This window comes from Hibiscus syriacus, unplaced genomic scaffold (assembly GCF_006381635.1).
Source record: "Hibiscus syriacus cultivar Baekdansim isolate YM2019G1 unplaced genomic scaffold, ASM638163v2 tig00116937_pilon, whole genome shotgun sequence".
Classification (NCBI taxonomy): domain Eukaryota; kingdom Viridiplantae; phylum Streptophyta; class Magnoliopsida; order Malvales; family Malvaceae; genus Hibiscus; species Hibiscus syriacus.
This window is the reverse complement of record NW_024063475.1, coordinates 2,403,408-2,475,496: the sequence shown is the minus strand read 5'-3', so window position 1 is coordinate 2,475,496 and position 72,089 is coordinate 2,403,408. Positions and strand designations below refer to the sequence as shown.

At 33.9% G+C, this 72,089-nt stretch overlaps 2 protein-coding genes, 1 long non-coding RNA gene and 1 pseudogene across 4 annotated transcripts; 3 read left to right on the top strand and 1 right to left on the bottom strand.

Annotated features, from left to right (window-relative positions):
* Window positions 1-19,829: 19,829 nt before the first annotated feature.
* On the bottom strand, window positions 19,830-20,660 carry LOC120188049. Its single transcript, XR_005522380.1, has 2 exons — window positions 20,511-20,660; window positions 19,830-20,084 (listed from the first exon to the last, which is right to left on the bottom strand). It is a non-coding gene; the product is annotated as an uncharacterized LOC120188049 (long non-coding RNA).
* Window positions 20,661-42,733: 22,073 nt separating this feature from the next.
* Window positions 42,734-44,858, top strand: LOC120188069 (annotated as a pseudogene).
* A 991-nt stretch (window positions 44,859-45,849) lies between these two features.
* On the top strand, window positions 45,850-50,596 carry LOC120188068 (40S ribosomal protein S14-like). 2 transcript variants are annotated; one of them, XM_039191605.1, is made up of 5 exons: window positions 45,850-45,946; window positions 46,035-46,164; window positions 46,258-46,361; window positions 50,274-50,276; window positions 50,586-50,596. In XM_039191605.1, exons 1-3 carry the CDS (start codon window positions 45,866-45,868, stop codon window positions 46,323-46,325), a joined length of 279 nt encoding a protein of 92 aa, XP_039047536.1. In that variant the 5' UTR covers window positions 45,850-45,865; the 3' UTR covers window positions 46,326-46,361; window positions 50,274-50,276; window positions 50,586-50,596. The 2 variants fall into 2 exon arrangements, with proteins under 2 accessions (XP_039047536.1, XP_039047535.1); XM_039191604.1 differs by lacking the exons at window positions 50,274-50,276; window positions 50,586-50,596 and adding an exon at window positions 46,366-46,513 and having other exon boundaries at window positions 46,258-46,325.
* LOC120188067 (protein phosphatase methylesterase 1-like) lies at window positions 49,952-50,576 on the top strand. The gene is made up of 2 exons (XM_039191603.1): window positions 49,952-50,258; window positions 50,338-50,576. Exons 1-2 carry the CDS (start codon window positions 49,991-49,993, stop codon window positions 50,574-50,576), a joined length of 507 nt encoding a protein of 168 aa, XP_039047534.1. The 5' UTR covers window positions 49,952-49,990.
* Window positions 50,597-72,089: the final 21,493 nt, after the last annotated feature.

Here is a 72,089-nt window from a genome sequence, read left to right as displayed (position 1 = left end):
TCATCGGACATGCGCAAAAAGTTAGTGTCGTATTGTCGTCGCTGTTTTGCACAAGCATGGAAAAAATTTGTATTACGATTGCCATGTAAGTACCGGTTACACCGTGACTGTTGAAACCAAATGTTTTCCTCTTATTCTAGAATGAGCTCAAACTCTTTCAATGTACCCTCTAATTCCACGAGATAATTAGAAAGGCGGGTTTCGAGTGCTCTATCAATACCTCTTAATCGAGCAAGGATCCTCATTTTCTTTTTGTCGATCCCCCGAACACGTTCGAGTGACAAGAAAGGGTAGGACGCAACGTCTGAATATTATCCCAAATTTCAGCCGTTTTTGACCAGTACGAGCAAAAGAATTCCTTGAATTCTGGGTGGTCCTACCAAGCCAAGACGAAGCGCAAGGGGGGTGTTGACGGTTCAAAAGTCTCAGTCTGGAATTAATAGAATGGGTCGATGATTTGAACCCAATCTATCGAAATGGAGCACCATTGAGTTCCGGAAAGAATCCAACCACCCAATATTCACCAAACATATATCTAACTGCGAAACCCAGCATCACTAAGAGCAGTATCAAAAATAAAATTTGCAGAGCCTCTACTTGTACCATCTCTTCCAACCGCACCTCCAATTCTCTCATGCTGGTTTAGTAGCATTGAAATCCCCGCTGAGACGCCAAGGATAATCATATCTCGGATCCAGTTGTGATAATTGATCCCAAAGATATTTCCTCAAAGCAATGTTAGGACTGGCGTAAACGATAGTGATAAAAATCGGATTCGAGAACTTAGTAGATCGAGCCTTAATGTGAACAAACTGTTTCAAAATATGAAGGATTTCCAGTTGTAGATCTTGTTGCCAAAGAATCCAGATGCCTCCACTAAATCCTTGAGCTTCAATTCGAAAGGAATTCAGGAATCCCAAACTTCGAACTACCTTGTCAGGGCGGTGTTCAGCGATAAATCTCTTGAAATAACATTTGAAAGAAGGGCTAGCAACACCCCAACTATTCCAGATCATACAACTAAAATCATAAGATTTAGTAGAAATAGGTTTAAAACCTCTCAGCCTTCATCACCACAAGGTTAGCCATATTTATAACCTTTTCTCTCATTTTTGCTTGGTCTGGGATCACATTTAAACTTCCATCTAAGTCCTCACTGGTATACTGTTCCGGGGCAAATTCTTCAACACGTTAGGTGCAAACGGCTTCCAATCCACGAGGATTTGTTTCCCTGGAGGTTTGTAAATTAATTAATTGTTCACTTCAGTCCTTTGGCACTGAAGTATTTAACAGTCTTGGTCGTTACTGCTCGAATGAAGTCACCGTAGAACCTTGATATGATGCTTTTACCCCATAGACCTTCATCGATTGTTACTGCTAGGTGATTCCTTCCCTGAATTTTCGGCACTTGTACAGTGATTTAAGTTTTACTACCAGCAATTGCAGGTTCAACACAAAAGGGATTTTGTTCCACTGTAGCTACCGTAATACCCTTTTAAGCCTTAGATGGCACAACATTATTTTTCTTTGTCGTGCTATCTTTTGGGACACTTTTAGCATGTTCCATATTACTGGTTTTGTATTATGAACACCTAAAATAACCACATCTTTACCTTTCTTTTTCCAACTATGTGAAGGATTCTTTGACGCTGGCACATCTACAACGTTCAGGTTTGGGTTCTCATTTTCTTTCTCAATGACCTCTGGGGCTATGTCAAGAGCCGCGAACCTGGATTTTGATCTTGAAGCCATTTTCTCAGCAGCTTGTGAGTTTCCAGTGGTTGATTTTCGATTTCTTCTTTGACGAGTGTCGGCCATTATCCTTGGTCCATAAAGATAATCCCCTATCTACCAGGCTCAAGACCCATTTGGTTTTCGCATCCCCTCTTGGTATTCATTCGCGAGATAATCATAGGAGCTGGGGACCCCGATTGCTCCAAGGTTGTTGGAAAGTTATTATTGGTTGCGGGGAGGAACCAAAATTAAATATTAACAGAGGTTGATATATTAAACTATTCAAGAAAAATATTAAAATTTATTAGATATTTAAATTTGAAATTCAACATGAACAACTGACCTTAGTGATTAAGGAGATTGTTATTATCATTGAGGTCCCGAATTCAAACACTACGTATGTAACGTTCATTGTTAAATAGTTGAAACTTTTTGTACATATACTACTTTGTATTCACCTTAAATTTATAATAAAAAACTCAAAATCACAAGACAACTTTTAATTTATCTAATATTTAAACTTACAATAACCTATAGTGCAATTAGACTAAAAATTTGAGAACGCGTACTTATAATTCTTTAGTTCGACCACTACAAAATTAGATATTTAATAAATTTTATATTTTTAAAATTTAAATATTTACTTTTACATAAAAATATTATTAAATTAAAATTATATTAAATATATAAATTTTAATATGATCGAGAACCTTTGGACACTAAGGGAGCTCCGTCCGTGATTGGCTGCCTTTACAGCAGCCTCCTAAGTTTTGTTCATGTACAAACCCTGGCGCAAGTCAAGCTAAAATCTTGGAGCGGCTCAAATATTTTTAATTCTAAAGCGATTTTTTGGTACTAATTAATGGTATTTTTGTTTCAACCTAATTGGTTTTTTAAAAAACATTTCTCTTATTTTCAAGTGTTTGATTAACGAAAAATAAATTGATTAATGTAATTCATTTTTTTTATCAATATTTTTTTTGTATTTTATGAAAAATAATTTATAATTTGATTTTGCCGTAAGAATTCTAAACTTTTTACCTCAAAGCATAAATACTCAAAACAATATTATATTATGTATTTGATATTAATATAATATTTTTATTAATAAAATTTTAGAAATAAAATTTTAATAATATTATTCACATAAATAATATTGAACTAGAATTAGGGATGGTCAAAATACTCGAACTCAACGAGTCCCAACCCGATCCTATAGAGGTGGTATATATATATATATATATATATTTCAGGTTTGGGGAGTGATGAGGCGGGGTGGGTTATATAATAAATAGGTTCGGGGCAGGGTGAAGCCAAGTTTAAGGTGAAAAATCACCGACCTAACCGAACTCAATATAAATGATTAAATTATCCTATATATACATATTATATTAAAGGTTTTAGGGATTTTTATTTTTATAGCATTAAAATATGATCTTCAATTTTTAAAAATATAGTAAAATATTATAAAATATATTATTTTAACTGTTTCAAATATAATAAATGATTATAGTTATATTATTTTGATTATTTTAAAATATTAATATACTCAAGTCAGTTAGATCGGACCGGGGTCAAAATTTTAATCTAAAACATGAGGTGGGTTAAGGTCGGGAGAAAAACTAACCATCATCAAGGCGGAGCAAGGTCGGGTATAAGTAATATACTTTCGGGTTAAAGTTGAGACAGTCAAAAAACCGACCCATCTCACTTCGTGCTCATCCCTAATTAGGATATTTATTACAATACTCGATATATTTTGTATGAGTTATATGACAATTTCTAGAAAGTATCGACACTTTCTGAATTTAAAAGAGAAGAAGTTATAGCGCTTAAAAAGTGTCGAAACTTTATGAGAATATATCGATCCATAACAATATAACAGCTAAAAATATGACAAAACCGGTCTCAAAATGACAAAACAGGTAAATAACTACTGGATATGTTGAAAGTGTCGATATTTTAATATAATTATCGACACTTTTGGAATTTAAAAGAGAAGAAGTTATAGCGCCTATAAAGTGTTGATACTTTAAAAAAATGTATCGATCCATAACAATATAACAGGTAAAAATATGACAAAACCGGTATCAAAATGACAAAACCGGTCAAACGCTACCGGATATGTTGAAAGTGTCGATAATTTAATATAAGTATCGACATTTTCTGAATTTAAAAGAGAAGAAGTTATAGCGCCTAAAAAGTGTCGACACTTTATGAAATGTATCGATCCATAACAATATAACAACTAAAAATATGACAAAACCGGTCTCAAAATGACAAAACAGGTAAATAATTACCGGATATGTTGAAAGTGTCGATACTTGAATATAAGTATAAACACTTTTGGAATTTAAAAGAGAAGAAGTTATAGCGCCAATAAAGTGTCGATACTTTAAAAAAATGTATCGATCTATAACAATATAACAGGTAAAAATTTAACAAAAGAGGTCTAAAAAATGACAAAACCGGTAAAAAGATATCGGATATGTTGAAAGTGTCGATAATTTAATATAAGTATCGACACTTTTGGAATTTAAAAGAGAAGAAGTTATGCACCTAAAAAGTGTCGACACTTTATGAAAATGTATCGATCCATAACAATATAACATCTAAAAATATGACAAAACCGGTCTCAAAATGACAAAACATGTAAATAACTACCGGATATGTTGAAACTGTCGATACTTTAATATAAATATCGACAATTTTGAAATTTAAAAGAGAAGAAGTTATAGTGCCTATAAAGTGTCGATACTTTAAAAAATGTATCGATCCATAACAATATAACAGGTAAAAATATGACAAAACCGGTCTCAAAATGAAAAAACCGGTAAAGTATTACCGGATATGTTGAAAGTGTCGATACTTTAATAAGTACACGTAATAAATTATCGATACTTTCAAAGAAATAGGTAAATATCCTATCGAAAGTATCGACACTTGACATAAAAGTATCGACACTTAGGTAGTTGTATCGATTAAATATAAATAACATATATGGTGTAAATATAAAGACATAGCTAAATTTTCTCTGAAAATATATAGAGTTTTTGAAATCGAAGCGTAATTGTTGTTGCATTTCAGAAGGCGTTTCTACGGCGAAGTTTTGTTTGTTTGTTGCTGCAGTCGAATCGAAAGGTACGTTGTTGAAACCCTAGTTTTTTATTATTACAGTAATCGGAAATATGGTTTTTATGTGTTGTTGTTTGGGGTTTTTGAAGTAAAGAAGCATTTGGGACTGATATCGATACTTTTATTTAATATTATATGTAAAAAATGATATTATAGGTAAAAAATGATATTATAGGTAGAAAATGATATTTTAGGTTGTATAAATGTACCGACACTTATTGTAGTGGTCATTCCAATTCTTTTGAAGACCAACCGTTTTACCACAAAGAGTGGTTATTTATTTTTGTATATTGAATAAAGTGTATGTAAGCAGTATTTGATTTGATTTGCGCAAACTGATATATGAAGGAAAAATGAAGTCAATGGGTGGAAAGCAACCAAATGGTGGATATATGTACTTTTAATAAGTATCAATGTCTTTTTGTTATTATTGTTGAAATGGTAATTGGATTAAAGTATTTAAGAACTTTAAATTGATTAAAAATTTTAAATGTTGACAGTATGACTGAATGCAAAAGGATGAAGGAAGATGGCACACACAACGGTTCAGTATGTAAAATGAAATTGACATTGAGTATTATTTAGAGTTAATATATTGATTAAGAAACGTTTATGCTTAATATTAGGTGACAGAAGATGTGAGCTCGAAATGGAATTCGATGAATGATGTTGAAAAGGAACCTTACATCACACAGTCAAGGAATGATAGTAAAGAATACAAAGAACAGATGAAAGCACATGAAAAGAATGTATTCATTAAACTTGTAAATACATTGATACAAGATATATAAGAACAATAACATTATATATTGTTAAAAAATGTAGGAAGTGTCGACAAGGTGCAGCATAAAATGGGTGAATTCATTAATTGAACACTTTAAAGAGAAGGATCAATTGAATGTGCTGAGGGAAATTGGGTTTGGATCGTTGATAGGAGTAGGGGATCGACCAATTCGGAGGGAATTATGCCGATCCTTGATGGAACAATTTGATGTCAAACAATGTATTGCTAAATATGGTGATTATTCATTCCCTCTGGGGGTATCGACTGCTGCACCCGTCTTGAGGGTACAAAATAAAGGCAAAAGTGTTGTAGAAGTCTGTAGGAGTAAGAACTGGAAAGTACTTTCCTCTAAATATGGTTTGAATCAGAAGGTGACATATGCTGAAGTTGAAGAGGATACCAAAAGTGGATCTTACTAGGGGTGACCTGAAGGCCTGAGTTCTATTGTACCTTGTCGGGATATTTCTTTGTCCAACGGGTGATACGTCAACGAACAAGGACAATATGAAGCTCATTTACGATGAAGGCTTAAAGGGTGAATTCAATTGGGGTGAATATGTCCATTCGAGATTGATTGAATCAATAATCACATTTCAAAAGGGCAGCCAGAGATACCTCAAAGGGTGCATAGCAATCTTAGAGGTAACTGAGTTGAAGAATGTTTTTGTTTTTTATATAAAATGATAGTATAGTTATTATATAAAATGATAACTTTTATTATAAATGCAGGTTGCACTGTTCAATTTTTGGTCAGGTTGTGATAGTTTGCCAGCTTATGAAAGAAACGGAGTGGCACGCATCCGTGCATGGGGGAAGGAAGAGGTGATTAGAGTTATGGCGCAGTTGAAGTTGGATAGGCCGATGAAGCTAGAAATGGTAATAAATATAATTAAATAATATTAAGAATATAATCAATGTCTTAATACAAATTTAATTTTGAAGGTTATTGTCAAGGAGGTAGAGGAGGCACAGGAGGCAGTAGAGGCAGTGGAGAAGGAAAAAGAGATGGTTGGAGGGGTGGATGACGGTCGGGGGGATTACGGTGAGGGAAAATAGAGTAAATTCGACATTTTGATGTCTGAATTGGCTGATATTAAAAAAAATCCTTTTTGATATTCATCAAAGATAATAAAGAGTATAAGAGACACTTGAGAGGCATAAGGGGGAAGTGGAAGGAAATGTAGATGTAGTGGTGAATGAAGTTGAGGTGTTGAGGGAACTTAATCTGTTGACGGGTGGAAAAATTGATGTAGTTGTCAAGGAGGTTGTGGAATTGAGGAGTGAACTTACGGGGGTGAAGGAGGTGGTTGAGAAAAACTTGGATGAAGGGGGAAAATGAAGGGTGAAATAAAAGAGATGAAGAGCTATGTAGAGCAAAAATATGATGAACTGAAAAAATTTGAAGAAGAGAAGATGGAGGAAGAAGAAAAGATAGAGGAAATGCGGAGAAATGATGTCACTAACATCTATACACCGGAGAGTGTTAGAGATGCATATTTGGATTCGGAATGTCCTGCAGCCCAGAAGAAGAAGCAGAAGGTAAGTTGAATAAAAGAAAACTTAATTTGATTTTTATCATGTTGTTTTGACAAAAATTTGTATGCAAAACTGTAGGCTGAAAAAGCGGTTATTCCAAGCGGAATTGAACCGGTCGAAGCTGTAATTTGTGATTATTTATGGAATAGTGGGTTAGAATCGGGGTAAGTTAAATATATTTCTTTGTGAGAGATATTTAAATATTTCATGACAATATATTAATCCTAATGATTCATACAGATATTTTGTAATCTTAATGGGAAATCAATACGCTAGTGTATCCGACGTTGTAACGTTGAAGCCTAGTGAATGGGTTGACGGTGTGGTAAGTAAAAATTGATTAAAAGTTAAAACCTATTGAATATATTCTGATTGTGTAATTAATTTTGTTAGGTTATTGATTTGCTCGCCTGGACAGTATGCTACGATTCTAAAAAATCAAGCCGGATGATTGGCTACATTCCATACCACTTAGCGGTGAGTTAAATTAATAAATGTTGAAAAGTAATGTTATAGACGGTAAATTAATAATTATTGTCATGTAATTGTAGAAACAGGTGTTGGACAACATCTGTAATGTTGAGGGTATTGCGAGTTTTTGGGGGTTCCATGTTGTATAACTATGTGAAATTCACCAACTGTGAGAAGGTAAGACACCATACGAATAGGCATAAATGATGTTTTTGGATATATAATGTTGAATTTTGTCAAATTGGGTGTGAAATTTGTTGCAGATCATGATCACAATAAACCACAATAATTCACATTGGTATCTGTTGGTGTTGGATATGGTAGACCGTGTTGCAACTGTATATGATAGTATGTTTATATCTGAAGCAGCTAAACAGAGAGTGAATGATGCTAAGAGATTGATATGTATGAAAGAAAATTATGTAAATTATAATGCATAATTTGTTTGGATCATAACTTCATATTTTTTAATGTAGATGAAAATATTAGATAGTTATAATAAGAAAAGCATTTGGGTAGAAACATGTGGATCTCTAGGAAATTTCCCCTTGCAAAGATTCAAATTCGCGGAGCATAAGATGAACGAGCAATCAAATGGACATGATTATGGCATTTATGTGATGATGTGAATGGAATCGATCAGTTCTAGAGGGGCTACTGGTGATTTTGTAAGTATAATTAAAAATTAGTTTGCAGTTAAATTGTTAAAAGTCGTAGATTGAATGTTGTGGTCTACAATACTTAACGTACTGTCAATTTGAATATAGGTTGTTGGAGAATGTGATCGTATGTGAATATTAAAACGATCTCGTAAGCCACAATCAAAATCAACTAAGAGCGAAGATGACAAAAGCTGGCATGCTACACAAGAATAACAAAAGGAAGGGATGATGTAAATGTAGGGTTAATTTTGTATAAGATTTTTAATTTTGTATACGATTTATAATTTTGTATGTGAATGTAATTATGTATGAGATGGGAAAAGTTATCCAATTATACACAGTAGGAGTCATGTTGATAGTTACGATATATGAGATCGTTGTCTGCATTATTTCAAATGTCACTAACATAATTGTCATCATGTGCAGGACTGAATGGTCATTTCATATTTAGGTATGTTCAATAACTACAAAATGCAATAACTTTAAAGTAATAGGTAAATTTACAATGTAGGTGGCAAAAATAGAATATAATAATGACACAAAATTAATAAACACAAAGATTTGATTCCAACATTTTGTTCAAGTATGGTTCCCAAACTTAATAGGTAAAATTTATCGTTTTAATGTGAGAATAGGTAAACTTATATGTCGATACATTTATAAGAAGTGTAGATCTTAAAAACATCGAAACCCATAATTATAATGTAATAGGTAAATTAACAATGTAACCGGTCTAAATATATTGGTTTTTGAGAAAATAGGTGTACAAAAAATATCTACACAACTAAAACAAGTGTCGATACTTTTGGTCTAGAATGTATTTCAAAACCAAGTGCACTAAAAAGTGTCGATATATTTATAACAAGTATCGATCCCAAAAACATTAAAACCCATAATTATGATGTAATAGGTAAATTAACAATTTAACCGGTCTAAATATACCGATTTTTGAGAAAACAGGTGTACAAAACGTATCGACACAAATAAAACAAGTGTCAATACTTTTGGTCTAGAATGTATTTCAAAACCAAGTGCACTAAAAAGTGTCGATACATTTATAAGAAATGTCAATCCCAAAAACATCGAAACCCATAATTATAATGTAATAGTTAAATTAATAATGTAAACGGTCTAAATATACTGGTTTTTGAGAAAATAGGTGTACAAAAAGTGTCGACATAACTAAAACAAGTGTCGATACTTTTGGTCCAGAATGTATTTCTGAACCAAGTGCACGGAAAAGTGTCAATACATTTATAACAAGTGTCGATCCCAGAAACATCGAAACCCATAATTATGATGTAATAGATAAATTAACAATTTAATCGGTCTAAATATACCGGTTTTTGAGAAAACATGTGTACAAAAAATATCGACACAAATAAAACAAGTGTCGATACTTTTGGTCCAGAATGTATTTCAAAACCAAGTGCACTAAAAAGTGTCGATCCCAAAAACATCGAAACCCATAATTATAATGTAATAGGTAAATTAGCAATGTTACCGGTCTAAATATACCAGTTTTTTATAAAAACAGGTGTACAAAAAGTATCGAAACAACAAAAACAAGTGTCGATACTGTTGGTCCAGAATGTATTTCTTAACCAAGGGCACGAAAAAGTGTCGATACATTTATAACAAGTGTCGATCCCAAAAACATCGAAACCCATAATTATGAAGTAAAAGGTAAATTAACAATTTAACTAGTCTAAATATACCGGTTTTTGAGAAAACAGGTGTACAAAAAGTATCGACACAAATAAAACAAGTGTCGATACCTTTGGTCCAGAATGTATTTCAAAACCAATTGCACTAAAAAGTGTCGATACATTTATAAGAAGTGTCGATCCCAAAAATATCGAAACTCATAATTATAATGTAATAGGTAAATTAACAATATAACCAGTCTAAATATATCGGTTTATGAGAAAACATGTATACATAAAGTATCGACACAAATCCAACAAGTGTCTATACTTTTTGTCCAGAGTGTATTTTAAAAACCAAGTGCACAACAAAGTTTCGATACATTTATAACAAGTGTCGATCCCAAAAACATCGAAACCCATAATTATAATATAATAGGTAAATTAACAATGTAACCGATATAAAAATACCGGTTTAATTTGAAAACAGGTCACCATAATGTATCGACAAGTTATTAACTTGTGTCGATACCTTTTTAAATTACTCATTTTTTCATTCATTATAAGTATGATACAAACTCCAAATCGAAAAACCCTAAACCTAAAAGTAAAAGAGAACTCATCGACTCCGACGAATACCAACGTTCATAACTGTTACGATCAGATATTCAGGTAGATTTGTCGATATTTTGCCATAAATTAGGGTTTGTTTGATTTGCATATTGGTCTTTTTTTCTTAATGTATTTTTGTTCCAATGTAACAACATCCACACCCAAAATGGCTCAAAAACGTCAGCGTCAGAAGCGGGGTCTTTCTCAAAGCTCTTCTCAACCCACATCTTCTCAACCCAGCTCTTCTCAACCACAACCTCCTTCTCAAACAAGCGCCCCTTCTGAGGAAATCAAGTCGTTCGAAACTGACAACTTTAGATCCGACACGGAGAAAGAAAGATGGCAAAAGAGTTTTAAAGTAAGGAAGATTCGTTCCGAATGTCTCATTGACTTGGGTTTCTTGTTCGATGATAAATATTCTTTTAGTTTTAAATCCACGTTTATATCTTGGGGTTGGCTTGAATTCCTTGGTGTAGAACCAAAATATTACTCCAACCTAGTTAGAGTCTTCTACAACAATGCTTTCTTCGAGTATGAGCCTAATAAGAGTAATATAATAGGAATTAATACTCATGTCATGGGGAAGGATATATATATATATTTCTCCGGAAACTATTGCGAAGGGTTTAAGTGTAGCGAATAAAGGGGATTCAGATGAAAATGATGTAGATTGATCTACAATTAAACGGGTTGCTAGAAATAGCCCAATTTACCTATATCTAGAGTCGAAAGTGTTTCACAAAATGCTAACTTGGTTTATTCGGCCTAGTGGGGGAAAATATTCAATGATTCGAGACAGCGATTATTAGTGGATAGCAAAATATAAATCCAAACCCAAAACGGCTCCAAACATTGCTAAACTGATTTTTAATACAATTGTATATATAGTCACAAAGGGAACATCAATTTCAACTTCACTACCATATGGATGTGTCATCACCCATCTGTTGAATAAGAAAGAAGTTGATTTTTAGTTTGACTCCCCTGTTCGATTAACCCGCAAGATTGACATGTTATTTGTTAAAAAAGTGGGATATGATTTTGTTGAAAAAGTCGGTTGGAAGTGTGTCAAGGATATCGGATTAGATCTAGAGAGGGAGGACAATGAAGATGACCAACCAATGGGAGACGCAATGATGGAAGAAGCTGCAGCAGCTCCAGAAGCTCAAGTTGGACAGGATGTCACAATTACGACAGTGATGGAATACATGGTCAATTTTCGGGAGCATATTGATTCCCTTGTGAGTGGAATGCGAGCCGATATTTCATCATTGCACAATGAAGTCTCCATGTTGCATGACGAATTACGACAACGACATCAAACGAGTTAAGTAATTAATTATTTAAGTTTATAAACATTTACACGTTCTGAAATGTATTTTATTTTCTTTTAACAGATGTGAACAACCAAGCGGTCAATGAAGATGACGATGAAGATGATAATGATGATGATGATCCAAACAAGTATATCGTGTCTGCAACGCCGCCTGCAAGAAAACTAGTAATTTTTTATGTCAATGGTGTCCTTGCCTACATCCCAAGACATCCAGAAGGTTTCAATTCTGTTAATTTATATCCATTATTTTAACATATAAGCGTACAACTTTAATCTCATTTTCTTCATGTTGTAGATGTTATCCTCAGAAATAGATTATATGAATTTATGCAATTTTGTTTACAGAATTTTGTTGTTTCCATTTGGTCATCCAAGATGAGGTTAGAACTATTGAGCAATTCAAATTACTATCCAAAATCGTTAATATATAATTAAATGTTAACATTCAAACTTGATTACAATCTCAGGCATAACATGGACCGTGTACTTGATAAACTACGTTTGTTCTCTGACCACTTTCTATTCGTTTGGGTAAGATGATTGTCATTACAATTTGCTAACTTTAATTTGTCTAAGATTCCTACATATTTATGTTCGACTGTTTATAAACAGGATCAAAGTAAGTGCAAAATAGAAGATAAGTTTACCTACTGTAAAGATCTTAATGATGTTTGGAACGAGTTTACTGATTTTAACGCCCTAAATACACTGTTGGTCGATGATTCACCACGAAAAATGATTCATAATCCGGTAAGTTTCATTCATGCCATATTCTTTCGACGCTGCTTCCCATTTGGACGACAATGCTCTAAGTATGACATAAATTTATTCCTGATTATGCTCATTTAGTTTCTTGTTCCTTATAAAAAAAATTAGTTTCTTGTTAGTAAAATTGAACCTGATTAGTTTGATAATTGAAATTATTTATTTATGTCCTCAGCAAAAGGTGGTAAAATACGCGAGTATTTGGAAAATTTGTTGAAGGCGCCTAATGTTCCAGACTTCGTTAGCGATAACCATTTTCCATCGGATTAGTTTCGTTGTAGGTACATTATTTGAACATTGTTATCTATAAATTTATTGTGTATGTATGTTTTGGTTTGATTATATTGTGTATATATTTTCATTCCATTCAAAAAAACTAAATCATATAACACAGTAACTGTGGCTTTTAATATGAATATTACATTATAACATGTGACTTATACAATAAATATTTCAAAACCAAGTGCACTAAAAAGTGTCGATACATTTATAAGAAGTGTCGATCCCAAAAACATCGAAACCCATAATTATAATGTAATAGGTAAATTAACAATGTAACCAATCTAAATATATCGGTTTATGAGAAAACATGTATACATAAAGTATCGACACTTGTTATCGACACAAATCTAACAAGTGTCGATACGTTTTGTCCAGAGTGTATTTTAAAAACCAAGTGCACAACAAAGTTTCGATACATTTATAACAAGTATCGATCCCAAAAACATCGAAACTCATAATTATAATGTAATAGGTAAATTTACAGTGTAACCGGTTTAAATTTATCGGTTTTATGAGAAAATAGATCTAAATAATGTATTGACACTTTATTTATTTGTGTCGATACTTTTTATCCATAATGAATTCCCAAACTATGTGCACGCTTAAAGTGTCGATATATTTATTAAAAGTATCAACCCCAAATACATATAGACTAAAAATTATAATGTAATAGGTTACTTTACAATGTAACCGGTTTAAATTTACCAGTTTTATGAGCAAATAGGTCTACATAATGTATCGATACTTTTTACATTTGTGTCGATACTTATGTCCATAATTAATACCAACCGATGTCCACGCATAACGTTTCGATACATTTATAAAAAGTATCGACCCCAAATACATCGAGACCGTAAATTATAATGTAATAGGTCAATTTACAATGTAACCGGTTGAAATTTACCGGTGTAAATAGAAAATAGGTCAACATAATGTGTCGACACTTTTTAAAATTACGCATATTTTTTCCCTTCATTATTTTTATACAAAACGCAAATCGAAAAACCCTAAAGGCAGAGAACTCTTCCACTCCAACGGTGATGACCTTCAAATGGAGGGAGCCCCAGTGTATCAACATTGAAGAAAATCGAAAGCGACCAGTAAGTATCAATGTATTCATGTAAATGTTCTTGAAATGGTAATTGGATTCAAGTTTTTAAGAACTTTTAATTGATTACAAATTTCAAATATCTATATTCTAACTGAATGCAAAATGATGAAGGAAGCTCATAATAATGTTGACTGCATAGCCAATAAAACACCCTTTCAGGGTCCAAATGGTAAGATAGGAATTGGTAAGATAAGCTTCCTTTGAGGGTTTAGGGACTGAATCCCTACAAAGTAAGGAGTACATGATTGAACATTACATTAAATGTTGTATTCAGTTGTTGAAGAATTGTATTTTAATTTTATACGAATATAATTGTAATCTTCAAACAGGAACTCCTTACGTTGGAGGGATTCAGTCCCTAAACCCTCAAAGAAAGCTTGCTTTACCAATTCCTAGCTGACCATTTGGACCCCCAGGTTTTATTGGCTATGCAGTCAACATGATTAACCTGGATAATCTGAAGTTGATGGCGGATGGAAACGACCGGTTCTAGAGGGACAACTGGTGATTTTGTAAGTGGAATTAAAAATAAGTTTGTGGTTAAATTGTTAAAAGTCGTAGATTGAATGTTGTGGTTTACAATACTTAACGTACTGACAATTTGAATGTGAATGTAATTATGTATGAGATAAGAAAAGTTAGCAATAACAATAGGTTGTTGTACATGTTTCTTATACACAGTAGGAGTCATGTTGATACTTATGATATATGGAGATCGTTCTCTGCATTATTCCAAATGCCTCTAGCATCATGTGCTGGACTGAATAACCATTTTCATTCCGTCTTAAAAAAAATCAATTAAAGTAGACTGTGTGCTTGTATTCAAACCCAACTTGACTTGAGGACATGTTAGTTTGTTATGTCCCTCACCGTTGCAGAACCCACATTGCCTAATTTTCTTCTCAACCTTGTTCTTTGTTACTTCTTTTCGCTTTCATCCATTGAGGGTCGCGAACGTTGTTTAATACACTGCTCCGATTGACTGAATCATTCAAACCAAACGAGTTCTCAAATTCTTCTGTTAGTCTTTTCATCTCATCTCTTGCGGTTTTAAAAGACGCATCTGTCTTTGATGCAGCGTAGCATAACATACTTGTTGTTGCATGTAGAGAAGCAAACCTTGCCATTTGCATTATTTCTGGAGGCACATTCAAATCAATAAAACTGGGTGCAGAAACCTTCACATCCTTAGTCCACCTACTTTGATTCAAAGACCCGGGCAAATATGTGTAATCCAAGTGCTTCAAAATGTGAAGTTGATGGCGACATAGAAGTCCAACAGTCTCAAATTTTTTACATGAGCAATTTAGGGTTTTCGTAGGAGAATCAAAACTAATTTCAAATGTCCTATTTTTTTCTTTGTATTTTTTCAAATAAAAATATTGACATTCATCTGATAAGGACTGAATCTCTTCTTGAATCCGGTACAATGTCTCTCGTTGAAGTTCTTCTTGGAACGCATGAAAAGATTCGCGCGTAAAAATCTCAGAAGCATGACTTTCAAATTCAACCAGTTTTGTGATCTGGAAGGGCTTCGTCTGGGAACTTAAATAATCCGCTTTCAACTCGTTCATACGCATTCTACTAATTCCATCTTCAATTGCATGAACAACATCTAAATAAGTCTTCTTGTGTTTAAGTGCAATTGCGAGTGAAGCATTCATAGACTCGCACCTTTGTGTTGAGCGAATATTAGCAAATAAATAACCGGTTAGATATGCTTGTGCCCATAAGTACCGAGTATTTCCCTTCTCAATCACCCATGGATGATTTTCGACGTTGAATTATGAAACAACTGAACGCCATTGAATATCAAATTCGTCGGTTGTCCACCAGGAAGCCATACATTTTGAGAATGCTGCTATAAATTTTGAGTCACCAATGTTAGCTTGTGCATTGCGAGAAAGATGCCAAGAACATAATATGTGCTTAGCATTAGGGATAACAGATTTGATAGCCCTCTACATTGCTCTATCCCCATCGGTGACAACTAAAATAGGCGATTTGTTCATCATGGCTTCTAAAAAATTATGTAGCACCTACTCGAAAGATTGGGACGTCTCGTCAGCGATTATGGCAGTAGCAAACACAATTGTGTTATGGTGATGATTGACACCGACAATAGGCATAATTGGTCGACCATACAAATTATCTTTGTACGTTGTGTCGAACGTAATTACATCACCGAAGCATATGTAATTTGATCTCGATGTAGAATCCGACCAAATAAGATTATGCAACGCCCCTGATTCGTCTACCGAGTATGTCACAAAAAACCCGGGATCATCATGTTTCTTATAATCAAAGTAAGCAATAAGCGCATTCACATCCCCATCAACAATTTCCTTTGCTTTACCTCTTTGAAGTGCATTGTAGAGATCTTTATGTGTAAATCCAATATTATGATAGCCCCCTGCCTGCTGCGTTAAATAGTTCATTACTTGTGACGTGCCAACACCGACCTCTTTCAATGTTGTTGCCTCATCGATATAAGCCTTACTTATAACTCTATTAGAACGCATAAATGGTGTCATAGCAGGTGTGCACAATGCATGATTATGTTTCTGATAAGACTTACTTATAACCTACTGATCGTTTGTATTTGTTGTTGTAACTATGACTCTAGCCTTGCAACCTGTTCTTGTGATTGGCGTATGAGCACGTTGACGATCAACGATATTGACTTTTGATTGTCGAAACCCTTCTTTCTAACAACAAAATTCTTGTGTCTTTATATTCCCTTCCATGTCAAGTCGTGTTGTTCCCCGACATGCACTAAACTCATGTTCCCGTGCGAATCCCTTGTAAAAGTACCAAGCTTGATCACGTGAAGAGAAGAGCTTACCAACCAATATCTCAAATTCATCAACATTATGTACTTCATGTCATTCATCGGTTGGCTTAACATTGTCTGCATCAGTATGATCCGTGACAAAAATTTTGTTGTGCAATTTCAGTGGTCCCAACATGAGTTGATGGAGATGTAAGTAAAGGTTCATTGAACAACATGTTTTCAGTGGTGCTTTCAATAGGATGTGGTATTGGTAGTGGTAGTTGAAGGGTGGGTACAACATTAAATTTGCAGGACATATTCAGGTATGTACAATAACTACAACATTCAATAACTTTAAAGTAATAGGTAAAATTACAATGTAGGTGGTTAAAATATATTTTTTTAATGATAAAATTAGTAAACACAAAGATTTGTTTCGATACATATGTAAACATATGTGTCGATACATTTTCCAAAGTATCGACCCAAAAACATCAAAACAATAATTATAATGTAATAGGTAATTAACAGTGTCGATACTTTAATAAGTATCGACACTTTTGGAAATAAAAAGAGAAGAAGTTATAGCGCCTAAAAAGTGTCGATACTTTAAAAAAATGTATCGATCCATAACAATATTACAGGTAAAAATATGACAAAATCGGTCTCAAAATGATAAAATCGGTAAAATGCTATCGAATATGTTGAAAGTGTCGATAATTTAATATAAGTATCGACACTTTATGAATTTAAAAGAGAAGAAGTTATAGAGCCTAAAAAGTGTCGACACTTTATGAAAATGTATCGATCTATAATAATATAACAGCTAAAAATATGACAAAACCTGTCTCAAAATGACAAAACAAGTAAATAACTACCAGATATATTGAAAGTGTCGATACTTTAATATAAGTATCGACACTTTTGAAATTTAAAAGAGAAGTTATAGAGCCTATAAAGTGTCGATACTTTTAAAAAAATGTGTCGATCCATAACAATATAATAGGTAAAAATATGACAAAATCGGTCTCAAAATGACAAAATCGGTAAAACACTACCGGATATGTTGAAAGTGTCGATAATTTAATATAAGTATCGACACTTTCTGAATTTAAAAGAGAAGAAGTTATAGCGCATAAAAAGTGCCGACAATTTATGAAAATGTATCGATCGATAACAATATAACAGCTAAAAATATGAGAAAATAGATCAACATAAAGTATCGACGCTTTTTAAATTTGTGTCTATACACTTGTCCAGACGAGGTGTACGCATAAACTGTCGATACATTTATAAAAAGTATTGATCCCAATAAAATGAAACCGATAATTATTAACATGTTGCAATGAAACCGGTAAAAATATACCGTTTAATTACTAAATATGTCTACATTATGTATCGACACTCTTTAAATATGTGTCGATACTTTTTTTCCAAAATGAAAATACAAACAGGTGCACGCATAGAGTGTCGATACATTTAAAATTGTATCGATACAAAAAAATCGAAACTGATAATTATAATGTAATTGGTCAATTTACAATGTAGCCAGTTGAAATTTATCGATTTTATGAGAAAAATATGTTAATATAAGCACTACCTATTACATTATATAAGTGTTACCTAATATGTTATTGTACTTGATAATATTTCCGGTTAAATGTCTATTTTATTATATAAGCACTACTTATTACATTATATAAACGCTACCTAATATGTTATTGTGCTTGATAATATTTCCGGTTAAATGATATAACATAATCACTCTAAATTTTAATCGGTTACTTTTTTTTACCGATCACACGATTTTTTAACCGTAGGAAAAATACCCTCCCTTCTCATCTCTCTACCACCCCGTTCTTATTCCCTGTGAAATATCTCCACCATCTTCTCTTTCCCCCTTCTAATACTCGCATCCTTTTTTGTCTTCATCGCTCAAAATCTCTCCAATTTAGTTCTCTACGTGAACTAGGAAGCAAGAATAGAAACCCGTGAGTTTCACCGTTGTCGCTTGAGAAAAGAAACTCTTCTAATCTCTACACCATCCCCTACTCTGCCATCGTTATCTAAATTTTCTAAGGTTAAAAAGGTAAAATATTTGGGTCTTGTGAGTTGAAGAAGACAATGAATCGTGAGTATGAGGTTGGGTTTGGGTGTTTTGAGAATAAACAATCTTACCGGGAATAGCTTTGAGATCATAATCCGAGTAGAAAGCTTCCTCAAAGATTTGTTGCCTATGATTATGATGTTTCTGATTGTTGTTCTCAAATCTGATTGTTTCAAAAAACTTTTAGGCCACTTCTGCCATGTCCAAAGTCTTGACCTTGTAATTCAGATCCGCCAAAAGCATTCATTCCGTAGTTGTTGGGCGACTTCTTCCCCCAATGCTTCGCCTTTCCAGTCGAGAACCACCGTCGAGGGAGGAGAATGGGTTTGGGTTGCAGATGATTGTTGTCTCTCTTCATGGTTGATTAATTTCTGTAACTTTGGGTTGTAAAGGGTATCTCTAGATTTGAGTGACGATTGCTAAAAAACCCAAAGAAAAAGATGAATGGGTGAATAATCTGAGCATTAAGTTTGAAACTAGTTGAGATTGCAATCTTGGCATTGATGGGTTAGAGAAAAACTCAAACTTGGAGCTAAATCATGGAGTTTTGGCATTATGAAGAACTTGGTAATGGAAGTGTAAAAAGTTCTTCACATGAAAATTGATTTGTGAAAAAAATGGATTAGATCGCTTCACTGCTTTTTCCAACAGAAAAACTCATTTATGGTGTTTATTTAATCCAACGCCGTTAGAAACTTGATAGGAGTGACGAAAAAAGATAAATATATAAAATTGAGTGAGCTAATTAAAAATAAAAAATAAAGTACAATAATTAATTTATACTTTAACCTAAAATAATTATACACCTTATTCAAGTAAATTTTTAGAAAATAATGTAGACATCCGTTTTTTATCGGAATTTTAAAAAAATATTATATTATTATAATTATTACTATTATTATTATTATTATTAACATATTTACACTATTTTACAGGCCTAAATTCAAGCCTGAACCAATTACCCACATGAACCCAATTACATCAATTCAAGATAAGTCCAGACTCGATTGAAATTGAACCGACCCGAAATCCAGATTTAACCGACCCGACATGGCTCACCTAACCTTGAACAACTTGCTACCTCAAAGTGTCGATGCCACCATAACTCCCACTTGCCATTATCGCCCAGTCTGATTGTCACAAAAACATTTATCACTTGTTTTTTTGCCAATACCAACGCAAAAAGGGTAGGTGCATATAAACTTTTATTCAGAGCATCATCACAAATTACATTATTTTAAAATATAAAATCATTGTAAAATTGTCTATAAAAACCGAATGCATGTATGAACACAAAGAGAGAGAAAACAAAAGGAAACAATTGTAAGGGGAGTTCATCTCGATTTTTCACAGATTTTCATTAATAAAAATACAGTAGTTGAAACATATTTTCAACAACCCAAATCCAAATCAAAAGCAAAAATCCTAAGGTATTTTTTTAGTTTATTTGTTTAATCTTTAGATTGCAACTAAAAAATCTAGTTTAGTATAATTTTCTTTCTTGGCATGTACATCATTATTAGAATATAATAAAAAATTAGGGATTTAGAAATTACCGTAGCTTGCTGCCGATGCGCCTTGTCAAGCGCCGGACGAGAAGGGTCACTCATACGGTGGCCGGAGCTAGACGGCGTTGGCTCTTTGGGAGGGTCAGTCGCCGCGAGACTTATGAAGGGTTTTCCATCGCAGAATGAAAGTTGGAAGGGGAATTGGTTCATGTGTTCTGGAATTTAACAAGAAAGGAATTGCTTTTATTTTGATTTTGGAAAAACCACATGTTAACTGCTCTTTATTTCATAGCTTTTTATGTTCTAGCCACTGATTTAGTTAATCATATTTAGATCCATTTCTTTCATATACGTTAAATTTAAGTCATTATATATAGGGTCAAATCACCCCTAAGTCCCCTAGTCTAGCCATGTTTTAATATTATGGTCATTATATTTTCAAATACTTTATTTTAGTCATTATTTTACATTTGGCTTAATTATTGTTTGGTCTTTTAATTTTCTGTTTCACTATTTTAATACTTTAAATTTCTATTTTTATTTAATCCCTTAATTTTATGTTTTTATTTCCTTTTATTTATTTATTTATTTTATTTCAATTTTAATACTAACTCTTTGTTTTTGTTTGTTTTATTTTTAACTTTATTTATGATCTTTTTTAGGATAATTTTAATTAATCAAAAAGGTAAATAATTATGATCAAATTTTTAATTTTAATTTTAAATTTAAATTTAAATTTAAATTTTCGCAATTAAGACAATCAATAAATTAAATGGTACCGAAAGGGTAGTTCAATGGTGCTAATTCTTCCTTGACTGTAACCGACTCCCAAGCCCAACATATTTCTGGTAAAATGCATATAAGGTAAGATGGTATCCGATCAACCAATTTTTTACGAAAAATAAATGATCGGTGGCGACTCTAATATTTTTTTTAAGTCGAAGCCAAATTTTGGGCCCACCAGAAAGGCGGTTGCAACAGCTTGGCGACTCTACTGGGGACAGGTAAGTGAGTCAGACCGAAATTAATTTTTGGTTGTCTTTTTAACGAAAATTGAAAATTGAAAATTTTAATTTTAATTTATTTATTCGATTTCAATTATTTATCTTTGATTATTTTTCAAGTAAATAGTTGTACTGACGTTTTTTCAATGATTTCAGATTTTTGAAAAGTTTTTATCCCTGGCTCTATACCTGAGCTCCGAACCCTTTTTAAGTGAGGGTGAAAACGATGCCTTCGTGAGAATTTACTCTCCGCATAGGCCTAGCAAGTAGCCTTCGGGATTCATATACCTTATGTCTTCGTGAATTTATTCACCGCATAGGCATAAGGGAATGTTTCATCTTGAGTTTAACTTAGTCCACATAAGCTTGTAATAGGCTTAGGACTAAGGGTCTGGCAAGCCCAAGGGAGCACCAGCAAGGAGAACTCGAGTACCTTTTTAGAACCTAAACAGAGAAAATACAAGGCGCATAGGCCTAGCAAGTAGCCTTCGGATTCATATACCTTATGTCTTCGTGAATTATTCACCGCATAGGCATAAGGGAATGTTTCATTGAGTTTAACTTAGTCCACATAGCTTGTAATAGGCTTAGGACTAAGGGTCTGGCAAGCCCAAGGGGCACCAGCAAGGAGAACTCGAGTACCTTTTAGAACCTAAACAGAGAAATACAAGGAATTAGAGCCCACCCCACCCATTTCAAACCTTAGGCTATTTGATATTATTTCATGCTTTACTTTCTGTTCAAAGCATGCGAACTAGATACCATGCGAATAGGATTAATTTCTTGTAATACATCTTTGTGGGTAGAAAGCATGTTTGGGTAGGATTACTATCTATAAAAGCATGATCGGGTAGATATCATGACTGGGTAGGTGTTTATCATCTTTGAATGACATTTTATCTGTACCAATTGTCTTACTGTACTAACTAATTTAATTTTTTTGTTTGCTTACACTAACTTATCTCCCTTCTTTTGTTTGTGTCATTTTTTTCATTATTCTCTGCATTCATTTCATTGTCATAACATAATACAAGAGGTGTTGATTCACAAAACGTGTTCGTTAAATGTAATAGTTTGCATTAATGGACAAAGGGGTTGTAATACAAGAGATGAAAATGAAGGGCAATCTACAAGGCGACTATGTGTCACATTCAATCCAGAAGACGTGGTGCCCACAATTGAAGAGTATATCACTCTATTATATTATAAATGACTCAGAATGAACCGGGTCTACATCAAGCAATGAAAGTCTATCTTTGAAGAATGACTGGCAGGGTATAGGGGCAGAATAAAAGTTACTGATCTTGGGAGTCCCTTCAAGACAACAATGGCAAAACGATAGTTGAAATCGGAGACCATTGCGGACGAATTCAAGAAACATCAAATGACTTCACATAGTTCTATCAATTGAGGACTCCAATAACGTATTCGTTAGGAATATGTTCAACAAAGATAAATGCAGAGATGCAGTCATTCGAGACTTATTGGACCAGTATAAAAGTACTCAACATTTACACAGTTCATCCAGAGAAGTCAGAGCTGTTCGAAAGGTTATTCAACCGGTGGCAGACGAAGGAAGAAGACTATTCACATGTCAGAAGCTGTCAGGATATTTTTGTCTCTTAAAAGATAAACACTTTTATCCCAATAAGGATTATTTATAATAACAGCAAGTTTTCGGATCAATGCCTCGAGCATTTCATGCATTTTGCATATACATTCATTTTAACATTTTCATAAACATGAAATTTCTTCATGGAGGATTCGATGCAATGTTCTAATCATGTGACACACATGGAAGCAAGATTTGAGAAATTAAAAAAACTGAAATCAGTACACGGTGAGCCTAATCAGCTTATTGTAGGGCCAAGCCTGCTAGATGATCTGAGAAAAGAGTCCCCATATCCTAAAGGCTACGATGTTGAAGCTGTGTACAGTTACCACATAGGAAGCTCCAGACATTCCTCTAAGAACTGTAAGGTACTGAAGCACAAGATTCAAAACCTGATGAATTCAGGGGCATGGACAATCGAAGAAGAGGGCATGCATCTACCATTTACACTGAGAGCATTGTTTTTTTGAACACGTTTTGAACTTTCATGTTTGTTTAATCTTTTAAATGACTGAATTTATGTTACCTTCTAAGGTGAAATAATTGAACGAATTTAATCTTTAGTTCTTCGAATATTAAATGAATTAAATATTCTTTTAATTCTTCAAGAATTATAGATTTTGACATATGTCAATATCAGACATTTCTTATCCTGTTCTAAAAAAAAAAATCCCTCGATTCTTTACCCAGAATAATCCATGGAGAGTCATATCTACACCTTTGAGTCAATAAAGTCATTGAGTACAAGATATTCATTGAGCATGAACCTTCCTACCAGAAGACACACTTGGGGCATCTCGCAACTTCTTGAAGATGGGCCTGAACATTGAGACATGCTGAGAACAAGAAGCAGAAAGTAGAATAATTCAAAAATTCTATCATGCATAATTACATTGTTTTCATGTGAATAAAAATTAATCCTGAAATCTAAAATCTATCCCCTTGGGGATACCTCTTTTGTGAAGACTTTTTTTGTATTAGATGATGAACGGCTTTGTTTCATTTATCCATGTATATATATATATATTATATATATATATATATATATATATATATCCCTTATTGTCCCCTTTTAAGCTTATAGTATTTTCTTCTGATTCAACCTAACCAAGGATCACCCCACACTAGGGGTAAGGTAGAAGAAATTTGCATAAGTGAAGACATCAAATCAGGAGATACAAAAGGTGAACCAAATGCCAAGTGCAAAGATCAAATCAAAGCAAAGAACAAGATCAAAAGAAAAGAAACAAAGAGAAAAAGGGAAGATAATCGAGTCAAATGACGCATCAAACTTCAAACTATGAGATTGATCAAGCACAATTATTCCAGAATCACTTCACTCGAAGATCATAGAGCATCAAGAGAGACACACATACGAACAGATTCAAATTGAGCAAGACAGGTTTGAAGGCCATCAGAATGAATTCATCCTTGGTTCAATACCCTGAAACACTTGTTGAGCCTATTTATCTTTTTTCATAACCATGACCATGACCTATGTTACGTGCCTTAAAATTCCTCTAATCATACATGGATTTCTGAACAGAAGAGACTATCTTCAGATTTTATTCCGCCCAGGATTAATTTTTATTTGCAAAAGATTTTCTAAAATCTTTAATGCATGATAGAAAAATAACAAGGGGGGGTTCAAGATATAAATTATGAATGACGTCTTGAAACCAAATGAGGATTCGAGTTGAAAACCTGAAAAGGCAACTCAAATATAAAATGTGCAGCTGAGGCGATCAAAAATTCCTTGATAAGGCATCGCACAATCTGAGTGTGACCATGGAGGCGCACAATCTGAGTGTGACCATGGAGGCTGGAGTTGGAAAACACTTCAGTAGAGCATACAAACTACCCCACCAGATCAGTGAACATCAAAGAAATAGAAGGCCAACCATGACCAAACCAAGACCTGAGACTTTTTTATCCTTTCCTTACTTAACCATTTCCCAAAGATAGCTTTGATCTTGACACTTGTCAAATAACTATTTTGTTGACGGATTAAAGTGTAATTAATTCTTGATGTCCAATGAACTCTAGTTTTATTATTCATCTCAATTATGAAACCGAGAAAGGGGGCAATATTTTAAAACTTTTGATTAAACATTTTTCAAAACTCTTCTATTTATATTTTCAGAAACTTTTAAAATAAAAGAAAAAAAAAAACACTTTCAAACAAGACAATCTCTCTACAGTGGATCTTAGTGTGATATGTGGTTCTCAGACACAGCTCATGTTTAGAATCAGTGTTGAAGAAAGCAATGAGGAAAATGAGGCATTTTTTAAAGATTTAACAGCAAATGTGGGGCATATTTGGAGATTCAACATTGATATTGGGGAATATTTGGGGATTAAACATCCTGATGCAAACGATTAAATCTTCTGAAGGCATTTCCTCCACATGGGAACAAGCAGACAAAGCACGAGGAGATAAAATTAATTCATGTTGCAGGCATCTTAGACATACTTAAGATCATCACATTCATCTTTTATATTATAATATATATATATATATATATATTTTTGCAGCTTTTAGTCAAGTTTCAACTTCAAGAAGAAAGATACTCAATTCAAAAGCACATTCAAAAATTGATGGTGGATGCTCAACTTCACAGCGAATGAGCGTCTGTCAACAAATAACTTTCCAATTTCATTCAGGTCAATTTCAACTTCACAGTGAAGGATATTGTACTCAACAAACAATTTCTAGTTTCATCATAGTGGAAACAATTTGCTCGTAGTAGATTTCAACTTCATGACTAAGGATATCTAACTCGAGCCAAACTTCACGACGAATGATATCTAGTAGATTTCAACTTCACGACGAAGGATATCTAACTCGAAGCCAAACTTCACAACGAATGGGTCTCTACGATTCAACTCCACGACGGATGATGTCGTACCAACGGATCCACGATTTCAACTCCACAACGGAGGATATCGTGCCCACAGATCCACGGTTTCAACTTCACAACGAAGGGAATCGTACACACAAGCAACATCCATCTCTAGATTGGATTTCAACTTCAAGACGAAGGATATCCAACTCAAAGAAGGAGTGTTGTCAATAAACTTTCCAATTTCAGAGCCAATTTTCAATTCACGACGAAGGATATTGGACTCAAACAACACACAAGCTTGGATTTCAACTTCACGACGAAGGATATCAAGTCAATGCTCAACTTCACGACTAAGGGGTCATCCGCGATTTCAACTCCACGACAGGATATCATACTCACGGATCCACGATTTCAACTCCACGACGGATAATATCGTGCCCACACATCCACGGTTTCAACTTCACGACGAAGGGAATCATATACACAAGAAGCATTCATCTCTAGATTGGATTTCAACTTCACGACGAAGGATATCCAACTCAGAGAAGGGTTATCTGCCTACAAAGACCTTCGAGTTCAATTACACTCAGCTCAAAGGCACATCATTTGCAGCATAGCTTAAGTCGAGAAGGGATATCTGCCAACTAAAAGACCTTCGAGTTCGATTACACTCAGCTCAAAGGCACATCATTTACAGCATAACTCAAGGCTAGAGGGGTTATCTGTCAACAAAAACCTTTCAGTTTGATTACACTCAGCTTAGAGGCACATTTACAACATAGCAAGGCAAGAAGGGCTATCTGTGAACAAAGACCTTCGAATTCGATTACATTCAGCTCAAGAGCATATCAAATTTACAGCATAGCTCAAGGCGAGAAGGGCTATCTGTCAAAAAAACTGCCGAGTTCGATTCCATTCAGCTCGATAACATATCAATCGCATGGTAGTAGAGAGGAACTATTTTCGGTTGAAGTTTAAACCAATGTCTTTAAGTCAAGAGGAAGATTTGGGGCAATCTCTCGGTATAACATAGCTCAAGCGAGGAATTACTTTTCTGGAAGAATTTTCAAGCCGAAATCTTCAAACAAGAAGAATACCAATGCCCAATTCCAAGCTCAGGCTGAAGCCCAATTACAGTTACTCCCCAACAAATGTATCAAGTCTCAAAACGAAAAAGGACCGGACAAAAACTGATTGTCTTTTTCACCTTTGTCATATTCTTGTTAACACAAGAATGTGCAAAGAGGGCAGCTGTAGACCCCAGATTTTGTCCTCATCTACGGAATTACACCCATGTTGCTCCACCAAGCTTCCACTAGCACATGTTTGCTTCCATTCCCAACTCAAAAAGATAAAGATGTATATGAAATCTAATCCAAATTATCACACCACAAGTTGTTATTATTTTATGGAAAAGTTATGTAAAATAGGGGTTATAAAACCCGAATGAAAATGTAAGAAGGGGAGGTCGGATTCCTCTCGTTTTCAGAAGAAAAAAGGATCAACAATAAAATACGAAAAAAGGAAATTTTTCGGCAATCAAAACAAACCGAATCTAAGGTATTTTCAGCTTGTATTTCAGTTTTTTAGCTTATTTGTTCAATTCGAATGCAACTAATAACAAAAATTAGTTTATAATTTGTTAGTTGTTAAAGTAAATTCCATAAGTTCTAAAGAAAAAATAATTAAAATAGAGATAGTGAGTTAGGTTACCTTGCTTCGGTGTTCGTCAAAGTGAGGTTTCGTCGTTCTCAGGTCTAGAGTCGAATGACAGGTATGGTTATCGGGTTCACAGAAGGCTCGAATGCCATTGATGCTCTGTGTGCGGCGTGAAAAGAAAGATAAAATGTTAGGGTTATGTCGAGCAGAATGAAAAATGAAGGGAAAGGGAAAGTTGCTTTGCTTTTAGCTCATCGTATACTGGAAATAGGCCTGTAAATGAACTGAACGTTCAACGAACCGTTCATGAACCGTGCGGCGGGAAGTTCGTTTATGTGCGTTTATTTATTAAATGAACGAACATGAACAAGATTTGTGTTCGTTTAATTAAATGAACGAACATGAACATAGGTCGTTCGTTCATTTACGTTCGTGAACGTTCGGTTATGTTCGTTTATGTTCGTTCGGTTATGTTCGTTTATGTTCATTCTTTTATGTTTAACCCAATATTCTTAAATCAATTTTGGTGACCAATTTGTAAGTATCTTAAAAATATTAATTAATCTGATATTCTGATGACCAATTTATGTTCATATATTCATTTTCCCCCTTTTCCCAAACCCTAGTGTTAACTGGAGAGTAGAGACGATCGCTGGAAGCTTCAAAACAAGTTATATTATAGTGTAATCTGAAGTTTTACAGGTATGTTTTCATCTTTTCTTTGTTTTATTTGACTTAATAGTTGATATGTAAAGTTATGTGGGTATCTTCACATCTAAAACTCAAGAAACATCATACTTCTTTCTAGAAATAGATGGGAAGATAAATGTAATAATCGGAAGTATATGAGCATCAGTAAAGAGAAAAATATATAGAATTTGCCATAAACAAAACAAAGGTTTCTTTGCAATTTCTGAAAAAAAGTGTAATAGCGGAAGTAATGGGTTTTCCAGGAAGAACCCATTAATAAGTAGAAAATACATTTTGACAATGAACTTTTGTTTTCATAGTTCTTGTGTGACCTTTAGTTGTAGAGTAGACTTTAGGTACGTTAAAATTTGAATGGTGGTTTAGCAATAATATCAGTTACAATATGTAGCATCGAAGGATTTCGGATCTATGTTATTGCCTTGTAGTCCAATTTGTACCATTCGAAATCTTTATGCTGTTAAATTTTCTACTCTGCCAACGGAAATGACCATTATTAACAAACCTCACTAAAGTCTGACATTGATGTCACAAAACTTTTAGCCATCGAATTTATTAGAATAACGTAGTGGAAAATGATTGTTCATATGTAATCATGGACCACTAAGATAAATGTTATAGCGTTAAATTAAAGTCGTGTGAGTCATTTAATATCTTTAAAAGATCGATCGAAATATTGATATCTTCAAACATTTCATCGCTGCTAATCAGCTCTTACGCTATTTATCACTGTAGATTTGGTTGATTTGCATTGTCGACTATTTTTCATGAAAAACAATGGAAGGTAGGGTCTCCAACGTTTATGTTCGTTTATGTTCGTGTTCATTTATGTTCGTGTTCGTTTATGTTCGTGTTCGTTATTTATTAAATTAACGAATATGAACAAGTTATATTCTTTAATAAACGAACATGAACAAAAAAAAATTTGTTTTATATTCGTGTTCATTTATGTTCGTTTATTTATTAAATGAATGAACATGAACATACCTCCGTTCGTGTGCGTTCGGTTCGTTTACAGGCCTAACTGGAAATATAAAAGTGGGATATGTGTTTTTAATTTTTGGGTAAATTTGGCACTTGGTCCCTAGGTTCCAAGATACTTCATGCTTTTATCACTAAATCATGGTATAATCACGTATGTCCTCTAAAGTTAGGAAATACATATATTTGGTCATTAAGTTAAGGCTAAATTACTGCCTGTGCCACTGTCTTTATTATAAATAGCACTTTGGGCAACATTCATGGGTAAACATCCTTTAGGTCCTTATTATTTTTGTCATGTTTATTTAGATCACTAAAGTTGGTCATTTTGTTATTTTTTTTAATTTGGGCTATATATCATGTTTATTTTGTTTTAGTCATTCATATTTTATGGTATTTTATTTATTACATCCTATTTGTATTCATTTTAGACCCTGTAGTATCAATTTTTTATCATTGATTCTGATATCCTGTTTTATTTATTTATTTCAAATTAGTCATTTTTTGTACTTTAATTTTTTTACTTTAATTATGATTTTAGCATAATTTTAATCAATTAAAGGTAATTAATTTGAATCAAATCTTTAAATTTTAATTTTAATTTTAATTTTCGCAATTAAGATAACCGTAAATTAAATGGTACCGAAAGGCAGTTCAAGCGTGCTAATCTTTCTTTGACTGTAACCGACTCCCGAGCCCAACATATTTATGGTAAAAACGCAGATCAGGTAAAATGGTATCTGATTTTACTCTCGATTTTAAGAGGAATTTTCAGCAATGAGAATTTTTTTAGCAATACAAAATTAGAATCGAAAGCAAAATATTCAAAGGTATTCTAGCTTTTTTTTTCAAATGCTTTATTTATTTTTATGTTTTGTTCTTTATTTTCAGACATTTTCACGGTTTCTAAAACATAAATAAATAAAAAAAGAGGGTCAGAAACTTACCTTGTGTGGTGGGGTTCGAAGCCACCCATATCCGGTGGCCAAGTGCCATGACTCCGGCTATTTGAAGAAGATGGTTGTGTGTGGTATTGATAGCAAGAAAAAAATGAAGATGGGGTTCTGGAAATCCGCGGGTAGAAGAAGAAAAGGGGAAGAAAATTGCTTTTATTTTAAATTTGGGAAAACCACACTTTAGCTCATCATTATTTCATAGCTTTTTGCATTCTAGTCCACTAATTTTAGTTTAATCCTATTTAGATCCCTTTCTTTCCCATGTGTTACATTTAAGTCATTAGATTTAGGGTGAAATCACCCCTAAATCCCCCAGTCTAGCCATGTTTTAATATTATGGTCTTTATGTGTACCGTTTTATTTGAACTCTATATTTTACTTATTTTTAATTTAGCCATTAAACTGCTATGTTTTTATTTGAATTTAGTTACTGTCCTTCTAATTTATGTTAATACTATTTTAATCCTTTAAATTTCTGTTGTTTTTTTGTACTTTAATTTTTTTTGTTATTTAATCCCTTAAATTTATGTTTTTCTTTTACAGCTCATTTCTAGAATTAATTTAATCCGTGAATTTTAATTATTTCTAATTTCTTTTTATTTTTTATAAATTCTTTTCACTCCCTTTTTATTTATTATTTATTTACCTTTTTTATATTTTATCTTGTAATTCTAACTCTTTGCCTTTGTGGTTTTATTTATTTATGATTTTATGGATAATTTTAATTGATCAAAAGGTAAATAATTATGATCGAATTTTAAATTTTAATTTTCACAATTAAGACAACCGATAAATTAATGGTACTGAAAGGGCAATTCAAGAGTGCTAATCCTTCTTTGTCTGTAACCGACTCCCGAACCCGAATATTTCTAGTAAAATTCGGCCAGGTAAGATGGTATCTGGTCAACTAAATTTTACGAAAAATAAATGATCGATGGCAACTCCCAATATTTTATTCCAAGTCGAAGCCAATTCCGGGCCCACCCGAAAGGCGGTCGCGACAGCTTGGCGACTCCGCTGGGGACATGTAAGTGAGTCAGGCCATAATTAATTTTCAATTATCTTTTTAAGTGAAAATAAAAATTTAAGTTGTAATTTATCTATTCGATTCTAATTATTTATCTTTGGTTATTTTTCAAATAAATAGTTGTACTGTTGTTTTTCTCAATGATTTCAGATTATCAAAATTGTTATCTCAAGCTCTATACCCGAGCTTCGAACCCTATTTAAGTGGGGTGAAAGCGACGCCTTTGTGAGAATTTATTCTCCATGCGGGTCTAGCAAGTAACCTTCGGGATTCATATACCTTATGTCTTCGTGTGAATTTATTCACCGTGCGGGCATAAGGGAATGTGGCATCTCGAGTTTAACTTGGTCCACACAAGTCTGTGATGGGTTTAGGATAAGGGTCTGGCAGGCCCAAGGGGCACTTACAAGGAGAACTCGGGTACCTTTTTTTAGAACCTAAACCGGGAGACCATGGAGAATTAGAGCCCACCCCAAAACCTTATTTCTGAACCCTAGGCTGATTTGATATTATTTCCTACTTTATTTAATGTTCAAAGCATGCGAACTAGACAAATATGCGGTTAGGATTTGTTTGAAATTAACATGCGGGATAGAGTTCATGTCCGGGTAGGAATAATAAGCATGTGTGGTAGGAATTTTTCATAACTGTTTTCATTATTATCATCTCACTAACTCTTTTCATTTTTGTTTTGTTTTCTTTTATTTTCATCACTTGCATCATTTAAAAGAGGTGTTGATCCGCCAAAAACGTGTTTGTTAAACATTAATAATATGCATTAATGGTCAAAGTGGTTGTAATACAAGATGAAAATGCAGATGACAGTCACAAAGCGACTATGTGTCATTTACTCCAGAAGACGTGATGCCCACAATTGAAGAGTATATCACTCCGCTGCGTTATAAAGGACTCAGAATGAACCAGGTCTATATCAAACACAATGAAAGTATCTTTGAAGAACTGACTAGCAGAGGTTGCAGGGGTAAGATGAAGGTTATGATCTTGGGAGTCCCTTCAAACACAACAATGGCAAAACGATAGCTGAAATTGGAGATAATTGCTGATGATTCAAAAAACAGACAAATGAACTTCACATAGTTTCCTATCAATTGAGGGCTCTAGTGATGCATTCTTTGGAAACAGGTTCAACAAAAGATAAATGCTAGAGATGCAGTCATTCGAGACTTCTGGGCCAGTACAAAAATCAACTCAACATTTGCACGGTTCATCCAGAGAAGCCAGAGCGGTTCGACAAGTTATTCAGCCATGACAGACGAAGGAAGAAGACTAGTCAACATATCAGATGTCAAGATATTTTTGTCTCTTAAAGATAAAACATTTTTGTCCCCAATAAGGATTATTACAATAGTAGAAATGTTTTCAGATCAATGCCTCGAGCATTTCATGCATTTTTGCATCTACATTTCATTTTTAAGCATTTTTCATAAACATGAAATTTCTTATGGAGGATTCGAGGTAGTGTTCTTAATCACGTGACACCACATGGAAGCAAGATTTGAACAATTAAAAAAATTGAAATCAGTACAGTTGGAGCTTTCAAATGATTCTAGGACTGAGCCTTCCAGAATGATTTGAGAAAAGAGTCCTCATATCTCGAGGGTTACGATGTTGTCATACAGTTATCATATAGGAAGCTCCAGACATTCATCTGAGAACTGTAAGACACTGAAGCGCAAGATCCAAAACCTGATGGATTCAGGGCATGTATAATTGAAGAAGGGGTCATTGCATCTACTATTTGCACTGAGAGCATGGTTTTGTTTGAAAATGTTTGATCATTCATATTTTCTTAATCTTTTAAACAACTGAAAATTATGCTGCCTTCTATGGTGGAATAATTGAACGAGTTTAATATTTAGTTCTTTGAATATTAAAAATAAATATTTCTTTTAATTCTTCAAGAATTATAGATTTTTGACATATGGCAAGAATAGACCTTTCTTATCCTGTTAAAAAACAAAAAAAAATCCTTCGATTTCTTATCCATTGTCCTTTTAGACGTAAACCCATCATTTTTTTACAATAAAACTTGCAAACATTGAATGTTAACACATGAACCTTTATACCAGAATAAACAATGTGCGACATCTCGAAGCAATCTTCTGAGGACGAGCCTGAGCAATTGAGGCATACTGGGAGCAAGAATCAGAAAGGAGAATTACTTCGAAGTAATTCTATCATGCATTAATTACATCATTTTCATGTGAATAAAAACTTAATCCTGAAAATCTATCCTCTTGGGATACCTCTTCTGCAAAGACTTTTGTGTATGAGATGATGAACGACTTTGTTTCATTTATCCATATGTGTATATATATATATATCCCTTGTCGTACCTTTTGAACCTATAATATTTTTCTTCTGATTCAACCCTAACCAAGGATCACCCTCCCACACTGGGGGCAAAGTGAAAGAAATGCTCACATGAGTAAAGACATCAATCCAGAATATACCAAAACGTAAACCAAATGCCAAGTGCGAAGATCTAATCAGAACAAAAAGAGAAAAGAAGCAAAAAAGAGAAAAAACAAAGAAAAAAGTGAAGTAAAAAAGAAGACAATACACATATGAAAAGATTCTCTCGATTCAAATGACGCGTCGAGATTCAAATTATAAGATTGATCAAGCACAATCATTCCAAAATCACTTCACTCAAAGACCATAGAGTATCGATAGAGACATATACGAGCATATTCAAATTGAACAAGATGGGATTGATCAGAATGAATTGATTCTTGGTTCAATACCTTGACACTACAAGAAAATATACCTTTAATGACACACGAACGATGACACACGCTAATTTATGACTTGCAAAACATGTGTGTCATTAAAAAAATGTCATGTTTTTAAAATCTGAACGATTTATGACTTACAATAATGTGTGTCATATTTAATAGTCATAATCCAAAAAATTTACAAAAGCACGGAGTATAGTTTTAATTGTGTGTCATCTTTAGGAGTCGTATTTTAATTTCCCCCATTATTTTCATCCTTCCCGCTTCTTCCCTCTTCGATAATCAGTTTGAACCTTGAAATTATTCAGGTTCTCAAAAATGACTCAAGATGTGGAGATGAAAGAACAACCAGCTCCTTCCAATTCCGTTACTTCCTCTTCTCCATCCACTTTGCACCGTAAGCTCACTCCATCTATGCATCTATAACAACCATATTCCCCCTCTTTTGGAAACTGATTCGTTCGTATTCTTTACATAGTTATCCGTCAATGACCAAGATAGGGAACTTTAGGTTAAAGGTCTCGATCGGTTGATGTTATTTCTGGTTGTCTTAAAGCTGGAATATCTGGTACTATATTTTCGGACTCATTTCTTTTTAGTTATTACTCTGTTATTGGAAGCAATATTTATTCGCTTGTTTTTGTTTTTTTGCAGTGGCTAGGTTCGACTTCTCGTGGAATGATCTGAAGTCAGGAAACTTTAGAAAATTTAAAGGTCACCGTTAAGCTAACTAAAAAGCTTTGTGCCATAGGTTTTTATATCTGGATTGATTTTTGTTCGTTTTTGAACTTATGTTTTTTTCTTGAAAATTTGATATGTCTGAATGTTTCCTTGAACCAATGTCCCCTGCCCCTACCTCTCTTTGTTCTGAACCTTTATCGGTTTGATCCCTGGTCTATTTTCTGGTCTGGTTATTTGTGTCACTAGCTTATCTAAAGGTTGGTTATTTCTGGTTTGATTTTTTTGGGGTACTTCTTACAGTGTACTACTGTCTGAGTTTGATAAAACCCGTATGATTTCGTCTGGGTACTTTGAATTTTGATTGAACTCATCATATTTTGCCATTACATGTCGATGTTTCTCTTTTGCTTGCAGAAGTAAGGAGAAAAGTCGTGGTGGCAACGGAGAGATTAGGTGGTCAATACAGTACTAGTTTACATCCTCAATACACCCATTTGGTGGTCCAGATATCCTTTCTCGTATTGTTTGGTTTTAAATCACTTAGATTTTAGCTTAATGTGAGACTTGGCTGGCTTGGGATAAAGAGAATGCAGATGGATATTATGTCATGTGATGATAATAAGGTTTCCTATTGTCTTGTCTTTGTATTGTCTCTGTTGCTGCAAGTGCATCTGTTATGATAAGCCTTAATTAGTTACAACGTTAGTTGACGCCCCAACAAAATCACGAATGCGGTGGACCAGAACTTCATGAAGCTTTGTTGAAGCTGTCAACCAATTGGGAGGCAGTGAAAGGCGTACTTTATTTCTCATGAAACGTTTTCCAAATATGTTATGTTTTAATTTGTTTGGTATTTTTAACTTACAGGAGATACTCCAAAGGGCGTGTTGAAGCTTATGAAAGTTGAAGGCTTGACAATTTATCATGTTAAAAGTCATTTGCAGGTGCATAGACTTTTCTATAGTTATTAATATATATATATATATATATATTAATGTGTGCACAAAGGCTTGGATTGATTACCCTTAATCGATCTCTTCATTGCAGAAATACAGAACAGCTAGATACAGACCAGATCCATCCGAATGTATATGTTATCCCTTAAGTTTCTTCCTTTTCCTTAGGTGTTACTTCTCTGGTGCGTTACTTCATTCTCATGAAACTTTTTCCAAAATATGTTATGTTTTAATTTGTTGGTATTTTTAACTTACAGGAGCTACTCCAAAGGGGTGTTGAAGCTTATGAAAGTTGAAGGCTTGAAATTTATCATGTTAAAAGTCATTTGCAGGTGCATAGACTTTTCTATCGTTCGTTATTAATATATATATATATATATATATTAAATGTGTGCACAAAGGCTTGGATTTGATTACCCTTAACCGATCTCTTCATTACAGAAATACAGAACAGCTAGATACAGACCAGAGCCATCCGAAGGTATATGTTAATCTCCTTTAAGTTTCTTCCTTTTCCTTAGCTGTTACTTCTCTGCAAGCATGCATCTATTGTCTTTGTTTCTTTATTGGATCATTCCTTGATATTTATTCAATGTTTCTTTGTGAGTTATATGGGTTGAGATGGATAGTTTGGAGCTACATAGTCCAACTTGGCCTCATCAATGAAGTGGATATCAGTTTAAAAAATAGTTAATTGGTTCCAGAATCTTTAGCTTTCCAGTGAAGATTTATGATGCATGTCTAGCTTGCACTCGACAATTCCCATCCATACTGATAATGAAAGTTATTGCAGTCTATGTGAATGTTGATATTTAAAAAAAGTTGATTTTTGGTTTTTTGCTGGATTGTACATGGATGCTTAAGTTATCAAGATATTTGCGTTATTTGTTAGAGATGGGATTTATCTAAATTCACTTAGACCAGGAAAGTTTAGTTGAATGCCCTCCTTTGTTTTATTGATTAAGATGTTCAGAGTTCAGACACACTATGTTACTTTAATCATTGGAATCTAAACTAATTTTGGTAATAGATATCAACCACCTTTCCTCTGAGCGAAATAGAATTCAGTAGCACGTTTGTTGCAAGTTTGAATAAAAATCATCATTATAACCGAGAAGGATGGGTGAATTACCCATATGTAAATATAAGTATCCCCTTAAATAACAATGTAACTGTGAGAAATGAAAGTAAAGCTCAGATACTTTACCACAAATTTACTTGATTTTTCGTTCTTTTTCATATTACTTAGTGATGAGTGATGACTTGATAACCATAAATGAAAATGTTGCTCTTTACAATGTTTGGACTACTTTATGTTCTCACCTGAAGATAGTTGATGCTTGATTAATATATGTAAGTATTAATTCTATATGTAATCAGCAGTTGGTCCAATAAAGAGTGGAAACCAAAGGTGACCAACTCTAATTTGGGAAGGGTTCGGGAACAGCTGGCGCATCTGATGTTCCTACTAGTTCAGTTGAAGCCAATGCTCATTCGCAGCCTGTTTCAAGAGTTCTCGACTCTGAAAAAGCAACTTCAAAATTGTAGATGAAGCTAGAGGAGTTGCATCTCCCGCAACGTCAACATGTTTGATATTCGCAAAGAATGGGTATCTTATGTGGAAACCTTTATTATGCCGTGATATTTTTTATCGACATATGATTACAATATTTTTGATAACTTAATGTTAATATTGTATGCAAATGGATTGCTTATATAATATGATATATATTTAGTATGAGGCATTAAATGTGATTTAGATTGATTATTGTGTCATCTACAATATATATATATATATATATAATTTACGACATACAATCACGACACATGAATGTGTGTCATCTTTTCTAATGATGTGCTTCAATGACACGCAATGTAAGTCATAAATGGTGTCATAAATTTATGAAACACAAATGTGTGTCGTCTTATTTATGACGGGGCTTCAATGAGTGCAATGAGCGTCATAAATACGGTCATAAATGCGCATCATAAATTTATGACGCACAGTTGCGCGTCATCTTAAATTCTGTCGGTGGCTTCAATGACAGGCAAATGTGTGTCATCCGCACCCATAGATGACGCGCAATGCGCGTCATAAGTGTTTTTTTGTACTAGTGTGAAACACTTGTTGGGACTATATATCGTTTTCTTTCATAACCATGAACCATGACCTACATTACGTGCCTTAAAAAGTCTATTCTAATCATACATGGATTTCTAAACATAAGAGGCTCTTCATATTTCACTTCGCCCAACAAGATTAATCTTTATTTGTAAAAGGTTTTTTTAAAATTTTAATGCATGAAAGGAAAACAACAAAGGGGGGTTCAGGAAGTAAATTCTGAATGACGTCTTGAAACCAAAGGAGGATTCAAGTTGAAAACTTGAAAAGGCAGCTCGAATATAAAATGGTGCAGCTGAGGCGATCACACAAATTCCTTGATAAGACATCGCACAATCCGAGCATGACCATGAAGGCTGGGAGTCGGAAAAATTTCCAGTAGAGGAGCATACAAGCTACCCCATTAGATCAGTGAACATCAAAGAAATAAGAAGACCAAATCATTGACTAACACAATAACCTGAGACTTTCTTATTCTTTCCTTAACCATTTTCCAAAGGTAGTTTTGATCTTGACACTTGTCAAAAAGCTATAATTTATTGAAGGATTAATAGTGTAATTAATTCTTTGATGTCCAATGAACTCTAGTTTTATGATTCGTCTCAATTATAAAATCGAGAAAGGGTATATTTTCAAGACTTTTTGATCAAACATTTTTTCAAAACTCTTCTAATTGATGTTTTCAGATCTCGAAAATAAAGAAGAAGAAAAACACTTTTCAATCAAGACAATCTCTCTAGAGTGGATCTTGGTATTTGACATGTTACTCTCAGACATAAAGTTATGCTTATAATCAGTGCAGAATCAAGCAATTAGAACAATGGGCATCTTTAAAGATTCAACAGCAAATGTGGGGGTATATTTGGAGATTCAACATTGAATAATTAAACTCACATTTCTCGAGAGTATATTCAATTCATGACGAAGGTATCTAACTCGAAGCCAACTTCACGCCGAAGGAATCATTCCCCCGCAACATACAATACTGGATCAACTTCACGAAATATTCAAGTCAAGGGTCAACTTTACGATGAAGGGGCCAGTTTCATTCAGAATCAATTTCAACTTCACAGCGAAGGATATTAAACTCACAATTTGCTCGAGAGTATATTTAAACTCATGACGAGGATATTCAATTCAACTCGGTATCAACTTCACGCCGAACGCCGAAGGAATCATGTCCCCCGCAACATACAATACTTGGATTTCAACTTCACGACGAAGGATATTCAAGTCAAGGGTCAACTTTACGATGAAGGGGCCATCCACGATTTCAACTCAACGACGGAGGATATCGTACCCACGGATCCACGATTTCAACTCCACGACGAGGATATCGTGCCCACACACCACGGTTTCAACTTCACGATTAAGGGAATCGTGTCCACCCATAACATACAATACTTGGATTTCAACTTCACGACGAAGGATATTCAAGTCAAGGCTCAACTTCATGACGAAGGGCCATCCATGATTTCAACTCCACGAGAGGATATCGTACCAACGATCCACGATTTTAACTCCACGACAGAGGATATCGTGCCGGTTTCACACAACGGTTTCAACTTACGACGAAGGGAATCGTACACAACATCCATCTCTAGATTGGATTTCAACTTCACGACGAAGGATATCCAACTCAAAGAAGGAGTGTCTGTCAATAAACTTTCCAGTTTCAGTCAATTTCAACTTCACGGCGAAGGATATTGGCCTCGAAACAAAGCAACTTAACTTGGATTTCAACTTCACGAAGGATATCCAATTCAAGGTTCAACTTCACGATGAAGGGGCCATCCACGATTTCAACTTCATGACGAAAGGATATCGTGTCCACCAGCAGCAATGCAAACCCTTGGATTCAACTTCACGATGAAGGATATCCAATTCGAGGCTCAACTTCACAACGAAGGGGTCATTCATGATTTCAACTTCACGACGAAAGATATCGTGCTCATTTGCAACTTAGCTCAAGGCAAGAAGGGCTATCTGCTAACAAAAGACCTTCGAGTTTGATTACACTCAGCTCAAAGGCACATCATTTACAACATATCTCAAGGCTAAAAGGGTTATCTGTCAACAAAGACCTTCGAGTTCGATTATACTCAGCTCAAAGGCACATCATTTGCACATACTTAAGTCGAGAAGGGCTATTTGCCAACCAAAGACCTTCGAGTTCGATTACACTTAGCTCAAAGGCACATCATTTGTAGCATCACTCAAGGCTAGAAGGGTTATCTCCAACAAAATACCTTCGAGTTCGATTACACTCAGCTTAAAGGCAAATCATTTGCAGCATAGCTTAAGTCGAGAAGGGCTATCTACTAACCAAAGACCTTCGAGCTCGATTACACTCAGTTCAAAGGCACATTATTTGCAACATAACTCAAGGCTAAAAGGGTTATCTGCCAATAAAAGACCTTCGAGTTCGATTACACTCATCTCAAAGTCATATTTAAGTTACAGCGTAACTCAAGGCGAGAAGGGTTACTATCAACAAATACCTTCGAGTTCGATTACATTGAACTCAGAGGCATGTCAATTTACAACATAACTCAAGGCGAGAAGGGTTATCTGTCAACAACCTTTGAGTTCGATTACATTCAACTCAGAGGCATGTCAAATTTATAGCATAACTCAAGGCGAGAAGCGTTATTTGTCAACAAACCTTCGAGTCCAATTACATTCAGTTGAAGGGCATATCAAATTTACAGTATAGCTCAAGGCGAAAAGAGCTATCTGTCATCAAAGACCTTCGAGTTCGATTTCATTCAGATCAAGGGCATATCAACTGCATGGTAGCAACGAGGAACTACCTTCTGGAATAATTTTCAAGACGAGGTCTTTAATCGATAAGAAGACCAAGGCCCAATTCCAGGCTCAGCCTGAAGCCCAATTACAGTTACTCCCCAACAAATGTATCAAGTCTCAAAACAAAAAAAAGGGCCGGACATAAATTGGTTGTCTTTTTCATCTTTGCCCTATTCTTGTTAACACAAGAATGTGCAAAGAGGGGCATCTGTAGACCCCAGATTTTGTCCTCATCCCAACATTACACCAAGCTTCCACTAATACATGTTTCCTGCCAACTCACAGAGATAAAAATACACGTGATCTGATCTAAAGCACGGTCACACCAAGTTGCTATTTTTTTTATGCAAAGCTATGTAAAATAAGGGCTATAAATAGCCGAATGAAAATGTAAGAAGGGGGAGATTACTCTCGATTTTGAGAGGAATTTTCAACAATGAGAATTTTTTTCAACAATACAAAATTAGAATCGAAAGCAAAATATTCAGAGGTATTCTAGCTTTTTTTTTCAAATGCTTTATTTATTTGTTATGTTTTTGTTCTTTATTTTCAGACATTTTCACGGTTTCTAAAACAAAAATAAATAAAAAAGAGGGTCAAAATCTTACTTTGTTGCTGTGGGGTTCGAAGCCACCCATATCCAGTGGCCAAGTGTCATGACTCCGGCTATTTGAAGAAGATGGTTATACGTGTGGTATTGAGCAGAGCAAGAAAAAAATGAAGACGGTTCTAAAATCCACGGGTAGAAGAAAAAAAGGGGAAGAAAATTGCTTTTATTTTAAATTTGGGAAACTCACACTTTAACTCCTCATTATTTCTTAGCTTTTTGCATTCTAGTCACTAATTTTAGTTTAATCCTATTTAGATCCCTTTCTTTCCCATGTGTTACATTTAAGTCATTAGATTTAGGGTCAAATCACCCCTAAATCCCCCTAGTCTAGCCATATTTTAATATTATGGTCTTTATGTGTACCTATTTTTATTTTGAACTCTATATTTTACTTATTTTTAATTTAGTCATTAAACTGTTATGTTTTTATTTGAATTTAGTTATTGTCCTTCTAATTTATGTTAATACTATTTTAATCCTTTAAATTTCTATTTGTATTATTTTGGTACTTTAATTTTTTTTGTTATTTAATCCCTTAAATTTATGTTTTTCTATTGCAACTCATTTCTAAAATTAATTCAATCAGTGAATTTTAATTATTTCTATTTTTTTATTTTTTTATAATTTTTTTCACTCCCTTTTATTTATTTATCTTTTTTATATTTTATCTTGTAATGCTAACTCTTTGTCTTTGTTGGTTTTATTTATTTATGATTTTTTAGGGATAATTTTAATTGATCAAAAGGTAAATAATTAAGATCGAATTTTTAAATTTTAATTTTAATTTTCACAATTAAGACAACCGATAAATTAAATGGTACCGAAAGGACAATTCAAGGGTGTTAATCTTTCTTTGACTGTAACCGACTCCCGAACCCAAATATTTTTAGTAAAACACAGATCAAGTAAGATAGTATCAAGTCAACCAAATTTTACGAAAAATAAATGAGTGGTGACAACTCCCAATATTTTATTCCAAATCAAAGCTAAATTTCAAGTCTACTCGAAAAGCAATCGCGACAAAAAAAAAAAAATAAGAACATCAGTTTCCCTTCAGAAACAGTCCTTTTTCAATAGAGATTGAAAAAGAAATGGGAAATTTTCAATAGAGATTGAAAAAGAAATGGGCACTTTCCATCTCTACTCTCATCATCTTCATCCTAGGACTTCTCCAAATTTCAAAACCCTAATCCCAATTAATGGAAATCCTAAATTCCTCTCTCCACCCAAACACGCTTCTCCTTATCCATTCACCTGTTTCTCCTCTAAAAACAACCCTTCCCCTTCTTCTGATAACGTTCCCAGGTTCATTCCTTAACTCTCCTTTTCCTTTCCTTTTCTCTCATTTTTCCTCATATTTTGGTTGAATTATCCATCTTCTTGAAGTCTCTGTCGTATTACATGATTTTGTAAATGGGTTTTTGATTTATTATCATATAAAGTGTTTATCTTCTTGTGTGTTTACTATTGGTTGCTTTCATTGTAAAATTTAAAAGGAATTTTTTATTTCTTCTATTTTTGGTTTTTCAGTAACTTTGCATCATTGAAGGACCGAGACTCTTCAAGATTTTGTGAAGATGCAGCTGCAGGAAATTGAAGATAATATAAAGAGTAGGCGCAATAAATCTTTCTCCTCATGGAAGAGGTAAATGTATAAGTTTCATAAATACACTGATTTATCCTAGTAATATGGCTTCTAATCCGAAATTATATTCAAAAAACTATTTTGTACAAGCTGTCAAGGAATTTTATCTTCAATCCATGAAGTAGTACAGGCTCAAATGAAAAAAGGAGAATATTATGCGTTTGTGGATTGATTTCTCATTTGATTTGTCTTTATAAAGTACTTTTTTTCTCCCCATATAGGTAAGGAGATTACGGATACAACAGCGGATAAAGAATGTGAAAGTGATCAGTGAGAACGGCGACGAGGAAACAGATGAGATGCCTGACATTCCATCTTCAATTCCTTTTTTCTCTCATGTGGTGAGTTGTAAGTTTCATATGTATTGTATGTTTGCATTTCAAGCTTAATTAGTTGAAGCACACGAGAAATGCCCGAAAAACAGTTCTATGTTGGAAAATGCATGAAAACGCCCTTTTGAGATCTTTGCTTAGAGATTTATCTTGACTTTGTCATTGTTTTGTTACCTTGTTAACCTTCCTGTTGAAGCAGACACCGAAGACAATGAAGCAACTGTATTTCACAAGCCTGGCATTTATATCTGGAATAATTGTATTTGGAGCCTTATTGCACCAACGGTAAGTAGTAGGAACATCTAAAGTTGTTTTAGTTTAACTCCATATTGTAGTATTTATGCTTAGATTTGATTTGAAGCTGTCATTTCTTTCCTTTAACTGCCGGTAACTACCATGAGTAATGTTTATAGACTCATTTCGAGTCTTTATGGTCAAACTATTAGAATTTATTTGCTTATATGTGAAAAAAAATAGAGAATTTGGAACAGGTCTGTTAGTTATGTGTTCATTAATCAGTTAGGTTGGGCTCTTACTCTAACCCCATCCAACCAATGTCTCATGTCTTCTTGTATCACAGTTGATATAACCATATTTATTTCTACTTACCGGTTGTTTTTGTTATTGTAATCTACTTTTTTCGTGGCAGCTGGAGCTAAAATTAGGTCTAGGAGGCACCTCGTATGAAGATTTCATACGCAACATGCATCTGCCATTGCAGTTAAGGTATTAATTGACCTTATCTTCATTTACAAAATTGTAAACCTGGAGTAACTAGTGCTCGGGTGCAAATGACTTCAATTGAACAATTAAAGTTACTGTTTCAACTTGTTTGTTTGTTGGTTCAGTCAGGTTGACCCTATCGTGGCATCGTTTTCAGGAGGGGCAGTCGGTGTCATTTCAGCCTTGATGCTAATTGAAGCCAACAATGTTGAACAGCAGGAGAAGAAAAGGTGTAAATATTGCCGCGGAAATGGTACGTTTTAGTTTGTTGTGTGGACATGCACTTTTCCTCAATTTCCTTGTGGGTTTTTAGCTCTCTTTTTATTCCTTAAGACTATTTGAAGTTATACTATCATGTGAACTTACATTAGTTTTGATCATCTTTTGTTTTTCGGGGTTGTCCTACGGGCAGGATATTTGGCCTGTGCAAGATGTTCTGCAAGTGGTGTATGCTTGAGCATTGATCCTATCTCGCTATCCAGTGCTTCTGGACGGACTTTAAAAGTTCCTACTACCGTAAGATGTCTGAACTGCTCCGGTTCGGGAAAGGTAAACTGAATATATGCACAAATATGTGATTGACAAAATACAATTTTGAGTTCTCAGAATCCAGAGGCTAATATCTTCTTACTTTAGGTGATGTGCCCAACTTGTCTGTGCACCGGGATGCTGATGGCTAGCGAACATGACCCACGAATTGATCCATTCGACTAAGAAGACTGAAGACTCTTTCCATCCCTCCTTGTTCCCTGGAAAGTTTATCGGTTCCACTCGGTAAAAGAATGTAAACGACAGATGGGAAACGAGGGAGGAATGTTATATATGATTGCAAATGTCATAACTCATTATGGTTTACGGATTCTGCTTCTTTTTTTCTCCCATTCCTACAGATACAAATAATGATATGTACCCTTAAGCAGTAGTGAAATCAGGTTAAAGTGAAAAGAGTTTTTAAATTTCAACTTAATCCTTATTCAAGTTCATTCTTCTTGACTTAATTACAAATAAGCTTCAGGTTAAAGGGTAGGGTGAGTACATGATTGAGTTGAGTCAAAAAATTTAGAGTTATTTGAGTTGACGAGTCTTATTTTATAACTCGAACTTTATTTAAATTTTTTCGGGTTTAGTTGAGTTTGTGAAATTTGATTCAAGTTTATTCAAGTTGTTCGAGTTTCTATTCAAATTTTGTTGTAAATATTTATATTATGGTATTATTTAATTTATTATATATACAGTTATATATATATATATATATATATATATATATATATATATATATATATATATATATATATATCTTCACGTTTTTATACGTGACACCATAAAGTAACGTAAACATCATTGAAAAAAAATGAAAAATACCTTTCGCTTAAATTTTTTTATTTTGATCTTTATATTTCGACAAAAATATTCAAACACCCTCTTCCTCAACTCCTTTTGCTTATTTAGGATTGTAAATGAGTCAAGCTCGACTCGACTCAAAAATTTTAAATTAAGCTTAACTCGAACTTGAATTAAAAAGTTTAAAATTCTACTTGATCTCGAACTTGAACTTAAATGGATGAAAGCTTTATATTATATATATTTTTAAAAATAAAATATAAATGTTAATATTATTAATAAATTAACTTAAAAAATCTAAAATTTCAATATATAATTTTTTCGAATAGCTCGTGCGTTTTTCGAGTTGAGTATCAAGTAGTTCGTTTTTGCTCGTTAAAATTTTGAGTTGAGTTCAAATTCTAGTCGAGTCTATTCAATTCAAATGTTGACTAAACCTTAACCAAGTCGATCTCGAGTAACTCTGATATGGTTTATGATTATCTTTAGAAAATGGGTTCTTTTCCTATCTTGGGTGTTTGGTGGCTAATTATGTTACAACATGTGTTGATAATCATGTATGAGGTTGGAATTACTTCCATGAATAGTATTTTTTTTGGATCTTATTCCTCTCGTTTTTCAAATCTAGGTGGCATGAAGGTGAAAGCCGATAGAGACGAGTCTTCCCCTTATGCTGCCATGCTTGCAGCCCAAGATGTTTCTCAACGCTGCAAGGTCTAATTTATTACCGGTTGGCTTGTGGCGTAGTACATGTTTTATGCATGGTGAACTTATATGCCTATTTGCATTTGTTTTATTGCAGGAGTTGGGTATTACTGCCCTTCATATAATGCTAAGAGCAACTGGAGGGAACAAGACCAAGACACCTGGTCCTGGTGCGCAGTCTGCACTTAGAGCCCTTGCTCGTTCAGGCATGAAAATTGGACGCATAGGTACAGAGTTCTTTCATTCTTTTGTTTCTCGAGTTTCCAATCGGTCCATTCATTTCAACTCTTATAAACTGAGTTGAAACCTTTTGACCTCAGAGGATGTTACCCCAATTCCCACTGACAGTACTCGTAGAAAGGGTGGTAGACGTGGAAGAAGGCTGTGATTCGTTGCTTCATATCTATTACTCACTGCTGCTGCCGTGGTATGCTCAGAATTTCTGTTTTAAACAATTTTCGGTTTAGATTCAAGCTTGTTTCGCTCTTTTCTATTGTTGGACAATAGTTCTGTAGTGAATTTTGATGGTAATTTGTAGACAAAAGTTATGGAACTCTTTTAAGTTGAGCTTGTATTGTTTCTAATTTTGCTTATCCATTGTTGTTATGGCATATAAGAATTCCCTTCGTCAACACTCATCATTCTTCCCATTAACACTTATCATTCTTCCCATTAACACTTATCATTCTAGTGAGTCTATTCAATTCAAATGTTGACTAAACCTTAACCGAGTCGATCTCGAGTAACTCGTAATCTGTCTCGTCTCATTTACCGCACTAAGCTCATCACACCAAAAACTTCCACTCTTCAGTTCGGCATCTTCCTCTTTGCTTTGAACTTAACTGCCTTATGGAACAAAGCAGTATTTACAGTAATCTCCAAGAAGTCAAATTAAGTATGTATGTATGTATGTATGTATACCTATATAAACGATTTGAATACTAATATCCAAATATAACAGTATTCATGTTTGAAAATATGATTTCATCCACTCGACACAAGACCGGAAGGAGTATCGGGAAAATCACGATATAGAGTTAGCAACATGGCCTGTGCAACCAGTAACTTGATCAAACACTTGCATTGCAGAGAGCGTTGCGGGACTAAGACTGCATGTTACACTAACATTTCAGTAGTGCCTCAAACTGCATTGTATTTGAACAAGTCGTGGACTATGTTGCAGGCAACACTGGTTCAGACAAATGGAACAACTAAATCACTCCCCGAAGGTGTTAATCGATCGGAAAACGTAGCTCCGAGCAGGCAATGCATGCTATTTCAGTGCATATATGGGCTAACACATCGATTATTCGTCTTTGGGCAACAAAGGATGCAGCCCAAGCAGCAGCATCGACTACATATTCGACCACTGCAATTTCATTCTAATTTAAATAGGCAATAAAAGATCAGCCGCAAATTTGATGGGATAATGTGGTGGGGAAAAACAATGAATCATATATGGTGTTGAAAAAATTATTTTCTAAATTAGGTTGAAATGAACAATGGAAGAGGAAAGACAGTCGAATCATTTGGCGTTTTTGGAAAGAAACCTAAAAGACATGACGTGTTATTTAAGTTGCATGCAATGTGAAGTAAACCTTACTAGTATACCAACACAGAAGACAATGCGTCTTCTCAACCTCTTTCCAAAGATGTCAGGTGGTCCGAAAATCTTCCTCCCATACACTGTCCATTCCACCTTAGTTAAGAAAATAATTTCTTCTATACCCATAATATGAACCATCCCATAGCTAAAATGACCTCACATAGTCAAATAATGCTAAATTGTCAAACTAACATGTCATATCGACATTCCGTTATCTAATAATGGTCGTTAACGATTGAGTGATCAATTTATTATAAATCAATAAAGTTAATGACGAAAACATTACTTTTAAAACATCAGTAGGAAAAGAGAAATATGCTCGAGCATTAAAAAACATTTTTGTAGTTTACCTTTAACTATAACAAAAGGAATTGGCCTAAAAGGTAAAAGTACAGTACAAATCTCTGTACTATAGTGTGGATTTTATTTTTATCCCTATACTTTTAATGGAATATTCCTTATACTTTTGAAGAAAACAAAAAGATCCTCTTAAAAAGAGCAAAATTACAATCTTTGACTCTTTGTAGCCGTTGGAAAAAATGTTGCAAATATATAAGAAGTGATAGAACCTTAGAAATCTAATATATAATTAATTAACTTGATATTGTTATATCTAATCATTAGCAACAAAATTTAGTTTTTTTTTGGTATATCCAAAGTATCCCCAGGCTTTGCCTGAGACTAATCCCCCGAGGTATTGTCGGGCACGAAGGTGGAGACCTCTCCCAAGAAAGTTTGCTGCATCCACAAGGGTTTGAACCAGTGACCCCTTGCTTAAACGACCAAAGCCCTTCCACTCAGGCCAACCTTCGTTGGTAGCAACAAAAATTAGTTATAAAAGCGTATTTAAATTTATAAAAATATTGAATATTAATATTAAAATATTAAATCTTATAATTTACGGTAGTCTAATATAAGGCTAATTTTTTAACATTTCTAGTAGAGCACTACCTAAAATGTTATTTTTCCTACCAAAAATATTATTTTTCCTACCGAAAATGTTATATTATGTTGTCTTTCCTTAGACATTCTGATAATGGGTAGTTTTACTATATGACAGCCTAATATAAGGCTAAGAAAAGGCGCTATCGAAAATGTTAATATTTTATTAACATTTCCGATAGAGTTCTATCTAAAATGTTATTTTTCTACCGGAAATGTTAATTTCGCTACCTAAAATAAATATTTTCGATATTAACATTTCTGGTAGAAAAAATAACATTTTAAGTAGCGCCCAATATTAATATTTTCGGTAGAAAAAATAATAGGTGACACTCTACCGAAATGTTAAAAAATATTAACATTTCCGGTAGCGCCTTTTGTCAACCTTATATTATTCTACATTTCTTTAGACATTACCATAATTTTATCTTTTAAATTCTCCATTGTATTGGCGAATCTCTTGTATGCCAGCAGTAACCAAGAGGAGATTAATTAATTTGTTATGATCATATTTACGGTTATAAATGATACGAGATAGATCGTGGGCTACTCGAGATCGATTCAGTCAAAACTCGATAAATACTCAACTTGAATAGACTCGACTCGAGTTTTTAACGAGCCGAAATGAATTACTTAATACTCGACTCGAAAGGCTTGCGAGCAACTCAAAAAAATAATATATTAAAAATTTATTTTTGTAAAAAAAATAAATTATTAATAATATTAACATTTATGTGTTGGTTTTTTTAAAAAAAATTGTATTATAAGGTTTTCAAGTACTTAAAGTTCAAGTTTGAGTTCCTTTTTTAGTTTCAAACAAGTTAAGTTTAAGATTTTTTTTATTTCAAACTTCAATTCATGATTTCAAGTTTAAGCCGAATTTAAAAATTTTAGGCTCACAATTTTTGAATCGAGTCAAACATCGAATTTAACTCAATAATACTTAAACTCGACTTAGTAGTTTATAACCCTAATCATATTACTAATTTAAGGAGGAGTCAAATTACATTATTTTAAGTAATGGAACTCGCTCGAACAGACATGCGTTTGGACAACGTGGGAGTGAGGTAACAGTTTGATGGCCATGAACGAAGGTGGAAAGAGTTGCAGTTGAGCTTCTGATTGAGAAAGATAATTAAAATGGTAGAAAATTTAAGGATTTGGGAAGGATGAGTTTAACGAAACAAGAGAAATGACGAGTTTAAGAAGAAGATGTGAGGGTCAGTTAAATGATCTCACGTGGTCAAATGATACAAAAGAAAAACTACAGTGTTATATCATTATTTCGTTATTTTAGTAACGACTGAAATAATTAATTTACTATAAATCAATAATATTAATGAAAAAATTAATATTTTTAAAATATTAGTGCGGAAGGAGAAATTTACTCAAACAATGTCATTAATTTTTGTAGTTTACCCCATAATTAATTGCTTACTTTTGTTCAAATTTTTATTTAATTTTCGATTTCTCTTCCATCACAGAGTTCCGTAGAAGTGTTTGAAATGGCTCGACTCATTAGGAACAAACAAGGAACCCCCTGCACTCTCCTGACTCATTTTCTTAACTCACCGACTTCCCTCCTGAATCATCCCTACTACAATACCTCAAACCGATACCTCCAAACCCTAGCATTTGAAGAAATCCAGGCCAATCCAAACAAACCCTATACTCACACAGCTTTCATCCTCCACGGCCTCCTAGGCTCCGCCCGCAACTGGCGTTCATTTTCTCGCAGCCTCGCCTCGTCTCTATCCAGCTCCCCTTCTTCCGGTACTTGATCCCCAGCCTGTTTGAATTCCTGAGAAAATTCGAGAATTTTATTTATTTATTTATTTATTCATTTTTGTAGAGTGGAGGATGGTGCTCGTGGATTTAAGGAACCGTGGGAAGTCAGCAGAGATAGAAGGGTTCGATCCGCCGCATGATATGGTAAATGAAACTAAAGATTTGGGTAATTTGATAAACTCCAAAAACCGGGGTTCGCCTGATGTTGTCATTGGTCACTCCATGGGTGGCAAAGTTGCTTTGCAATTTGCCCAGAGTTGTGGGAACATAGATTATGGTGAAAATGTCAAGCTTCCCAAATAGGATATTGAGCCTCCATTGACTCCAATGTCTCACAAGTAGCTTCTGAGGGGCTACGATTACTCCATTGAACATCGACCATTGGAATACGCCTATTCTGAAGAACTCGCTCATCCCTCTCTAAAACCTGAACAAGCTCCTCCTCATATGACAAATCAGGTCTCAACTCTACCTCATCAACCTGAATGATGTGATCTGGATCTGGACGGTATCGCCTCAACATAGACACATGAAAAACATCATGAATAGGACTGAGCTGGGGAGGCAACTCAAGCTGATAAGAAACAAGTCCGACTTTCTTCAAATACGATATGACCCAATAAATATCGGACTCAGTTTACCCTTATGTCCAAATCTTAATACCTTCTTCCATGGAGATACCTTGATAAAAACCTGATCTCCAACCTCAAACTCGATATCCTTACGTCGCTTATCTGCGTATGATTTCTGCCTATCAAATGCCTCTTTTAAGCGATCACGGATCAGTCTGACAGTATCTTCAGTCTCTCAAACCAAGTCTGGACCCAAAGTTTTTCTATCATGCAACTCTGTCCAACATATAGGGGTACGACAATTACGTCCATATAGAGCCTCGTACGGTGCTATGCGAATACTTGCCTGGTAACTATTATTATAAGCAAACTCGACTAATGGCAAGAAATCTTCCCAACTACCACGGAAATCAATTACATAACCCCGTAACATATCCTCCAACACTTGAATAACTCACTCAGACTGTCCATCAGTCTGTGGATGAAAAGTTGTACTGAAATTTAAACGAGTACACAGAGCCTCGTGCAAAGCCTTCTAGAACCTGGAAGTGAACCTCGGATCTCGATCAGATATGATAGACAACGGAACACCATGAAGTCTAATGATCTCAGAAATATATAACTTAGCCAGTTTGTTCAGAGAATAATTAATCCAAATAAGGTTATAGTGCGTTGACTTTGTGAGTCGATCAACAATCACCCAAATAGAATCCTTTTTGGAAGGATCAGAGGAAGATCAGTAACGAAGTCCATCGTAATGCGCTCCCATTTCCACTCAGGAATCTTAATTGACTGTAACAATCCATATGGATGTTGGTGCTATGCCTTAACGTGCTGACAAGTCAAACACCTCGCTAAAAACTCTGAAATATTTTTTTTATACCAATCCAAAAGTAGCGCTCCTTGAGATTATTGTACATTTTGTCCCCGCCAGGATGCATAGCATAAAGACTACTATGAGCCTCCTGAAGAATAATCTGTCTTAACTCATCATCTTTAGGGATGCAGTAACGATCGTTAAAACACAAAATACTATCCTGATCCACAGTATAATCTGAACTCGATCCATCCTTAACTGGTTCAATAATGGGAAGCAATGAGCTATCCAGAAGTTGTTTGGCCTTAATCTCCTCGGCCAAAGTGGGTTTAACCTGCAACTATGCTAACAGACTATTATCATCAAATAAACTCAAGTTGGCGAATAAGGCTCTAAGATCTGATATCGCCTTACGACTCAAGGCGTCTGCCACTACATTAGCCTTCCCTGGATGATATTCTATCTCTAAATCATAGTCCTTTAAAAGCTCCAACCAGTGACGCTTTCTCAAATTCAATTCTTTCTGAGTAAGCAAAAACCACGGCAGCTAACTCCAGATCGTGAATAGGATAGTTACGCTCATGCGGCTTTAACTGAAGCGAAGTATAAGCGACAACCTTCCCATCCTGCATCAAAACACATCCTAATCCAGAGTGAGAAGCATCACTGTAGACAGAAAAATCTATCCCAGATTCAGGCTGAATCAACAATAGGGCTTGAGTTAGAACAATCTTTAGTTTCTCAAAGCTAGCTTGTTGGTTCTCAAACCAGACAAATGGAATATCCTTCCTCAATAGTTTCGTCAGAGGAGTTGCAATAAGGTAGAACCCCTCAACGAAACGACAGTAGTAACCAGATAAGCCCAAGAAACTACAGATCTCAAAGACGTTCTTGGGTTGCTTCCAGTTCAGAATAGCCTCCACTTTGCTTGGATCCACCCGAATACCATCAGCAGAGACGATATGTCCAAGAAAAGTCACTTCGCTGAGCCAAAACTTACACTTGCTCAACTTAGCGTATAACTTATTCTCCCAGAGAGTTTGTAGAACAATCCTTAAATGCTCATCATGTTCTGCTTCAGTTCCAGAATACACCAGTATGTCATCAATGAACACAACTACAAACTAGTCTAAATAAGGTCGGAACACCCTATGCACCAAATCCATAAAAGCAGCAGGGGCATTTGTTAACTCGAATGACATCACTAAAAACTCATAATGCCCATACCTAGTATGGAATACAGTCTTCGGAATATCCGAATCTTTCACTTTGAGTTGATAATAACCAGACCTTAAGTCTATTTTTGAAAAGATAGAAGCCCCTCGAAATTGGTCAAATAGATCATCGATCATGGGCAGATGATATTTGTTTTTAACCGTGAGCTTGTTCAGTTTCCTATAATAATACAAAGTCTCCCCACGGTGATACACTAGGTCAGATAAATCCCCTGTCCAACAACTCCTGAAGTTGGACTTTTAGTTCCTAAAGCTCCTTTAGGGCCATACGATAAGGAGCCGTTAAAACCGGGGTAGAACCAGAATAGACTTCAATCTCAAACTCAACTTCTCTATCCAGAGGTAATCTAGGCAACTCCTCGGGAAAAATATCGGGAAATTCCTTGACAATCTGGATGCCTTCAATATCAGACTGAGAACTCCTAGTGTCCAAAATATAAGCAAGAAACGCCTCAGAACCTTTCCTGGACATCTTCTCAACTACCAAAGCATACACAACATTCGTAAAAAATCCACGACGTTCCCCGATCATTACAATTTTTTGATCATCTGATGTCTTCAAAACAGCTCTCTTGGTCTCAAAATCAATTTTTACTCGATGTTTGTCCAACCAATCTACGCCGAGAATCAAATCAAACTCTTCCAAAGGTAACTCCATCAGGTCGGCCAGAAAATCTCCCCATTGATCTCTATAGGACAGTCTCTAAAAATACGATCCAACACTATGGACTTGCCTAAGGGACTTTGAACTATCACCGAATACTCAGTATTCTCAACAGGAATATTTAGAGCCTCAGAAACGGAATGCGATACATAGGAATTGGTAGAACCACTATCAAACAATGCAAAGTAGGGAGCTGAATGAATAGTAACAATACCTGCAGTTACATTAGGCCCATCACGATCTTGTCGAAGTCTTGCAGTGTAAACCAATGCAGGCTGTTTGGCCTCAGATCTGACTGGACCCCTACTCTAAGATGCTCGACCTCTACTAGTCGATCCCGATGATCTCTCCTGAGTACGACCACCTGTAAGAGTCTGAACAGTACTCTGAGTACGAGCGATAATACGAGATTGTGTCTGAACTGTAGTAACTGACACTGGACAATCCCTTATAATATGGTCACCAGAACCACATCTAAAACAGGTGCCAAATTTCCTCATGCATTCTCCAAGATGATGTTTCCCACAATAATCACATGTCTGCAAAGGTTGTAACCCAGATGATCCACCATGTCTAGAAGGCTGAATAACTGAAGAACTAGATGCAACAGGACTGACACTCGCACCGCCTCTCTGAAAGGAATCGTCGCTGCCTCTCTTGTTAGGATGTGTAGAAGAATCAACAGAACCAGAAGGCCTCCTGAATTGGGTTTGAGCTCGATCACTATCTCTCTTGCGCTCCATACCCAATCACTCTATTTCCTCAGCAATCTTGGCTATCTCAACCAAGGCATCAAAATTCCTCTCCCGGTGGGTAGCAACTCGGCTCCTGATTTCATACCTAAGTCCATTCTCGAACCTCAAGCATCTATCTACCTCAGTGTCAACAAGTCCAGGGGTATATCAACTCAATCGGATGAGCTCCACCTCGTAGTCCATAACAGACGTGCTACCCTGCTCCAGATTCTGAAACTCCTGGCGTCGCTCCTATATATATCTCTCCGATGTAGCGACTCTGAAAACGTGTCTTAAAAAGATCCCATGTTAACTGGTTCCTCGGAATACTACCAGAAATCGATTGCCACCATATGAAGCTTTATTTCTTTAACATAGTTAGGCACCATTAAACTTCTGCTCAGGTCTGAGACTCATCTCATCCATAATGCTCTCTGTGTCTTCCAGCCAATACTCAACATCTGTCGAAGGTCCACCAGTAATACCCTCGAATGGAGCTACACCAGCAGCGACCAAAGAATTCAAAATCTCCACTGCAGTCATATTACTAGGGGCTCTGGCAACTCTCTGAAACATGCAGAATATAGCTCTATTAATGGCGTCTTCGTTCATGTCAGTATCCTCATCTCCAGTGACGGGAGGGTCTCTCACAGGAGTAAACTGATCATCATGAGAGAGGGTCAGATCTACTTGCGAAACAGGAGGATCACGTGGTGACATAGGATCGTCTATCGTAACAGAAGGTCGAATAGCAGCACTCATCGTTGGATCTATAAGGTATACAGAAAGAATTTGAAACATGTGTCAGATTAGCATCAGGGATCTTGAGAAAACTTTAAATCATAAAATAAGGTGACACGTTTTTTTTTCAAAATTTCTTAAAAATCCAGAGTTTATGACCCATATACAGTCCGAGTGTTTAAAACCGAAAGCTCTGATACCACCAAATAACCCCCAGACCCGGTCTGTACACTAGACCCAAACCTAAGTGGTCACATATCCTATTCAGAGATTCTTTTTATATTTAAAATAACTTATAAACATTAGAGATAATACAGAACAAAATATTAATAATATAGATATATCCAAAACGATAGCAAATACATGTCACCAAACATAACTAGAAAACATATAGAGATATACGTTCCTACAAAATAAAGTAGTTGATCTCCCCTGATGCCAAATCTGCTAGCTTATGGTCTGATGTTATCTGAAAAAGGGTAAAAACTATAGAATGAGCTAAAAAGCCCAGTGTGCTCCATACAATATATAAAAAACATACAGATAAAATCTTTTAATAAAATCGGTTTATGCAACATGTTTTTTTATTTTTAAACATGAACACTACCCTCATCCGTTCACATCATAAATGTGCAGGTTCCCCAGAACCATACACCCAACTGCATATGCCATTTAGACCCTGAGCACAAAACCGAGGATTCTACATATAATCTTCCTCCAACAATACCCCCAATGACAATATTAAACATGAATGTATTCGAGTGAAAACAATGATTAATCACTTAAAACATAAAAATGTTTCATGCTTGGAAACCATACTCAGAAATACGGAAATCAGAATTCAAATCAGTAATATATGGTAATTCAGATGTCAGATACTCAGATTTCAGAAATCGGTATAAAATACCTTAATCCTGAAATTATATTGGGATATGCGGTAAATCAGATATCAAATACTCAATATTCAGATGAATCATTTAAAACAGTAATGTAATACTATCAGGAAACACACCTGTAACAGTCTGAGAAATCAGATAGGGAAGCCTACTACTGGGTCTGTCGATCACGCTCTGCTGCAGCGCTAGATCCTACGAATTGGAAAAATCCATATTGGAATCCTAATATAAATAATCTTAATCTTTATTTAAATAATATACAGAAACCTATGGGTAAGTCTCGTAGTACGCGGTTCAGGCTTATCTGACGACGGACAACACCGGACCTAACTGATACTCGCTCAGGTGAAACACGAGTACCTTCATAATATATCTTATTGAATCAATTTCATAACCATATCTCAAATAAATAATCAAAAATGCTAAAATACTAAGCATTTTGGGTTCACAAGCTCGATTCGAGGATTTTGGGTCAGAATTTGGCAAACGGACTTCGGAATCAAATTCAGGACGTCAAAAAACATAAAATATGACCTTTCGAAAATTTGAATTCTTGGTCAAAGTCAAAGTCAACGGGTTTGACTGACGATTTGGAGACTTTCAGGTTCGAATATGACAAAACGGACCCCAAATATGAATTCAGAATATCAAAAAATATCAGGATATGTATATTCAGAAAGGTTTAACGGTCATTTAATGGCCAGTCAATGCCGGTCAAAGTTCTGGTCAAAGGAGGTCAACAGCCGATCAACCATTTTACACAATTATCACCCTTTTAAGAAATATTTACAAAACTAACACCATTTTAAAAATATTTACGAAACTAACACTTTTTTTAAAATATTTACGAAAATAACACCTTTTTAAAAATAATTACGAAAATAACACCCTTCTAAAAATATTTACAAAAATAACCCCTTTTAAAAATAATTACAAAAATAGCACCTTTTTAAAAATAATTACGAAAATATCACAATTTTAAAAATAATTACAAAACTAACACTCGGTCAACAGATCGGATCGGGTCAACGATTGGGTCGAGTCAGAAATGGTCAAACCAGTTTTAAATGCTCAAACCGGTTTTTGAACCTCTGCCACGCGCAGTGGCGGTGCGTGGGGCCTCGTACGACGTTGTAAAATTCACAGTAAAATTTCTAAAAATTATTTTGAACAATTTTGAGGCACTTATAAAGCTCGGTTCAAAATTTTGAACGGTAGAGAGCTCGATTTCAACAAATTGAAAACTTTGACCGCTTCATCTCCACACGCGCTGCCATCGACGGAGACAATGAGGACACCAGCAAACTCGGAATGGCACAATGAACACGATGGTGCGAGAGGTATCGAAAACAGAGCAACGATCGACGATGAATTTAAGATTTTCTTGGTGATGGTGCTAAAAAACGTCGAGACTTTGATTTGAAATTTACGACGTTTGGTAGCGTTTACTTTAATTAAATTAAGGGGTTTATTCCTCGCTTGATGACGAACACGATGGTGTTTTCAAAATGACGATCGGAGGTCGGACGACGTCGGAAATTGGTTTGGAAGTTGGCGTTAGGGGAGGCAATTTTGATGAAATTGGTTTCTGCAGAAACCAATTTCACGCAATTATAACCAAAACCTGTAGACACTTTTTGGGTAAATTCAGAGCTTAGTCCCTGAATTTTCATAAACTCTAAAACAAGCTACAAATTTTAAAAACTTTCAATTAAATCCTCAAATATCGCCAAATTACTTAATTAATTTTTTTTCTTTTCCAATTTTTCGGGTTATTATAGTTAAGGTCAACATTTATGTTGTGACATTGAATTTGTAATTGAATAAGCATCGGGAAACTTGTTAGGAATTTATTTGCTAAAGTATGCCATGTTAGTAAGATTCTAACATTTGGTTTGAATTTGTATGTATTTCGTAATGGTGTCCATTTAGAGATTGAGTGCTTGAAATCAAGATCAAATATTATTAAAGCTAAAAAGAAGCTCAAGGATAAAATGGAAAGTTCCAAGGAATGTTGCGAGCTAAGGACACAAGGTGAGCGCAAATTTAATTTGTACTTATGTTATCACAAAACATTAGCTTGCGATGAGCTAGTGACAGAGTTAATATGGTAAGGGTGAACCTAAAATGTTATTTGAGCTGTGATGTATGCATATATGTGCATTTGGTGAACTAATAGAATTAATGAACAAGTTGAAAATGCAAATTGGCGAAATTTGTTTAGAATTTATGTTCTGGACAGTAAGTTTAGAAAATTTTCATAAATTCTACAAAAAATGATTAAATGATGATTTTATAACGTTTGATTATCATATTATTCTAGTTTTGTTTAGAACAAACAGAAACTGATTTGAAGGTATATACAAAAAGATATGGATTTTTAACCGAGGAAAGGTCAGAAAAACGGGGCAGCAGATTCTGCACAAAACAGATTTTGTCAGTCAACTTTGAAAAATTACCATAAATGGTAAAACATGATCTAGAAGGATTTTTTATATGGATAGATTCGTATTTGAGTCTAGTTTCCATTGGTATAAACAAAATAATTTTTAAAGGTGTATATTAATACAAAATAATATTTCTGTAGAGGTAGTGCAAACTGCCAGGATATGAAATTATGACCAATTTTGGGAGTTAACCAAATTAGAAGCAAAGGATCAAGTAAAAACTAAGTGAGGCTTTTATTTTGACTTGCATATAATGTCAAAATGAGTTCAATGCATGCATAACATTATACATGAATGTTTTATGCATCATTGGGTAGGACTTGCGATAAGTCTACCTTGTTTATGTTGACATGATATTTATGGCATTTATCATATATTTGACATATTCTAAATATGTCAAAAGTTTAATATAAAATGCATTAATCACTGATTGTTGCATATGATGTTATCATGAACATATATGATTTTTATCATGAATGATATTTCGGGTATGAACTGCCCAATGTTAAATGGTATTGATATACTTTGCCATGGATGGATCAAATAAAAGTAGACTATATGCCCAAGTATGTTATTGAGGATCAGTGGTATTAATGGCATGCCATAGAGTCTAGCAGCTGCATATTAGGCAGCACTAGAGTGTCTATAGAAGGCACATAGTGTAGGCCTCAAAGTGTCTAGTAAAGGCACAGTACAAAACACTATGGTGTACAAGGTGGGTAAAGCCCGACCTCAGCACTACGGTGCATTATTAGGTGAGCAAAGCTCGACCTCAGTACTTTGGTGCAATATTTGACTCATATATCGGGTTCCTCATACAGTTATACTTTGGGTTATGGTTTATTGGTTAATAAATGATAAACTGGCAAATACACTTATGAGCTTATGGTATAAATGTCAAGTATATTGGTAAGAAATTTTATATTCTGTTATATCATGTTATTTTATGGTAACATGAATGGTATACAGGTAAAGTGATCATATTGCATTGAATATTTTTATTCCTTTAAATTATGTGTTGCATTGTTTTAAATATTTATATGGTTGCCTCAATAAGTGTATATTTAGCGTGTGATGATTTTCACGTGTAGAAAAAAGAAAGAAAAGGAGTAAGGAGTTGAGTTTGGAATCAATCACAAAGGAAATATTTACAGGTAACAATGATGACATCCTACTGTATTCTAAAAGTCTTAGCTGGCACGAGAATTAAATGTTTTCACGTGTAGGAAAAAGGAAGAAGACGAGTAAGGAGTTGAGTTTGAATCAATCACCAAGGAAATATTTACAGGTAACAATGATGACATCCTGCTGTGTTATAAAAGTCTTAGCTAGCATGTATACGAGAATTAAATGTTTGAAATTTCTTAATATAATTAGTAATAAATTAATTTGGTTTTAAATCAAACTTGGTGGACAATCATATTTATTTTATGAAACAGAATAAAATTGTCTATCATTGCTTTAATCAAGTGATGTTTGAAAGAAACAAATTTTTTCTCAATTTAATTAAAGATATGTTTTGAATCTTTGATGTGACATATGTAACTCGTATTTATTTATGTATACAGTTATGGGTATTATATTTATTGGTATCAGAGCTACAGATTTAGCTGATTCTAGGACTAAATTGAGCTTGTTTTGAGTTAAAAAATGTATACATGCCACTAGAATATCATTGTTACTGATTTGGTGATTATAAGGTTTGATTGATGACACTCTTTACTTATAAAGGTGAATAAATATAATGTATGAAAAAGATGTGTGTATTCAAGGGTTGAAGAATGTGATTAAGCAGAAGGTTCAAAAATAAGCTAATACTGATAGTAATGATGTTAATCATTATTCTTCATTTAATCTAATAAGATATTGTATTGGAATAATAGGAAGTGCCAAGGTTGGATTAAAGAAAACCCTTTTTATGCGTAAGAATAGTATCTATTGAAAGAATGAAACATTCTGATGAAATTGATCCTAAGTGATATGCGTAGACAATAATTGTCTGGTAAGGATTCAACGTGTTAATTTATAATAGACTTGATATAATTATCTTTTGAAGGTAATATTTTGGAATGGAATGATTACCCTCTACCTTGTTATGATGAATTATCACTTAAAGCGAATGATTTTAAAGAAGTCGAAAAGTTTTGAGATATTTGTGGTAGGGAAAGAGCGTAAATTTGATTTCTAATGTGATGTGATTTTAGCATCAACTGCTATAAAGTTATTGATACTAGGTTGTTAAACCTTCTTAGTAAAGGATGTGGATATTCAAACTTTCTTAGTTAAGTTGGAAGATATTCCAACTGTTCGAGGATATCCAAATATGTGTATGTAAAAGTTACATGGATTACCTCTAAATTGAGATGTAGAAAGTAAAATGGCTTTAACTGAGCTGAGATAATTAAAGGAATAATTAGTAGAATTATTAAGACCGGGGATTTACAAGACTAACCGTGTCATTTGGGATGCACCAGTGTTATTGTGAAAAAGAAAGACGAGTCTATGCAATTATTCATGGCTTATCTTATGTTAAATAAGGTAACAAAGAAGAACAAGTATACTCTTCCGAGGATTGATAATCTTTTGATCAATTAAAAAGGTTTATTGGTGTCTTCCAAGTCGGATCTCCTATAGGGGTATTATTAGTTAAAGATAAGGAAGAAGATCTTCCTAAGATAGTTTTCAGAATTCGATATGAACACTACGAGTTGCTATAATGCCATTTGGTTTAACAAATGTTCTTATGACACTTAAGGATTGGATAAACCGAGTATTTCAATTATACTTGGAATAATTGGTGGTAGTGTTCATCGATGTTATTGTGAGATGTAATAAGACCAGGGAAGAACATAATGTCTGTTTTTGTATAGCTCTTCCAACTATTCGGGAGAAAAATGGCATGATAAGTTGACCAAGTGTAAATGTTGGTTGTCTATGGTTGTATTCCTTGGCCATGTGGACTCAGCTAAGGGGATAAAAATATATATCAAGGAAGAACAAGATAGAGTTGAAAGATAAATTCTAAAGAAAGTTTTCAAATTTCAAAGTTTCATGGGATTTGTTGGTTACTATCGAAGGTTCATAAAGATTATATTCCCTCTGACCAAATTATTGGTAAAGATGTGTTATTCATTTAGACTGTTAAGTGCCAAGAAAACTTTGAGATGTTAAAAAGAATACTGACATAAGCTCTAAGGTCAGTATAATTAGAATCTGGAAAAGATTATGTGAATTATAATAATGTGTTTCATAATGATTTGGGATGTGTGTTCGTGTAAGAGGTAAAGTTTTGGTTTTTTCTTCAAAGAAACTAGAGAATCATGAAAGAAATTATTTGACTCATGATCTCGAGTTGGCAATAGTTGTGTTTACTTTATTGATATAACACCACTATCTACATGGTGAGTGACGTTATATCTATACGGATCTTAAAATTCAAAAGTATGTGTTGACTCAAAGATTGAAAAGAAAGGAAATGGATTGAATTCCTTAAATGATGACATGCTTATCAACTGTAAATAGGAAAGGCTAATATGGTGGCTAATACGATAAAGCTGAAAGACATTTCTATTCTAAGAGTTTTGAATATGTTATTGTCTTTAAAGAAAGATGGTGTTTTGATTGTTGAATTAAATTTAAAGCATATGTTGCTAGATCGATTAAAGGATCATCAGAGAAACGATGAAAATTGTTGTTCTTGTCAAAGATAGAACATGCAGAAAAAGGTGAAACTAAAGACTTTACGGTTAAGTCTGATGAATGTTTATATTATCGATGAAAGAGTTTAAAAGAAGGTATAAAAGAGTTATCAATCAAACATGAAGATAGCTCCGTGCAAATATTTATATGAGAGAAAGTACTGAAAACAATTAAATTGGTTCGAGTTAAAAGATTGAGATCTTGTTGGTCCTAATTTATTGAAAGATGTTGAGGATAAAGTGAGGATAATTCAAGATAATCTGAAGATAGCATCTGATCGATAGAAATCTTATGTAGACTTAACGCAAAAAAGAGATTGAATTCCATGAAAGTGATAAAGAAATATTTCTTAAATTATCACATTGAAAAAAATATTACGATTCAGACACAAAGGAAAGGAAAAAAAGTTAGATCAATGATTTATCAACTAGAAGTGCCTCTGGAAATGGACAAGATCCATAATGTTTTTCATGTTTCGATGATTAGGAGGTATCGATTGGAAATAGAGATTCGGATAGATTTGATTTATGAAAAAGAACTAGTACTTATTGAAGTTTGCTAAAGAAATCAAAAATGAAAAAGCCACATCATTGTCTATTTACAACAAGTATGTATTGAAAAATTCGAGGACAATTTTGTTAAGGAGGGGAGAATTGTAATATCCCAAAATTTTGGTTAGTGACCAAAATGTAAATTTTGAAAGTTTGAGGATCAAAGTAGAAAATTGGGAAAATTTTAAAGACATAAATGGTATTTTTCCCAAAAATAATTTTATTCCATAAATGGATTTAGTTTAGTGATCAAATTATAAAATTTGAAAGTTTAATGACCAAAGTATAAACTTTGAAAAGTTTAGGGACTAAAATGTAATTTTAAAAAGTTACAAATTGGTCACAAAAATAAGGAAATAAATATATTATTTTTTTCATTTTTAAATGTTGTAAAATAATATTTAATGGTTTAATTCCATGTTTAGTTTGGATTGTTAGATTAAAGTTGCAGAATTATAAGTTTTAGAAATTGCAAGGGCAAAATGGTTAAGTGGAAATTTTTTTCTATCTTTTACTATTGAAAGATGATAAGGTTGTTGTGACTTGATATTAATGTAAATATCAAGTTCATTAAGGGTAAATTAGTATGGATATTTTGATTTTAAGGGTAAAGTGGTAATTTGACATTTAATGAATTTCTAATTCATTATTAATAAAGAAAGTTGAATAATTGTAAGATGAGTTTCTTCATCTTCTCCAGCAGAAGAATGTGAGTTCTTCCAAGGTAAGAAAATATTTTATTTTCAATTTTTGAACCAATTTTTTTGGAATTCGAGTTTTGCCGTGAAATAGGAAAGTGATCTATGTGAAAAACGCTATCATTTGGTACCAATATTGCTTTCTAATCTTGTTGGATTTCAAAGATCCCAAATCTAAGGGTTTATGTTCATGATAAGGTTCATGAAATTAATGATGAATCTTGATGTTTTTGAGGTTGTAGATTCATTTTCAAGCTTGATTATGGTTAAAACATGTTCAATCTTCCTATAAATTATTTTTTAAAATTCAACCAAATTATAAGTTGGAGAAACTTTGTGTTTTGATGAAATTTGATTAAGGCTTTGATTTTAGAGATGACTTAAGGTTGATTGAAAGTTGATTTCATGCTTGAATCGAATCAAAATCGAGCAAAATCATGAAAAACCTAGTTTTGGAACTTTAAACCATTAGGCCTTGGTCTTAAAGGATGAGAAATATTCTGTAAAAATTATGAAAGGTCTGGAAATGATTTAAGAAGTATTCTACAAGCTTTAAAAAAAATTGGGGACCATTTTGTAATTTATAAAAAGTTGGGGAACCAATTTGATAATTTTGGAAAAGTTGTGAATGATTATGTAATTATCTAATAGTTGATATACTATGCTAGAAATTTCTGTTTTGGAATTGGAATGAGTGTTTAGATGTAAAATATGATAATTTTGGAAGTTTGGAAAGTTTGGTGTTTTAAACAAAATATTCAAATAGTTTGGAGTGCTTATTTGTAATTATACCTTTGTATATGTACTTGGGTGATAATTATTTCAATGCTGGAATAATGTTATTGAAACTTTGAATGGTAAAATGGTAAAGGACCATTTTTATATAAATTGGAAAAGTTGGTGCCAAAATTAAAAAGGATTAATAAGTGTTAAAATATTTGGTGATGAATAAGGTTCAAGTATGAATATGGATTAAATGGAATTTGAATGATCAATTGGAAGTGTTAAGGTCAATATTTATGTTGTGACATGGAAATTGTAATTGAATAAGCATCGGGAAATTTGTTAGGAATTTATTTGCCAAAGTATGCCTATGATAGTAAGATTCTAACATTTGGTTTGAATTTGTATGTATTTGGTAATGGTGTCCATTTAGAGATTGAGTGCTTGAAATCAAGATCAAATATTATTAAAGCTAAAAAGAAGCTTAAGGATGAAATGGAAAATTCCAAGGAAGGTTGCGAGCTAAGGATACAAGGTGAGTTCAAATTTAATTTGTACTTATGTTATCGAACAAACATTGTCTTGCGATGAGCCAATGATAGAGTTACTATGATAAGGGTGACACCTAAAATGTTATTTTATTTGTGATGTATGCATATATGTGCATTTGGTAAACTAATAGAATTAGTGAACAAGTTGAAAATGCAAATTGGTGAAATATGTTTAGAGTTTATGTTCTGGACAGTAAGTTTAGAAAATTTTCATAAATTCTAAAAAAATGATTAAAGGATGATTTTATAACGTTTAATTATCATAGCAGTCTAGTTTTGTTTAGAACAAACAAACTGATTTCAAGGTATATACAAAAATATATGGATTTTTAACCGAGGAAAGGTCAGAAAAACGGGGCAACAGATTTTGCACAAAACAAATTCTGTCGGTCAACTTTGAAAATTTACCATAAATGGTACAAAATGAACTAGAAGGATTTTTTATATGGATAGATTTGTATTTGAGTCTAGTTTCCATTGGTATAAATGAAATAATTTTTAAAGGTGTATATTAATACAAAATATTATTTCTGTAGAGGTAGTGCAAACTACCAGAATATGAAATTATGATCAATTTTGGGAGTTAACCAAATTAGAAGCAAAGGATCAAGCAAAAGCTTAGTGAGACTTTTATTTGACTTGCATATAATGTCAAAATGAGTTCAATGCATGCATAACATTATACATGAATGTTTTATGCATCATTGGGTAGGACTTGCGATAAGTCTACCTTTTATATGTTGACATGATATTTATGTCATTTATCATATATTTGACATATTCTAAATATGTCAAAGGTTGAATATAAAATGCATTGATCACTGATTGTTGCATATGATGTTATCATGCACATATATGATTTTTATCATGAATGATATTTCGGGTATGAACTGCCCAATGTTAAATGGTATTAATATACTTTGCCATGGTTGGATCAAATAAAAGTAGATTATATGCCCAAGTATGTTATTGAGGATCAGCGGTATTAATGGCGTGCCATAGAGTCTAGCAGCTTCATATTAGGTAGCACTAGAGTTTTTATAGAAGACACATAGTGCAGACCTCAAAGTGTCTAGTGAAGACACGGTACAAAACACTACGGTGTACAAGGTGGGTAAAGCCCGACCTCAGCAGTACGGTGCATTATTAGGTGAGAAAAGCTCGACCTCAGCACTTCGGTGCAATATTTGACTCCTATACCACGTTCCTCATATAGTTATACTTTGGGTTATGATTTATTAGTTAATAAATAATAAACCGGCAAATACGCTTACGAGCTTATGGTATAAATGGCAAGTATATTGGTAAGAAATTTTATATTCGGTTATATCATGTTATTTTATGGTAACATGGATGGTATACAGGTAAATTGATCATATTGCATTAAATGTTTTTATTCCTTTATATTATGTGTTGCATTGTTTTAAATATTTATATGGTTGTCTCACTAAGTGTATACTTAGATGTGATGATTTTCATGCGTAGGAAAAAAGGAAGAATAGGAGTAAGGAGTTGAGTTTGGAATCAATCACTAAGGAAATATTTAAAGGTAATAATGATGACATCCTACTGTGTTCTAAAATTCTTAGCTGGCATGTATACGAGAATTAAATGTTTAAAATTTCTTAATATAATTAGTACTAAATTAATTTGGGTTTTAAATCAAACTTGGTGGACAATCGTATTTATTTTATTAAATAGAATAAAACTGTCTATCATTGCTTTAATCTAGTGATGTTTGAAAGAAACAAAAGTTTTCTCAATTTAATTAAAGAAATGTTTTGGATCTTTGATGTGACATATGTAACCCGTATTTGTTTATGTATATGGGTTATGGGTGTTACAAGTTAAATATTTTTGCTTTAATATGAATGTGTAAACTTAAAAACCACTTCCATCTTTATAAATATTGGATACATCTATGATCTATTTTCTCCTGGTCTCACCTTGATTAGATTTTTTTAGTTATTATATGTAGACACCCATTTCCGTCCGAGACATCAAGGGTTTTTATTATAGTATTTATATTATTATATAGTATATAATATATATAAAATAATTTAATATATATATATAATATGGTTTTTGAAAATATATAATTTTTTGAAAATATATAATTTTTTGAAAATATATTATATAGTTTTGAAAACATATAATATATATGGCTTTTGAAAATAGTTTTTAAAAAACATATATAATATATATAATTTTTGAAAACATATTATAGTTTTTGAAAATATAATATATGTTATATAGTTTTAAAAATAAATATAGTGTAAGTATTATTTATTATATTATATATTATATATTATTTATAGTTTTATTTATTATTTTATATTTATTATATTATTTTTCGGTTCAAATTCAGTCAAAATAAAAGTCCTTCTCGGTCCAAGTCAAAGGTAAAGCCCAACCAAATCCAATCCAAAAATAGAGCCCAACCGGGTAGCCTGACCCAACAAGCCCGGTGGAGGCCCAGCTAGCCCATCTGCTTGACCTAGCAGATTAGTGTTTCATACTAAGCAAAAGCGTCATACGAGAGGAAGCAAAGGACTTGTGAGGACCACGCGCCAGCAACACCAAGAATCTTGGGTCAGTTTCCGGTGACCAACCGACCGAGATTTTTGGTATCTCAAAGTACCCAAATCACAGCAGAATTAGAGCAATCAAGAACCATATTTCTACGACCCTCGGTGTTGAGTTAATCGATCGACTAAATAGCCATGAGGGGGTTGAATTGGCAATTAAAATTTTGGTAGAAGCTTTTGCAGAAAATAGAAATATTTGCACAGCGATTTAGAGTGGTTCGACTTTCTCAACCAAAGTCTACGTCCACTACCTTAGCTATCCACACTAAGTATTTTCCAAAAAATCATTAATTTGTTCTTTCTTTTGAGGAAAAAGAGTAACCTTACAACTCACTCAAGAATTATACCTCAAATTCTTGAGAACACTCTTTCTCAAAGAGAAATATACAAATTTGCGAACTTACAGAAAAACCTCACTATGCAAGATGTTTGTACAGTTCTAGAATAAAGAAAGAACACTCAAAGATAAATACATTAGAGCACAAATGGTGTTCTTGAAAGTAAAATGAATATTTAATGGAAAATAGGGTTGAATTGCTCAAACTTGATGTTTAAGGCCTTCTATTTGTTTCTCTCACAATTTTTGTTGATCAATGTCTCCTCATCTTGTTTAAATACACTTTGGATCACTTCTGAACGTTGAGGAACATTGGTGAAGTCAATAGAGCCGTTATGGTGTGAATACCATTTAAAAATCTGTTGGGAGTGTGTGTGTATCTGTACACTCTCAAGGTGTATCGGTAACTGTGTGTAAAATTCAAATATTTCGACCGTTATATGACTGAGTGTATCGGTACACTAATTACATTTGATATTTTAATAAAGCCAGGAGTGTATCGATGCATTGGATGTGTATCAGTACACAAAATGCATTCGTTGTTTGGTATGTATCGATACATTCAAGAGTGTATCAGTACATCCCTATGTAAAAATCATTTTTGGCTCGATTAAGATTCGAAATACTTTGTAAAAATTGTTTCAAAAATATTTTAAGTTTAAAACACAATTTTACACTTTAGTAAGGATTGAAATTGACCTTTGAAAAACTTGGAGTAATATTTTGATATTCGAATAATTTAATCTAATATACTTTAAAAATGATTATAAAATCTTAAAATTCAATAACACCCAATTTGTTTTATCGAAACGTCAAAATGTTTTCAACAATCTCCCCCTTTTTGATATCACAAAACATTTAAGTAATTTTAAGATTTTCTTTGAAAATCATTTTTGAAATCAATTTTCAAAATTGAAAATTACTCCCCCTTACTCTATTCTCCCCCTTTTTGTTAAATCAAAAAGACTCTGTAAACCGTTTTTAATCAAGATTATCCAATTGATTAAAAATTTAAAGCTTAAGTTGCTAAGATCACAATCAAGAGAAAGGTTAGCCATTAGTTTATAATAAATATTCATAAATAATGTGAAATGGTAAATTGGTCATAATATGTCTAAAATGTGAATGATGCAAGAATTAATAAACCAATATAAACATAAAGCTCAAATTGATCAAACCAAATTCAAATAATCAAAACCAAATATATAAGTATTTAAGTTCAAACGTCCATACCATCCAAGATATATCAATCCAAAATGTTTTAGCAATTAAGTTCTAAGTTCAATCCAAGAAAACTAAGCAAGGCATGGTCTAATCATCCATAGGTGGATCGGGTACTCGCATATCGACCATCTCGAGTATGAGTGCATTGATTCGTTCGTTCGTTGTTTCGTTGTTCACGCACATCTCCCATAGAATTTCCAATTATTGAGCCCCTATAGTGGTTAAATAAGGACTCTATAGATGCAAACCTTAGATCAAATGACTCTAAAAATGATCGAAAGTATGGAGGCATTTGATCTTCTTGCTGTGCCGACTCATCCTCGGGTACGTGATCGTCAATATCTCGCATAAGTTGTTCAAGCTCTGGATCATCGTCCGCTGCCGTTGCCGGAGGAGCTTGTGAAGAGCTAGCTCCTGGTGTTTTCTCGATGGATCGAACCCATTGATATTTTTCCCCGATCCATCCCGACTTTTTCAAGTTAGTGAAATTTATTGTGTTCTTAAGTGGGATCCTACGTCAAGCGAGACCCTAAGGTTGGATTTGATAAACATATTACTTAAGAGACAACATTAAACCAAAGTTTCAACATATTTGGATGGGACATTGTTCACAATTTCTACTAGCTCACCAAAGATAATTTGTGGCAGATTTATTTTCTTTTTCTTTTTGGATACAATGTATCCACCAAAGGTCTAGTACTCTAAGCGTAGAATATCTACCTCCGGATGGTCTAAACTACCAAGAGATGATTACGTGATGGAAACGTTTGTGATAAGTTAACAATGTACTTGCACTAGCTTTGGTTGTATAAGGAGTAGCCACAATTTCTCTTTCATTATCTAAACCCACGTTATCTAAACCAAAGATATTAGCGATTGTGTCAGAGTCAATATAAAGCAATTGACCTAAAAGATAAGATTGAATCCCTATGGTTACAGTTCGATGCTTGTTTTGGACACAAATCACATTGGAATAGAAAATACGGACTAGTTGGTGATAAACGATGGGATGGAGCTGAAACAATTTATCAAATTTCCAAGAATGAAGGATAAGAAGATATTCAAAATTCATATCGACCATGGCTTGGAGTGAGGGGATACGATTTTCCCAGATTTTATATGACTGGAATAAATTAACATACATATGGTAGAGATCTTGTCTACGACCAGGTTGGTTAAAACATGAATTTAAGATAATCATTTCTGGTTCGTTAGGGTTTGGATTTGGATTGTGAGAAGGAATATGAGGTCTTTTTTGAGGTTGGTTTGAAGACTAACTAGAAGATGACCTAGGACGTTTAGGATTAGACATGGTTAAAGATTGGAATGAGTAAGGTTACCTTGAAAATTTAGGATTGAGTGAGATGTGATGTAGTTTGCACGAATTTGATGATCATAGTAGGATTTGGATTTGAAAAACGAGTGAAATCCGACTTTAAAACGTTGATTTAAAGTAATGTGGAGATTAGGTTTGAGAGAGGGATGAAATGGTGTGGTGTTTTTATGTTTAGGGTTTTGACAAAATAGTAGATTTTAGGGATTTAAAGTCAAAAACCCGACGAGTGTATCGGTACACTACAGAGTGTATCGATACACATTCAAGGAATGCATTGGTACACTATCATAGTGTATCGATACATAGTGAGGGTGTATCGATACATATGTATCGATATATTGTGCACAAAAATGTTAAAAATTGTATTTAAACACTCAAAATACTAAATTAATTAGCTTTAGTGGTATTGGCAATTCATATATCGAAAATTAACAATGTTCAATCAATCAAATCTATCATTAATTTTTTATTTGAACATAATATTAATTTTCACTAAAGATCATAAACTCCCCCTAACTAATAGCAAAGAATGCAATCAAAAGTATTATTTTTATAAGCATTTTTCAATTTTAATTAAAAATGCTAAAATTATTTTAAACACTAAGTGAAGATAGATCAATTAAACCTAATTCTCTCCTAAGTGACCAAAAATTTCTTTATCTAAAGGTTTTGTAAAAATATCCACTAATTGATGCAAAGTATCAACATATTCTAGAATTATATCTCCTTTTGTGACATGATCTCTAATGAAATGATGTTAATTTCAATGTGCTTAGTTCTATAGTATTGGATGGGATTTTTAGTGAGACAAATAGCACTAGTATTGTCACACTTGATAGGTATGGTACCTACTTCAATTCTATAATCTAAAAGTTGTTGTTTCATCCATAAAACTTGTGCACAACAACTACCCACTGAAATGTATTCCGCTTCAGTGGTAGATAATGCAACACGATTTTGTTTCTTTGAAAACCATGAAATCAACATATTTCCTAGGAATTGACAAGTATCAGAGGTGCTTTTACTCTCTATTTTGCATCCTCCATAATCCGCATCTGAGAAGGCATGCAAGCTAAAGCTAGTCTCTAGGATACCAAAGCCCTAAACTAGAAGTGTCCTTAAGGTATCTAAAGATTCTCTTAATGGCTAGTAAATGTGATTCCGTAGGGCATGATTAAAATCTAGCACATAAATAAACACTAAACATTATGTCCGGTCTACTTGCGGTTAGATAAGGCAATGAGCCAATCATGGATCTATATAATTTAACAAATATACATTTCCCTCATTCATCTTTGTCAAGCTTTGTAGATGAGCTCATTGGAGTGGCTTGGGGTTTTTCATTTTCCAATCCAAACTTTTTGAGCATATCCTTGACGTATTTTGCTTGATTGATGAAGACATCATATTTTCTTTGCTTGATTTGGAGTCCCAAGAGAAATGAGAGCTCCCCCATCATGCTCATCTCGAATTCACTCTACATTATCTTAGAAAATTCTTGGCAAAGAGCATTATTAGTAGAGCCAAATATTATATCATCTACATAAATGTGAACTACTAACATATTTTTACCTTTTCACTTTAAAAACAATGTAGTGTCGACCTTCCCTTTTGAAAAACCTTTTTCAATTAAAAATTTTGACAATATTTCATATCAAGCTCTAGGAGCTTGTTTTAAACCATAAAGCGCATTTGTCAATTTAAAAACATGATTTGGAAATTTTGAATCTTCAAAACTGGGAGGTTGTTCCACATACACTTCTTCTTTTATAAAACCTTTTAAAAATGATCTTTTAATATCCATTTGATATAATTTAAGTTCATTGAAACATGCAAATGCTAATAACATTCTAATTGCTTCCATCCTAGCTACGGGAGCGTATGTTTCATCAAAATTTATTCCTTCTTCTTGAGTATACCCTTGAGCAACAAGTCTAGCCTTGTTCCTCACTATATTACCACTTTCATCGAGTTTATTCCTAAATACCCATCTAGTACCTACA

What these genes read in the sequence shown, in the direction of transcription:
- LOC120188067 (XM_039191603.1), top strand. Translation starts at nt 49,991, where the DNA reads ATGGCTCGACTCATTAGGAACAAACAAGGAACCCCCTGCACTCTCCTG. An exon ending in ATCCAGCTCCCCTTCTTCCG is followed by an intron (nt 50,259 to 50,337) that starts GTACTTGATCCC and finishes TCATTTTTGTAG; the next exon opens with AGTGGAGGATGGTGCTCGTG.
- LOC120188068 (XM_039191605.1), top strand. Translation starts at nt 45,866, where the DNA reads ATGAAGGTGAAAGCCGATAGAGACGAGTCTTCCCCTTATGCTGCCATG. An exon ending in ATGTTTCTCAACGCTGCAAG is followed by an intron (nt 45,947 to 46,034) that starts GTCTAATTTATT and finishes GTTTTATTGCAG; the next exon opens with GAGTTGGGTATTACTGCCCT. An exon ending in CATGAAAATTGGACGCATAG is followed by an intron (nt 46,165 to 46,257) that starts GTACAGAGTTCT and finishes TTTTGACCTCAG; the next exon opens with AGGATGTTACCCCAATTCCC.